This window comes from Thunnus maccoyii, chromosome 10 (genome assembly GCF_910596095.1).
Source record: "Thunnus maccoyii chromosome 10, fThuMac1.1, whole genome shotgun sequence".
Lineage (NCBI taxonomy): Eukaryota > Metazoa > Chordata > Actinopteri > Scombriformes > Scombridae > Thunnus > Thunnus maccoyii.
The window spans coordinates 11,292,840-11,352,659 of record NC_056542.1 but is presented as its reverse complement, the minus strand read 5'-3'; the positions used below and the strand labels follow the sequence as shown (position 1 = coordinate 11,352,659).

The following is a 59,820-nucleotide window of genomic DNA, read 5'->3' as shown; positions in this document are numbered from 1 at the left end:
ACTAATGGAATTTGAACCGCACCAATGTTTTTACTCTGCATCTCAAAATAGAAACTAGTGTTTTAGTGACTGAGCTTCACCAATCGAGTTTCAGAAAATTTATGAAGGAAGCCATAAACACAGTGCAACATTGTTCATGCTTATTTTGGGGTATATACTTACCATCTTTTACAGTTCCCTGTAAAAGAAAGCCCATCATTATGCCTTATGTGTAAACAGAAGGGGATTTTTGGTGTCGCTAGGAGTGGTGCAGCAGGCAGAGGTGGACAGAAGTGGAAATAATTATTCATTATCTCGGACTGCAGCTGACAGTTTTTCTGTGTGTGTGTGCTCTGGGCAGACTGTGAATCAATATGACTAGAGGAATCCACTACAGGGCTTTACCACTATATCCTCTATATCCAACACTTCAAGGCTGCCAAGGAAGTTGGTCAGTCACATAGTTTCTGCACACAGAGAAGTGTATTATAACACACATTAATGTAATGCTTAGTTCATACAAAGAGCCATTCTTAAATATGCAAAGGAAGACTGGTTTGTAACACAGCTGTCTCAGTTGTGGCCTCCTGCATGGTCTTTGTAATGCTGTTCAGATGTGCACAGCTTCAGCAGTTTGTTTAAGTGGAATGCCAGTCCTCTACTGAATCCATATATGCACTTCTGTAATGTTGCCAAGTTGCATTTATGTTACACTACATTTAACAGGACTAAAAGTCTGTGAGACTATGTAAAGAAAACCAAATTGTTAGATAGATAAAAGTTGAGGTCCAAAATAGGCTTTTGATCTAAATTTAAGTGTGATATCATGGCCTGAAGGTGGTGTCAGGAAAAAAGAAGTCACACACAATTAATTTGCAAACTCTAGCAAATGCTTTGCTGCCAATAGAAACTGTTTAAGTCATGTGCTTCTATTCTAAGAATAAGTGTTTAAAGTTAAAAGTTAAATCTTATGAATGAAGTGAAAGATAACTTTTTACTCGAGTTGACGACAACTACGCTTGTTACTGTGAGTGCAACAAAATCGTTGTGAGTAAAAAGCCAATAAGTACTTAATGAAACCACCTGTTCAACAAGCATAAACATCTATAAAACCGATATTTTCAACCTCATGATGACTCTATAAGTCTGTAGGGTTCATCCTGTGAAGACCAAAATGGTGGACCAACCAACATTGCCATGCTGCTAATAGCTAGAAACTGCCTGTCATGTGCACTGGTAGAATAATCCTTCATTCCTACATTATCAGTTCTAAAACCAGATTATAGTAGAGCATAAGACTGCAAATCATCTGCACAGCGACAAATAACATTTTGCTCAACACTTTGAATAAATGAAACTTCACTCTTTTCGTTTAATTTAAAAACAACTAACTTGACATCAGGGTCATCATCATGATAAGCTGAGCAGGAGGAATGTGAAAGGTTCAGCTAATGTGCTCGGATCCTCATGGCTTTTGGCAACTCACTGTCAAGACATGAGGAGAAAGAGAGTGGAAGATTTGGAGGAAAGTTAGGGAGGAAGGGAAACTATGTAACCGATGAAGCACTCAGAGCCACATGGAGTTGCCAAGGTGTTGAGATGTTTACGTAATCTCAAACTTCTCCTCAACTTTCGCAATCCCTGCGTTCCTCCTCTGCTTGTTTAATATCTGTCAACTTCTCTGTGCTGAGTGACAGAGGGAGGGGCTGGGATGCGGGGGTGAACACTACGGCCTTATCCTTAGCCATGATGGTGGTGGGAGCACTGCCCGCTCTGTGGATGGACTGCCTCGGTCCCTCTGTGCGACTAAGGACCATTTCCTGTCCCGAGCTTCCCGCCTAATACCAAACAGACCTCTCTCTCAAGCTCTTTTCTATTCAGCACACTGCATGGGTGTGCCGGAAGGGAAGTATTACACCCTTTTTCTTGACATGTTTCCAAAAGCTTACATATTGGACAATATGATATACTGTTGATATTTTAAAAATACAGCAGCAAAAAATCTTTGAAACAATGTCCCCATTAGTTTGGATAATCTGCACAGTTTATAGTGTGGATTATCCAGAGTAAAGGCCTCGTCTCATAAGCATTTAAAACTGTGAGATTTTGCAGAAAAATTGATTAACTCCAATGGAAATTTTGCAATGTTGACAAGTAGCAAGTTGTCTTAACAGTGCTAACCATTCACCTCTGTAGTGTAGGGGTGGTAGCAGAAATTTAAGAAAATATGTTGGGTGAACTCTATAATATGACAAGGATGACACTGAGTCTGTACATACAGTATTTGCATCCATGTCTCCATACATGTGTGCAGTAAAGTGTTTCTATATGCCTGCATATGTGCATGTGATTTATTATTTATGCATGCCGAGGGAGTGGAAAGTCACAGCAGGAAGGAGATCAGACTTATGATCACAAAACAGGAGCTCCCTGCTCTGGGATCCCATCTGTCTCATAAAGAAGGTACTGCTGGCAGATGCCTCCAGTGCACTTTTTATGTAAGGGGCACCGGGGCCAAACTCAGACATGTGTTTTCATGCACTGGAAAGAAGGTGTGGAGAGTACTTGAAGGTACAGACCCAGACTAGATCCATCCACAGGTTTGCCAAGGAAGTTTTAATGAGCAGTTTGTGAATTCCAGGGTGTTTATACCTTGACAAGCTTGATGATAGTACACACAAGAAGATGACAAAGAAACCTTTATTTTGCCTTCACTTGCTCTGTCTATTTTCCAAGTTGCTCACAGGATTTTTTTTTCATGATTTTGTTGTCACTAAGGTAAAGCTCTTAACAACATGTGTTTGCAGTTTGATATCACTGCATGTTTTTGATTTAAGAAAGAACTATGCTAATGCTCTCAGGGAGCCCTCCCAGGATATTCGTTTCAGTACAGATGAGTCATCTATGGGAGGTGGATTTTTTTTTCCTCTGGGGTGGTAAAATGAAGACGAATCTTTAATTATTATGCTGTCATGACAATTATCAGATTATTGCTTTTCTTGAGAGAAAAAATCACTGCCTTCCTCTAAATGGATTGTGTTGTGTTTGTGAATATTGAAGTCGTCCAACAGTGCAAACAACATAAGTGTTTCTTTTCTTCTCCAGCCAAAGCCAGCCTTTCATCAGGGGTTTCCATGCCCCGTTCATTCACACAGTCTCCCTGCAGAGCACATCACCAACAAAGGCTCTGTGTGGTAACCTTTGGAAAATGAGTGGGTGAAGCGACTCTCTCATGAAACGCATTGCAAATATTACTCTAGGTTAAAGACAGTAGTTAGCTTTTGTTCCTATGAAACCTGTTTGGAGTGTATCACCTCGCTTAACCCCGGCAGTGAGCTTTGTGAACGAGTGCTATCTTGTTTAAATCTGCCCACCACACCTGCCCCCCTTCTTCAGTCTCCATCATCCTGTCCCACCTGCAGACAGACTCTCCCCAGTCATCAGCCACATATCCCTTCTCATTTCCGCCTCCACAACAGCTTATCATGATATACTGTGTATTTACATTTAGCGCCACACTGCATGCTTGGGTTTGTCTGACATGATCCAGGAAAAGTCTGCCTTGACAGCCATACAGTAGGTGCCCTGTAATTAAACTGCTCTCATTTCTCTTTAAGCCTCATTTTCACCTCCTCTCCCTTTGCTTGCAGTTTCTTTCTTCTTCTTTTCTTCCTTCCTATGCTCATCTCTGTTCCCCTGCCCCTAACTTATCCACCCTCCTCAGACCAACCCAGTGCTGGAGTATAAATCAGCCCCAGGGACAGGTGGACATCTGCCAGCCATGAGGAGATCCAGGCAGGAATGTGATCACTGATGCAGCTCAGAAAAAAAACATTTAAATCCTGGCACTGAGCAGGGGGACTGTGCTCTTTTCCCAAAACCCCGGCCTCTACACCTCCTCTTCATCAATTGAGTTGACAGGGAGCAATATCATATTCTTGTTTGCATCCAGGATTTTTTTTTTTATTATGAGGGGAGAGTGAAAAGCAGAAATGTGAGAATAAGGCACGTCGAAAATGTTTGATTGACAACTGAAGTGAGTCCATCACAAGATTTTGTATCCCTTCATGGGCAGGCTTCTCAGGTTAGCGAGTGGGAATATGTGGGATCGAGATCAAGATGTTCTTTCAAGCCATCTTTCTACATCTGCAGGGTGTAGCACAATAACAGCCCTGCTCGAATGCTGACCCTTTGGAAGAATAAAATGAACTCTTGATTTTACTGCTCTCAGCTTTTCTTCCTTATTTTTCACATGAAGAGTAGGGGTTGCACTCATGAAAAATGTCACTATGCCCTTCCGAGTGTTCGGCTTCAATAAAATTTGGTCAAGACTGAGGTCGGTGACCGCAGAGATTTACAGCTGAGCCTGCTGAGATGGTAGAAAGCTCTTACAATTGAGGAAATGTTGGCAATAAAGCAGGTTCTGTGGACATAGGTGACATGCAGCATCCTGATGCTAGAAAACAACATTGTCAGTGATCATTGAAACAGATATTAGAGGTCTTTTTTTCATGTAGCTCACAGCTGTTAGCAATTAGCATGTCAACTCCTTCAGCACTAGAGTTGACATATTATTGCGTTTATATGTTCACCATGTTTTGTGTGAGGTTGCTTTCACCAAAATCATTTAACCTTCTCATTATAGCTGTGTACTAGATCTGCTAGGAACGTGACCCCAGTGTAATAACTTGCAAATGCTCGTAACATTTCTGAATTGATGATAAATTCAAAATGTAAAAGGACTGAGAAGATTCTTCATTGTATTGTAAGCACTGTGGCAGCATAAGACCACAAATGAGATGTAATAAATCTGCAACTGCACACATGCTGGAGAAGCTCTTAGGACACTTTTTCTCACAGCACAAAATGGTTTAGCCTATATTGCATGAACATACTTGAGACTGCATTATGAGCATGTTATGTATATGCTCATGAAAATTATCACCAGGAGGATAAATATGTTTCATTACTTTAAATGGCTCAGATTCTTCTTTCCACCACACCCAACAGAACCAGAATGAATGTAGCTCTAAATTAACTATAAAGTGCAAAATCTAATATCCTGTAAAGCAAATCACTGGTAAAAACATACACAGCTCTACATCATCTGCTCTACATACTGTACACAGTGTTATTTCTTTGTTGTTGTTGTTATTCTGTCACACTGAACTGTGCATGGAAAAACTTGAGCTAATTTGCCTGGAGTTGCTTTCTGCCTGTTTCCTTAACAACAGAGGGAAAGCCGCCCCCCCCCCTCAACCCCACCCCTTCCCCGAGCTTGCCCTTTTTAGGCTTTTCCTCTTTTTTTTTTCCATCTGAAAAGGGGGGATAGTATGACAGCTTTTCCTGCTTCTTGTCGACTGGAGCCGGGAGAGAGAAAACTCTGTTACTCACTCCGTCTCTAACTTTGAGAGGAAGTTACCACCTCTTCCCCAGAATCCATACACACACACACACACACACACACACACACACTCAGGCAGACACACACGCTCTTCAGGACTTGACCACAGCAGCAACAGGGAACCAACTGAAACAGACAGGACTGCTGTGTTTGTGATGCCGTTTTTTTTTCCCAAATTTGGAGGGAAAGACGCCTGAGATTTGCAGTTAGCCTGAAGCTCTCTGTGTGAACTGAACAGTTTCAGAGGGACTTTTTTGTCATCACAAACTGGTGAGTTTGATCATTTATTTCAGTGTGTGCAATAGAAACCCCAGGCAACAGCAGGTTTTCTGTCACTGTTCTTTGCAACAGCAGAAGATAACTGCATGATGTTTTCTGTTAGTTTTCAGGCAGCTCATGTGATCTAAAACTCTAGTTTGGTTGGCTTGTTTAGATGTACATGTGTTTGGGAAAACTTCCAAGTGCTATAAAGTTGAATATCTGTTCTCCATCACTGCAGATCTTAGGGGGTAGTGGGTTTCATTTTGAATGAAACACAAGTTTCTTGTGTGGTTTTTTATATTTTAATACACTTTGGTTAAAGAGTATTAGTATAGTAAGTTAACAGAGTAAGCCTTTTAGACACTGATGCTCACTTTTTACAGCATGACACTATGTTTTGATTATTAGTCCTGGACTAAATATCACGTTCCTCCTAACAGTGTCAGTGCATTAGTCCTGCTACATATGTGTGTTTGTGACAAAGCGATGCCAAAGAGGAGCTGATGCAGCACTTACAGCAGAGACAGGACAGGAGAGCCTGGGTATGGCTTTCCTGTGCAGCTGCACATTATTGCCTAACCTTGTGGTGATGAATTAGTTATCACCTTGTTACAATCAAAGCAACCCCCTGTCTCTTTTTTGCATTTTGCGTGAAGCCAAAAAGAGCAGATGTAATATCATCAAAAACAACTGAGGTGAGAGATGTCACAGGAGTTTAAAAGTTTAAAAGGAGGCATGAAAAGTGTACACATGGTGCATATGGCTCTATTTCTTTTTCAGCTGTTCCCCTTTTTTAAATGTTTCCGTGGAAACAGTCACGCTGAACAGCAGTTAACCATATGCTTCATCTCCCATTGCTCCCTCTCCACTGGACGTTTGTGGTTAGCACCTCTTATCAGAGGAGAGAGGAGAAAGCGAGGTGAGGGAGGAGGGAGGTGATGGGTGGGGGCTGGACCGGGCTGGGTTGCTCTCAGGGGTCTCCTTTAATTTACACTATCTGAGTGGGCTGGTTGCACTTTAGCCGTGCCTCCTCCAGTCAATCAGATAAACCTCCATAGGATGAGTGTGAATGTTTAGTTAACTAACCCCTTCAAGGCTGGCTGGGAAGAGTTGACTTCTGTATGACCTTTCCTCTCTAAGCTATTCATGCCAACAGACTTTCCTTTTTCCAAAACCCCCCACTGACTCACTTATCAGTCGGCCTGTCTTATCTGTCCCGAGGATGGTTGTTAACTTGCTCTATATACCCAAAGGACACAGGTCAATCCCTGATTTGAACTGCTTGTCTAAACTCCCATGGTACTAATCTGTTTGTGGGTGAGATACAAAAGGTTTCAGCATACTCAGTGTTGCAATAAGTCAAGAGAAAAGAACCCCATGTAGAAAGTATAACACAGTTACAAGAAATAAACTCAACCCTGTGCAAGACAAAAGATGAAACATGCTTTATGAGGATACAAAATTTGAAAGGGTAAACACTTCATAAAAGTAATTGTTTAGGATGATCAAATTTTATGAACAAGAATCACCTCCATTGAGCCAGAAGCCAGAGTATGTGATGATGTCATGGAATAATGAATTTAGCTGATCTAGCAGGCTCACAAATAAGCTTTGTTGTGTAGCAGTATTACAGTGTCATAAACCGTTATCACAAGATAGTCCCAACAGATGTTCTCCCAGTCACCTCATCCTTAGAGGGGTCTGTACAGAGCAGCTCCTTTAATTGTCAGTTTCTCATTTGGTGTATGGCTTAGGGAGAACATTGTACTAAAAAATCAATTATCATAAACTTAAGACTGCACTTATAAGAAAAGGGTAATTTGCCATTAAAGTGGGTCTTAAAGTTTTTTATATATAATGTTTGTCTTATGTACCAGCATTACTTTAGCCCACAGAGAATTTTATTTCTAATCGAGAGTTAACTATTAGCTTGTCAGGTCATTCAGCTAGCGTCCTGATAAAAGCAAATAGCTATAAGTAAATGGAAAAGCTTCAAAATGCATACATTAAATGCATTTCATGATGCAGTTCTGCCATCACGTTTTGCTCCTTTCTCCAAAGCTCTCCCAGACTGGCACACCATGGTATTGCTTGCAGTCTAGTTTGACCTTTGACACATTTATAAACCCTGGCGATCTGTGCCTCAGCAGAGAAAAATAGTTTTACTTTTGCCTAACTCACACTTTAAGGAGCAGTAACTGTTGTATTACTTTGATTTGCTTTTACTGGTGATCACAAGGTCACACTGTCACAATACAGATGAATAATTAACTGAAAAAGGTAAGCAAATATCCCTTAGAAACAAATTAATGAATGAAAAATTGAAACACTCCTGAAATTCAGGCCAGCTGATGTTTAGGACGCCAACTATACACATTCCCATGACAGAGCCAGGTTCAAACTCAAACACCAGGTTCTCTTCATCTTATTATTCTGTTGGTGATTTACTATTGTTGCTGCTACTCTCTGGCTAAAGGCTGCTGTGCACAGAAAAATGAAACTTGAATCCATATCTTTATTTGATCAAAGGTGATTCATTAATGATTAGTTTGACTTTTAAACTACAGTAATTGTTTCTTTATGAATGCTCTTTTCAAACCCTCATAAAATTATTTTATTATGGTCAGCAAATGGTACAAATAACACTGTGAATATAGTGAAAAGTTTACTGACTGCACCTTTAACAGTGATTCTCTTTAACATATAAATGACAAGAAGTTATAGTCTGCTTACTAGAGGGTCTAATCTCACTCACATTAAGTTACCAAGTGTATACTTTAGAGTCATTGAGAAACAGGAGTTTGATGAACGATCTGTCTCAGACACTGCGTTTAGCAAAGCTCCCATCCACCACTGATGGCTCAGGGCTTATTGTTCTCTAGTAGGAGCTTCACTGGCCCAGACTCTCTTCTGTTAAAGCTCAGGCAAATGTTTGACATGCTAAGTCCAGTGGGTTTGCCTATAAGCACATATATACACTCCTATCTCGAATACACACAGACACACAGACACACACACGCACATACATACACAGAGGTAATATAAAGGTGTGGTCTTTTATTTAGTTTAAAGTCTGTTGGAATATTTGTTCCTGGAAAAACAAACTGCAGCTTGCAGGTTTTTTCAGTAAGCAGGAGGTAAGATTGACAACTTAACTGAAATCAGACTCAGTTCTCCCTATGTGATGTGAACCTATTTATGTAATGTAACCATTTTACCAAGCTATGTGGAGGTGGTAATTAATAGATTCAGCAAGAGCCAGAACAATCACCAAAAATGTGCTAATATGTCATACCAATAAAACATTTACAACATGATTTACTGTCCCAAAGAATTAGTGGTAATGGCAAAACTTCACTGAGATTTCCTTTTTATTCTTTTTACTTTTACTCTTGTTTTGGAACATTTTCCTAATCGCCCACTCCAACAACCTAACAACCATCACAAGACATCTCATTCCTAAGCTGCAAAAGCCAAATGACAAAGCATTATTATGATCAAATATAATTTCAGCAGACATTTCTGTTAGATCAGTCCTCTGAGGAGCTTACTCACTCATCTCTATTGTAAAAACATGATGCTACTGTAACTGAAGGGGCAACGTGACCATTGACAATACAGATGTTTTTGTAATTACAAGTGGTCACTAGTAGACCTTTGTAGAAGTCACAAAGGTCTACAAAAACCCTTTAAATATCTGAAAACATGCAACCAGCCTTCACTTTTATACACAAACTCCCTGTCACAATAATATATCTGAACCCACTAAATCTCATGGAGCTGCGGCATGTCCATAAGCATATGCGGCTAATGCTACAGACCCAATCATGGAAAGGGCATACACGTGTTTTGTGTCACAGAGTAATCCGTAGGGTCCATGTAATTGATACAGTATGCGGTGCTGGCGTGCTGCTGGATGGTGGCCCAGATCGATGAAAGGGGTGAGATCATGGCTCTATTTTTGGAGCTTGGAGTTTGGGATGATCTAAAGCCCACTGTGCTTTGGAGAATCAGAGAGAAATGTTCATGTGAATCATATTCAACATACAGAAACATACACAGACAACCAGTTACTGTCAACACACATATACAGCATACTGTACACGCACACACATACACACATAAACCCCATCAACAAACACACACACAGCTGAGGTTCAAATGCGGCTTCCTAATGCCATGAGCACTGTTTGATTTGCTTGACTGGTACCCTGATAACATCAGTATGAAGATGGTACGTGGGATATCTCCTCTTGATTTACATAGCAAAGCATTCTGGCTCTGCCTCACATCAGGAACACATCTGGGTGCTATTAACCACTTGCCCTAACCCCCAGCTCAGTCCCATATCTCCATTACTCTCCCATTACCTGCCATGGCCCACAGAACATGCTCTTCGTAGTACAAGCAGTGCACTGTGGTTCACTTTTTATGACACGAGGATACACAGGGATTCATTCGGGTAAGGGTTGCAGTTACTCTGAGCCAAGCTGGTGTCACATTGGCATACCCAGCCATGTTGAATTTATAACTCTTCTTGAAAAGTATCTTAAGTCAAATAATACGCCGCCAACAATGCCTGAATGGCTTGATTCTGTGTTTACCCCTGGAAAGGTTTTTGCCCTTGAAAGCAAAGCTGTTGTTCATTGAGTGTATGTCAAATAAAGTACATGCCCAAAGCCAAATACATCAACACATGAAAAAAACACAAGGCTTTCTTTCAGCTTGATATATCAAACACTAAAACATATTCAAGAAGTTCGGATAAGATTTGAGTCGTGTAATGGAACAAAAATGTCAACGTTTGAATGCTGCACAAACACAAGTTTAGATCTAAATTTATTTCCACTTTAGCCATTCAAGAGGAAACTCAATAAAAGTTAGGCAAGTTCTGACTATGCATTCATTGGGACTGTTTGTCTTTGCAGCTGGCAGAACAGTGTAGTTCAAAATGGGGTCAAATATGACTTAAAATGTGTTTGTTTTACCTGCACAGAGGATTAGGATTGGGTAGGGATTATAACATCAGGATAATTTAGTGTCAAAGTCACCAGCCCATATATGCTGCCTCTGGAGTGCTTGGAACCTCTTGCAAAAGACTAGGGGAGTTCGAGCACAGTATTCATCACATACCAGGAAATGTGAATACCTGTCCGCTACCTTTAAATGCATTTTCTGTAGATTGCTTATCTCTTCAAGTACTTTACAATTTCCTCCTCGCTTCTAGATGTCTAGCTACTCATCGCATCTTTGAGAGTAGTCACTCTTCTCTTTATGTATGATTTGTTCTGGCCTTTACTGTTTTGCTGTGTTTTTTTTTTTTTCAGTTCATCACATTCTAAATAGCGTATCTCATTGATTCAGCGCAAAAGAGGATAAAACTAACCATGAAATGAGGTCTGTCCATGTCTCTGTCCTGAAGGCAACCACATGCCTGTCCTATTTCCAAATGCAACAACCCTTTCTCTTGGTCAGATCCTGGCAGGCCTTGACAAGGAGGAAGCAGCACTAACAGTTAGCACAGCTTGAAACCTCTGAGATCTTTATGTCAAGAGGAACTGGGAAGAAATGGGCTCCCGCTTTCTCCAGAAACGTCCTTTGCATCTCCTTCTTGGATGTAAAAAGAAAAGCTCACTGTGGCGTCCACAAGAAATTACCTTCACCCTGTGGACCTTCATGAATACTTTTACAGACACTGCAAACAGATATCTTGGTTTGGACAATGTTTCTGTTTACCATGTGGAAAATAATCGCCTGTACCTTTGCTGTTTTGGGGAGAGCTTGAAGTTCCATTATGTTCTAAGACTTGGGAGTCCATTCTCTGGCTTGATTACAGGTGTGTGATAAATGTCTTGAAGAGACATCCAGCAGATATTTTTGTGATACAGTTTCAGATTCCTTGGCAGCTCCTAGGTAACTGTTAACCTTTCAACAGCTACTGTGAGTGAGAGAATAACTGAGCCAAGACCGAGCTTTGATTCAGTATATTTATATAAGGGGAACATGTTGGGTTTCAAAATGAGCTCCATAAGCTGAGAATAGTGAATAAATTACCCAGATTGATTTGTGTGACTCTGTGCATCATTAAGTCCAGACTGATTTTTTCTTCTTCAGTAGCTTCTACAGAATCAAAGGAGGAACTTTATAATGAACATAATCAAGGGCAAAGACACAAGATGCTATAAATTCTCATGGCAGCTTCTGTGATCTCCCTCGCTAGAGGAGGAGAGAGCATGTGTGTGGACTTGGAGTTGAAAAACAATGAAATGTGATTAAATTCAAATCTGACCACTCTCATTCTGTGAGGCTTTGTCCTGGCCGAACCGCAGAAAGACCATCTGTTATGCCAGGAATTGTTTCAGCTGCACAGACATTCTTGGAATTAAAAATATTTCTTTCCCTCTGCGGTTTGGCGTGTGTCATTACAATGAGGAAATAACACTGACTTGCTCCCTTGTGTAATCTGACCTTTTCATCTTCTGTGTATAAATCAAATGTGGCTTGACTCCCTGCATAAATTCCACTGAAGGGTTATGACTTTGATTTCTTCATAGTGGAAGAGGAGCATTGTGGATGGTTGGATGGTTTATGAAAGAAGTGTTGCTGGTGAAGTATCTGGGGAAAAGTGCCTCTATTCTGTGACAAACTTGCTTTGGAGGTCTGCCCCTGTTACGAGGCAGCTGATCAATCACCCAGTTGACACTTGTGTACAGTAGACAGATCAGTCATTCTGTCTTAGATACGGGAAACGATGCTGAAGGAAGACGTTGTTCTGAGACAGTCCCTGCGGAAAGAAACAAACCTTGTGGGAAGGAAGGGCCATTGTGGTTATCGTTGAGTGGATGACAACAACAATGTTACACTACCACACAGCTCCTTCATCCAAACCAAAACAAACAATGCTCAGTCAGAAATAGCGCTTGACCTCTTTTCAGGCCACAACGCCATACCATATTGTGTTTACACTGGCTTTAGTCGGAAGACATTTTCTGCTTTGACCTAACATAAATAACTCATTATTCACTGACAGATTTTGGGAAGAATTAGTTGATCTAGTTGTAACCTTTAAAATGTGTCACTGGCATTGTATTTTGTTGTATTCAACTGATTTAAAATGAGATTTAGACATCTCTGTGGGTTGCTTTCCCACACTATTTGAGCCATGTCAGGATGGGTTAATGATTATTTAATAGTCAGCAACGTGCAAAGACTCAGGAAGGGGATGCCTGTGAGTGTTTCACCTCAGGATATGAGGCCAGGAAAGAGCAAATCATAAGATAGCAGGGACAAAAAATAGGACTAAAACATTAATGTCACAGGAGCCCAGACATGGCACAAAGACATGTGCTGCAGCATGTTTGGCATGATCACTGGAAAATTTTATTATATCATATATCTTTAGTGCCATGCATTCCACTCTGTGAATAAAAAATATTAAAAGGCAGAGGAAAGCTTTTATTAAAACCCATACGTGACCAATCCTAGCACACATTGCAACTGAAACTTTATGCAGGTTTGTCACACAATAAGACCACATGGTGTCCTGTTTCTTGAGATATACTCACATCTATCGCAGAGCAGTTGGTGTGAATGCTCCCACCAACCAGCACTCCCCAAAAATTGCAGTTTAGAGTGTGAGGAGTGCAAAGCTTTGTTTACTTGATTGATTTTTGCCAAAGTGCAAGACTATCCTGGTCCCAGCCAAAATGATGAAATCACAAAGTATCATTTGGAGTTTGGTTTGTTCTGTGCAGTTGCCATGGTTAGTGTCAGTGTTTGATTACGTCAGGAGCCCTAATCATCATGTTCAAACCTAGGAGCCCTAGGTTCGAACATGATGTGTGCAAAACTGATACTAGTGCAAATCACTAACGCATGACTCCTTTGTTATAATGAAGGGCTGGTTTTCAAGGCTGTAGGGAAGGGCAACATCTGTAACAGAAAAGCAAATTGGGTCACTTGAAAATGACTGAAAGTTGAGTCATGGGATAGTACAGGGCAGGGAAGAGGAGGTCTGTTAATAATTTCCTTCTTAGGGTAAAACAAAAACACAACAAAACAACAGGGCCGGATAATTAGTGTTTAGATAGGCTTTAAACAGGTCTCCAGTTGTCATTAACCACCAGTAACAAATGCCTGAGTCCTGATGAAGCTCAGGTTTGCTGCATTCCAGTATGAAAAGAGGCCAGTTACTGTACTGTAGGTGTCCAGTCATTAGCTTTGACCTTGGCTTGAAGAATAACTGCAGTCATTCGAGCCGTTCACTTTATTACCCTTGAGACAAAAACAAAATATCTCATTGAAAGACCATGTTCTTCAGCTCTGCTTGGATAGTGATGAATAGATTCCATTAGCAGGGAGGGATTAGACTCTGCGGGAGCTAGGAGATGAACTTGTTCATAATTGAAAAGAAAGGAAGGAAGCTCGACAGGAAGACAACGCATAGGTCCATCCCTATGGTGCAGAGCAGAAACAAAAGGCCCATCGTCTCGCTCCCGTGGGGACCGAGGGGGTGGCCTGGAAAGCATGTTGCCATAGTGACCGCTCTGTCACTTAGCCCCCAAGCGCTGCCTTAGTCAGGCGCTCTGCAGTGTACATAGGATCTGCCAAGAGTCAGCAAGATCAAAATCTGCCCTGGAAAGCACACAGGCTCTGCTAAACCAACTGTAGCTGGCAGAGGAGCTTTTTCCCAAACAGGCGTACAAGCTAGAAAACCTCAAAGCTCAGCATTTTTCACAGCCCTTGATCCCCCACCGGCATGTAAAGTAACCCCCAGCAAGTTATAGGGCTTTTATTGAGTAAAGGAAAGTGATTCTGCAGCTCTTGTTATGGGGTTTCAAGCAGATTGTTGTGGTTTAAGCTACGAGAGATGTGAGGGGACTTTGGTGTAAGGAAAATTATATTTCCACACTATAAATTGGAATGTTTTCTTCCCCGTACTCTGCATCCCTCCAGCAAAAGATAGTATTGTTTTAACATCAAACTGACATGACATTACTCACTTTTTGTGTGAGAAAGTATAAACTATGTAACTGCAGCCATTGTGCATGTTTTCCATTTTTAAAAGAGGATAAAAACGTTTTAGACATGTTTGTGGAAACAGCATTTAAGCCTCTGGGTGGTTGTTTCCTATGGCAGCAGCTGACTTGTGAGAGCAAGCCTTTCTTGGCGACACGCCATTAACTTCTATGGTTCACTACTGACTGAAAAAGGTCATACTGTATAACCTTCAAGCTTTAATATAAAACACAAATGGCATCGGCCAGACTGCCAAAACTTGTGTAGTCCTTTAACCATGGCACTTCACAGAGTGACATCGTAGGGAGTTCTCAAATCACAGATGGGACTAAGCAACAGCTAACAATGTTGGTCCTGCAACTGGTTTTTGAAGTGAAACAAACTATAAGATATTACACCAATCAATACAGTAAAGACACTGTCAGTCAGAAGCAAAAATGTACAACCCCTGGAGAACACTAATGGAGGCGGCAAAAAAAACACTCCTCTTTTTTGTAATTACAATTTTGACCAAGTACACAAACCAAAAACAAACACCAAGGATATATTGGTTGCCTAGCAAAAATTTCAGTTTGACTATCAAGATATGTTTGCTTTGCTTTTCCATGCTGTTATACAGCCTGGATATTCCTGTGATTGTGCAGTCTCTGTGCATTTTACCCTGTGTGGATTCAAGACAGCACAGTGAACCCACTGTAGAATGAAAAAACCCTGCCTCTAGTCTCTTGCTGGACCGTGTATTCTGCAATAGGCCTGTCGTTGTTTGCATTTGCAGAAGCCTCAGTGAGTTTGGATCTAATGTAGCTTGACGTCTGTATGTGTGTGTTTGCTCTTGTCTCAGGGTGGCCAAATGAACTGTTTAGCCTGAGGACCAAAGATTGCAGGCCCCGATCCAACAGTAAAGGAGAAACAGAGAGTAAAGCTTGACCATTTCGCGTCCATTCTCTAACTTCTCATTACATTATGAGCTGGGACTGAGGACTTTCTTCATTGTTTCATTTTGTGGTAAGTTCTATACTTCATCTAATTTCTGTTTACTTCTGCTTTTACTGGAAAATAGAGTGTTTTCAAGTCCATTATTCAAGTCCAGTATTCACATCATGATAGAACTCAGGCACTGAGGTTATCAGTGGGTGCAATATGGAAGTAATGCAAACACAAACATGTGGTTTGTACAATTTGAGGACATCCATATGATCCATATGTAGGAACAGTGACATGTGGTTCAACTTAGAGAGCAGTGCACACAGGTTAGAGTGGGACGGATTCAGAGTTAGTCATCATTTCTCATGAACAGAATGTTTTTTTTTCCACAGCCAGCCACAACACAAAGCACATGTTAAAGGGGAATGGTGCTAATATTAGCTGGAAGGATTAAAGATGCCTCCTGTTATTTTGAACTGGTCTCTTCTTTGTTTCCATCAACACTGTTATGTGTCTCATGGTGCAACACCATGATGTCATCAAGCCAGAGAGGTGGAAATTGTTAACAAAATGGCAAAGCAGAGGAGAGAAGCCAGAGTTCGCAGGAAACGGCTGCCGGGTGGAGGAGCAGGGGATCTGGGGAAGGTTAAGGTAGAAAATACAGAAAGAAAAAAAACAACAGGACCTTCGTGTACTGTTCAATGCAAGCAAATCCAATAAATGTTTTCTCTCAGATGTTAAACAGCTTGTCTCTCTTGAGGACAAAAGCTACTGAGTCAGGAGGTAGCATTAAGGTTACAAAGAGGACTGGAAACAGACAATTGCTGAAAACAAAAAACAGACTGCAAAGGGGAATGAACATGAACTGTATTTCATCTGGCGCAAGGCTCCACAATTTTTACTTTAAGAAACACTTCCTTGGGAACAATAGAGTCCCTTAGACTGACAGGATGCCAGAAGGATAGACAGCTTAAATGTCAAGGACACAATGTCCAGACAATACAAATAAGTCAACAGCATACTTGCCTTTTCCTCTGAGCCTCACAAATTGATCTGGGATTCCCATCAGACAGGAAGGAGTCCTCTGTGGCTACTTGGAAAATTGACTCTTGACCTCTCTTACAGAGGGCTGTCATGGTTCAGAGAGAAAGACAGTGGCAGCGTGCCATGTGCCAAACACATTATGATGATCCCAGATCAAGCCAGTACTTAAAGAGGACACAGAGGAGCTTTTGTTTGACACTTGGATGCCTCATCATACCCACTCGAAGGCATATGAAGAAGTGCTGTGGTCAGTGGGTTTGACATCTAAGCGTTGCACAGAATGTGACACTGGAGGAAGGGTGTCTGAGAAAGACATTTAGCACCTGGAAGAGCATTGATTGAGTGTCTAGTCCTGTGTAGCATTACATGCTTAAGTCAGATTTAATATGGTGTTCCCTGTGATTTTCTGTTTTCAGCTGTGAAGAAAGCGAAGTCAATATCACCATGGATGTGAAGAAAAAAGAAATGGACCTCCTGAGCAACAGCATAGCTGCATATGCACACATCAAAGGTAAGTCACATTCTGAAGCCCAGCAAAATACCTACATCAACCTGTGCTCATGATGTGAAAAAGTTTTTTTTTAAGTAATGACATTTATCTCACGTTCATTTTTATCCTTTCTGTAGCAAACCCAGAGAGTTTTGGCCTTTACTTTGTGCTTGGAGTGTGTTTTGGCCTGGTGCTGACGCTCTGCCTCCTAGTCATCCGCATCTCCTGCAAGCCGCGGACCAACATTGCCCCCTCCACGCCTGAGAAAAAACAGTTAAAGGACATCAGCGAGGAGGACGAGGAAAGTGAGGATGAAGAAGATGATGAAGGGGAGGATGTAGAGGCACCTATCCCTTTGCCCAGCACAGAAATCCCTGCCGGTAATCACACCAGCCTGCCAGATGGAACACTGAGCGTGAACGTATTTACCTCCGCTGAAGAGCTGGAGCGAGCACAGCGACTGGAGGAGAGGGAACGTATCATACGTGAGATTTGGAGGAACGGCCAGCCTGATATCCTGGGGTCAGGAACAGGGACTATTGGAAGAGTGCATTACTACTAAGATACATGAGGCGACAAGGGAACCACTGTGAAGGAGAGACATGGACCTGTGGGTGGGCCTGGAGTCCCTGAAGCCTATAAGACTTGAAAGCCTGTGTCAGAAACAATGCAACACCATGCAAACAGGCTGACAGTGATGTGCCACATTTGATATAATTGGCTCTGACAGAGCTGAACTATGTGATATTGCACTTCCTATGTATGTTATTTTCAACTGACTACATGATATTAAACCACAAGGTGTCTTAAAGACTAATGAATCCATATGAAAACAATGCAGTATGAGTGTGGGAGCTGATGGACACTTGAAGTAACTGGTATATTAAAATGTATGGCGCTTAATGACAAAAATGCACACAATAAGGTATGTAGTGAGTAAAAAATGAAAGCATAAATAAGGACAATGTATGTACTGTATGTTGCAGTGAAGATTCTCTTTGTGTGAATGAGGACATTTCTCCTTATGAATGGTGAGTTTATAAGGAAAATACAAAACTACTCTTGAAACGTCTTCTCGAAAACACCCTCAGGAGACCTCTCAAAGGAAATTACATTGTTTGAACAAGAACATATCAATCAATTTAGGGGGTCAGATTACATTGTAAAGACAATTAAGTCTTAATTTATGAGTAGGCTATATTACACCATGTCTGTATTTTCAGGGATAATTCCACCAAAGGAAATGACAGAATTAAAGTATTAAGATGAAATAATGCACTGTTGTTTCTCTTCGTAATGCTCAAATGTCAGACGAATATACAGAACAGATTTCTTCTTCTCGTACCTTTGGGCCATGGATTTATATCAAGATTTTTTTTTAAAAACTGAGAAAGCCTCATTTTGCCAGCATGATTAATGGAAAGGTCATCCTATGTCATTTGTTTTTTTCTGTTCAGTGTCTCTGTATGTGCCTTTAAAGGTTAAAGAAATACAGTTTTATAATAAAATTTCTGGGAAGCCTGAAAGTTGGCTCAGGTAGATGTGTTGCAGTCGGTACCGGTTGCACCTTATATCAAGCGCACCCTTCATGTAAAGGCGGGCCATTTAACCTGCACGCTGCTCCTGCGTTTGTGTTATTTCCTAAAGAAGAATTCGGCCAAAACTCCAATTATGTAACTTCAGGACAGTTTTGTGGATTAAAAATGAGTATTTGTGTCTCTTGCCATTATGTTAGTCGACCGTTGATCATATTAGCTGCCCCGAAAATCCACTTCAAGCAGTAGTAGTTTTCCTTCACCTACTGCTCACAACTTGGGACCACAGCGCTTCACTCCTCGCCAAGCTAAGTATTTTCTGCTTGTGCTAATTGTGTGTATGTCTTTCTGCTTAGTTTATGTTTGTGAGCTTGGTAATGCTTTAAGGCTGATTTATGGTAGGTCGCTCAAGAGAAATGACACTTTACTTCCATGTCGCGCACCTGCAGAATTTTGTTATGTCGCGCGGTGTGATTGGATGGTGTTACTAACGTCACCATGGAGATTGTACTGAACTTCCTTATTGATATTTTGGTCTGTAACTTTAGATAACTTGTAAACTAACGTCCTTGTTTAATTAGTTTAGCTAGCTCGCCGAAGCATAACTTGAAAACGTTGCACGAGTCTTTAATTTCTGTCAAGCGACACTTATGAAAAATGTCGAGCGACCCACCATAAATCCGCCTTTAGCCACACTAGCAGCCAGGTTTTAGGGATAGTAATGTCAGCCGGTCAGTCTGTTGGTCCACCACTTTGGTCCAGACTGAAATATGTCAACAACTATTGGATGGATTGCCATAAAATGTTGTACAGACATTCATGGTCCCCAAAAGATGAATCCTAATGAATTAGGTTACTAACTTTTCCTCTAGCCCCACCATGAGGTTGAAATTTTTGATTTTGGGTGAATTATCTTGACAACATGGATTGCCATATTTAGTAGCCTACAAGTTAGTCAAGGTTCCCAGAGAATGAATGATTTTGTTGATCCCCTTTTTCATTTAGTGCCACCAGCAGGCCAAAGTTTCCAGATACCTTGTGAATTATCTCAACAGGATTGGCAGAGAATTTCATACAGACTTTGATGGTCGCCATCAGGTCACCCTCAAAGCAGTACTAGAAGTACAACCTATAGAGCTGCTAGTGTGGCTGTTGACCCTTCTGTCTTCTTGGCATGTCCTCAGTCTTCTGGCTGCTAATTTCTGCTTGTGTGCTGTTGATATGCTGGCTGCTAATGTTGGCTCTTTATGCTTTTGATATGCTGATTCCTCATTTCCACTCTTATGTCGTTGATATGATGCTTGCTATTAATTGTATGCTCTTATGCTGCTGTTAACTATAGGTAGTGTTTGCACTGGTGCTGCTTTCCTGCATGGGCTTGGCTGAGCTTGTTTGCTTGCTTTCAAAATTATGCTTTTGATTCATGTATGCTGTAGTGAAACATGAGGGAGGGGGACATAACTGTCCTCCTGTACACAGCCTATTCCCATCATTATTTCCCTTTTGTCTCAAAAAAGATACTGTAGGTAGCTACTTTAACAGTCGTCAGACGCTTTATATTCAGCTAAGTTAGAGATATTTCAACTTAATGCTATGACTTAATAGGACAGCTTGCTTTGCTGTTTTTCATATCTGCACTGGTGTTGCTGCTGCTACGGTTATGTTGCTGCCACATAATATTACATAAGAAAAGCCATCTAATTTTGCTAGATTGAATATTTCCTGATTGGAGGTGCTTTGCTAAGGAAAGGCCACACAGCAGCTGGTGCTCAACCCACACAAAGAAGGTGCTCACTAGATTCACCTTGTAGTCGTGGTGTCCTGCAGGATTCCACATAATAGCTGGTGTTAGGCTTTCTGTATATAGTGTGGTTTTGGCGGGTATTATTGTCACTCCCAAATCTATGCAGTTCCAACTTTACGAGGGGAGTGACGAGGTCAGAGCCTAGGTGGCCAGTGTCAACTCTGTATACTGTGTATTATTCACATAATAAATCCATTCCACGTGAGTTGGCTGACTGAAATATTGTTTGGCTGCCAATAAAGACTTAAAGGACATTGATGAATTGCCCACAATGGGCAAATGTTTGTTCTGGATATTATCACAAGTTAGTTTTTCAGTGGTTGGTTGATTTACAAGCCATGAATGTATGAATTCTTGGCATTTCAATAGTCTTACAAAAGGCGAAATGGGCTAAATGCTCATTAGTGTATGGCATGTGCCCATTTTTACCCTGGATGCTATAAACTTTAGTCTTAGAACCTCATGGTGTTGAGCCTGGTGTAGCGTTGCACAGAGGAAGGTTTTGGTTGGAGAGGATGGCAGGCCAATAACTTCCGCTAGATGTCTGAGTCGTCTTCAAAGTACACACTGTGCTGGAGGAGCAGACAGGGTTCAGGTTTGCCTTGGGGCCCGCTCTGTTTTCAGATGGAGCCCACACTGAAGTCATCTCTGTTGAGGTCTTGGAAAAGCCTCTCATGTGGTCAAAGCCTTTCAGAAATCAGTGGTGTTGATGGTGTGGACTCTTTGAAGCAGCTGTGTAATTTTATTTGTGTAAACCTCGTGAATCTGAATGGCGTCTACCTCAAAATCATAGGATCCGAAATATGTTTTACTAGACCCCACAATTCAATATTTTGAAGAAGCGTCTTCTTCTTTTTGAAGGATATAATCAAGACACACATATACTTAGAAACAACATATTTTCAGTGTCATGGTAATTATGCAACTATGAAACAATACATCAGTAAAATTAAGTGAACATCAACATGAAGAAAATCCAGTTCGAGAAAGCCATAAATCTGCACCACAACACAGTGTGGGAAAGATCTCCACAAAGACGAACATAGTACAAGGGTTAAGACTGTCATTTGTGGTTCTTTAGCTGAATCCAGAAAACACCCCTTTATTTTGTAGATCTATAGCTTCATGCTATTTAAGCACTGCCTTAAATAGTTAAATTTATCATTATATATAGTATCAATTATCATAGTGATTTTTTTTAAAATGGTATTTTTAATATGTGGAAGATTTATTGTCATTTCCCATGAGGTCATGCATACGATTTGTTTCTGTTTTTGTCCAGCCCCATTCTTTGACAGAGACAAACTGTTCTTTGTCAGTTCAGTTGGTCTTTTCATTATTTCTATTTTTATCTCAGAGTGCTTTTTGTATTTGAACTCTGAGCTCCAAAATGCATCAGTTTTCAACACTCTGCACTCCCAGCAGCCCGATCTGACTTGTCTTAAATTCCTCCAAAGTTATGGTGCGTTGTGCTGTGTTGTCTTTGTCTGAGACTTACAGTTCCATATTTCTTCCAAGTGAGTCAAATATCTAGCTGTGTATTATGATTTATAGGAGTGCCTTTAGTGTGAGCAGCGCTCGTCAACACTGAGATTATTGAATCTTTTAGAGGTCCCTCAGTGAAAAAAGTAAAATGTTCACTTGCAGGGCTTTAAGGAAAATGCATTAATTTTCATATCTTTCAAAAGTTTAGAAATGTATGAAATACCAAGTGACCCTTTGTGCACTTTAATTTATTTCACCCCTTGTGCAAGAGGGAACATGCCCTTAATGACCATTATTCTACTGAGTTTTTAAAAATAGTACGTTCCCATGGCAATTTCAGAAGCACCCGGTCCCTGATGAGCTCCAGATGTCATCCAGATGTGCACTACAGTGGGCAACACTAGTGGACTTAGACAGAAACACACCACCACGAAGGACCATCACCGTCACCATCATTTGGAGCCAAAACCAAATCTATACTCCTGAGGTGTGGTCGTGATCCAAATATAGTCAAGTTAAATAATTCTCCCTATTATGGGTGCAAAGAATTTCTCATTAATTATCTTCTCATGTTCTCTACATCCATTGCAATGAGTCACTATGTTCTGAGTTTTGAGAGTGAGTCAGTTTTTCTCTGAGTGACATGGGATTCCTTTTCCGTTTCACTGCAAAAATGCTCTTGACCACAAACTCTGTTTAACTCTTGAGGCAGTTTAACAGTACTCTGCAAGGTCTTGTCTCATAAAAACATGAACACTGGTTATTTGCCGTAAATCTTATGTCTTAACACATTTACTTTCCTGAATTTAATACCAGTATGTGAGGTCACACGCCCCAGCTCACTTCCATAAATGCAGCAGTCACTGGAAAGTTGAAAACTTCTCTTTATGTAGAATACTAGACATACAGTGCCCCCCAGTGGATTAATGCATTATTACATTCTGGTATAAAAAATTACCTGCATGTCAGTTTTTGACAGTAGCATTTCAGATATTAATATTCTGGTAGATGACTTAAAAATTATCTTAAAGTTTTCTGAAAAAGACATCACAGTATTTTCTCCTATGTACAGCAACATATATATTACATATTTAGCTGAGGCATCAATTATGTAAATGTTAAAAGTTCAGTAAAACCTATGATGAATAACAGGAACTGTGACAGTTGAAATATGCAAAACATGAATTTGCTACCAAGCATAGTCAACTGATTACCAAAATTTGTAATTTCCAGCATTAGAATATGTAAAACTTTAACAGTACATCATTGTAAAAGTCTTTTGAAGGATCCAGTTTCCTTGATCTAGCTCAGGAATAGCTAGATCCTGTGTCTAATGTAGCCCTCGTTTGTGTGTCTTCAGTGGGAGAGCTTGCTTAGTCTTCTCCCTCCTCAGTTTGATTCCATGTCAAAAAAAATGTTCATCTTGTTTAAATTCGCAGTTCAAGGGCCTGCATGGGACCATGTCAGACAGCCAGCCCAGTCACAGTGTGTGTTTGTAATTAATGTTTCTTCTTCAGATCGTTTACTTCTTCCTGTATGAAAAGGACATTTTTTTTAAATTTATCAATCATACCACAACTTCTGTATTTTTTGTTGTGGCAATATGCAGTAGGCAGAAAGTACAGATGCATGCAAAACTCAAGGCATGCCTTACTGACCTGCAGTGCCAGCCGTTTGTTTCTCTCTTCCTTCAGTTCTTCTTTCACTTCCTGCATGTCTCGCCTGATCAAAAGAAACAGAGATGAAAAGAGGAGGTTGTAGACATGGGCATGTCTAAATAGGTCAACATGTACACTGACAGTCAGTCAGCAACTTACTATATATCAAACTTCTTTGGTTACATTTCACACCATCTGAACGGATTAATTAGATCAAAACAGAAATGGCTTTATTTTTGATTACTCTAATTAAGCACCTGTAGTGGACAGACATTGTGTAAATATATGATATATTGACCTTTCCTGTACACTTGCGTTTAATAAAACATGAAGAGTCACACTTATGATGACTTTCACTACAAAGATTTATGTCTTTGGTGGCACAATGTAAGACATTCAGCAGTCATCACGAGAGCGACTGTTGGCTCACAACAAATAAAAAGCATGCCGGTACTAGTCTGAGGAATGAACGATTGTCACACAGATAGCTTGTCAAAACATTTTAAGTATTTTTGGGTTCTTTCGCCTAAAAAAATATTCACTTGATTTGACTAACTCAGACTGCTAAAGCCTCGTATTAGCATCAGATAAACTTTTGCACAAAACAAGGGCAGTGGATTTTGTCCCCCATCAGTTACATTAAAAACAGATTATGAAGGGATCTTTAAAGTACATCAGTACATTTGGTGATGTTAAATGTCATTCTGTCTGTTGGTCAATCCACTATTTTGACCCAGACTGAATAATATCTCAATAACTATTAGATGAATTTCACTATGTGGTTGATATTTTTTGTTGTTTAGTGAAAAATCTTGACACTTGAATGGACTGCCATGAAATTCAGTACCAATATTCATGGTCCCCAGAATTGATTGTAATAATTTTGGTGATCCCAGACATTTCATGTAGTGCCACCATCTACAAGATGGATTGGCACGAGTTTTGGTACAGACATTGACTATCCTCAGAGGATGAATGCAACTGATTTTGTTGATCCAATGACAAATGTCAACCATGGAGTTTTGTGGTTTTTAGTGAAATATCTATAGTGTGGATTATCATTAAATTTGCTTTAGACATTCATGTTCCCCCTCAGAACAAACTCTAATGACTTTGGTAACCCCCTCACTTTTCATCATTGTCATCCGGTCAAAGTTTTAACTTATCCAGTACTTGCAAAGTTTACTTTTCAGCTGTACTTTGTGTTTAGTTCTGATTAGAAAATGTTGGCATAACACGCTAAATATAGTGAACATAGAAAACATTACATGCTAAACATCAGCATGTTAGCATTGCCACTGTGACCATGTTAGCATGTTGATGTTAGTATTTAGCACAAAGCACAGTTGTGCCTAAGTACAGCCTCACAGAGCCGCTAACGTGGCTGTTCCATTAAAAACAATCTCCGAAATGGACAATTCTATTTGAAAAATGTGACACCTACAATATGAAGACAGGCGTAAGTGGATGTCATTATGAAGCACTCATTTGAGCAAGGCGTTAGCTGCAGTCACACTCTGTATATTTTTAGATAATGTGCATGACGCTCAAATGGACATACACTTTTTTAAAATGCATGACCCTTTAGATTCACCTTTTTTAAAAGTACATTGGTTGAATTCACATGTTAATGGCTCAAAATAGGTTCAGCTAAGCTGCTAAGATATCATGTGTCTATAACTGCTCACAGCAATGCCCATGTTTACAACCAGGCCTCTGATGTTTCATATCCAAATAAATCAAAGAGACAGGAGATGGGGAAAGATCTAACACTGGTCAGCCCACTTTTTTCTGGATGGAGCACTTATGTTTTGTATACAGTTTGTATGCTTCTTGTATGTTTTGATAAGTCACTTCCTCCACTTCCTATGTATAAAATGTCCACAACATCTCAGCCAGGAAATATGGAGCATTTAAATGTTTTGAAGTCACTCTATGTGATTCAAAATGACAAGACAGTTATAGTATATTTTTATATTTAAAATATACTATAACTTTAATTTTTTCTTTTAACACCTCTCAGATAAACTGAATCAGCTGAGTAACACTCACTCATGTCGTGTCTGCAGCAGCTCCAGAGCCATCCTCAGCTCTTTGATCTCAGTCTGCAGGCTTTCTACAGTCAGCTCTTCGTTATGGGTTACAGTTTTGCCGTCCACAACTACTTTGGGTGGTGCTGGTCGAAGTGGAGGTGGTGTCCTGGGTCGAAGATCAGGCTTTGCAGGTGATGGCATGAGATTTTCTGTACCCTGAAATGATTAAGGTGACTTTGCATGACATTGTACAGACCACAGAACCACTTTACGTTAAACCATGGCTAAACTGAGACTAGTGTGGTGTCACAAACCTTTTGCAAGCCAGGTAATTTCTCTGCCTGGAACTTTTTTGGTGATACTTCTGGTTCTGTCTGGTCAGAGGTCTACAGAGAAGAATCAGCCACAACCTTAATGGCAATCATTTCTAAGAATCATTCCTCACAACATGCCTTAAGAACTTGATATCTCCAGTATGCCAGTTTGTTGACTGGAAACTAAGTACAAACAATGAAAGAGTTAGGAAACACCACCCTCATAATTCACCTCTACTTCAGTGAATTAATTCCCTCATTCCCAGAATGACTTTCAATGATCCCATGATATCAAGCCTGAGCTTGTTGCTGTCAGTGAAAAGTGGGCACTCATGAAAATCACTTTGAGCTTGACTCTTGCTCAAACACACCTTGTTGCCACATTGCAGTCTTATCTATTGAGGTTGGTAGTGCAGAAATGATTTCTTCCTCTCTTACAATGATTTTTCCGTGTGTGACTGTTGAACCTTAGCGCAAAACGGGCATGAGCAGAAACGGAATATGTCTGGGGAAAAAAAGCCTTTTGTCTAACAGTTACCACTCGTGGCATACTTTGTAAAACATTTTCTGTCATTGAACCCGAAGCTGTGCTGAAAAAAAACCAAAACATACCACCAAACAACAAAATGGGTCTAAAAACGTAAGGCACTAAATGTGTTTGTGTCCATTATCAGGAAGTCTGTCATGCACCGCTGTAAGTACTCTTACCTGACAAGTATGCACTAGATAAAGAAGGGAGTGCCTCATTGTTGCAGTGATAATCTCAAGCTGCAAAGGTTATCTATAGAAATGCTGGGTAATGGTTCCTGCCACAGTGAAGGGTTCATAATTATTATGTGATTTTTCTCTTGATTACTACTTTTTTCAGCTCAGGCAAAAATCACCATATGAAAAGTAATAAATCAATATCAGTTTGTCACTAAAGTGGTCATACTTGTGCTGCTGTGACCAGGCCTGACGGTGGTCTCCTCTGTGGGGGTTTGGCTCTGTTAGCTGTGGGATGGCTCAGCTTTTCAGTCTGAACGTCCACTCCATCAAACTGGTCGGTTTCTTTCTCCTCTGGTTGTTTTGGTGCAGAAGCCACATCACCATTGGTTCTACTGAAAAAAATCAAGTAAAAAGCCATCATATTTAAAGGACAAGTGTGTAAATTTTAGTGGCAACTAGCAGTGAGGTTGCAGATTGCAACCAAATAAATAACCCTTCCCTTCAATCTCCTCTTCCAAGCATGGAGGGAACCTACAATGGCTGCGAAACTTGCAAAAAACGTGAAAGGCTCTCTAGAGCCAGTGTTTGGTTTGTCCATTCTGGGTTACTGTAGAAACATGATGGTGCAACATGGTGGGCTCCGTGGAAGTGGACCTGCTCCCTATGTTGTAGCGATGCCACGGTGAGAAAATATTCCCACCAATTAATACATTTGTGACAACACAGGTGTTACTGGTTACACTGGACATTTTACAAGATGAGATATTCGTTGATGACGCTCAACATCTGTAGAGTGCTCACCTGGATCCTTAACATTAGAATTTTAGTTTAGATCTTCCCCTTACTTAAGAGTTAGTGATGGCAGGAAGCCGGTCTGTGACGTACACAGACATGAGGATGAGCCAGAGGACAACCACCACTTAGAACCAGAACCGGAGCAACCCGTCTGCCATCCAGAGAGAAAGACACCAAGGGCAAGCTGAGCAGGCAGAGAGCGGGAGAGTTTCTGCCGAAAAACAAGCACCGAGACCTGGGAAAACATGAGAGCAGCCGCTCGCTAAAAGCTACATGTGTTTACCTCAGAGAGCAGGAGGGGGCACTGATAAGTGAAAATGAACTACATGGGTTTTATTTTTATTAAAAATAAAGCAAAACGACAGTATGGGCGGTGAGCAAGTAATGTAATCAGTGTATGCCCGAACACCGTGTAACACCAGTAACACTGACTACCACAGCAAGCCTACTATGTAGATATAAAGGGCTCATTCTAAGGTAACTAAAACATAATGATTCTTATTTTCATGGGATTATGCACTAATTAAAACATACTCATGAATATTATATTCCATTTTTGCCAAGTCTGTTCTGCTAGATGCCACTAAATCTTACACGCTGGTCCTTTTAAGTAACAAAAAAGTCACTATTTACTGTAAGTAAATGAACGATGGGAAAACATGAGCAAAATGATCTGAATTTCTTAAATTCTCTCCTAATGCAGTTGTGTTGCAAAGGCTGTTTGTGAAACTTTGAATGTGGTTAGCAGTTTCCTAAATTCTGGTACTTGCAGGTGCAGAGCAAGACAGCTGAAGTGTTGAAGTCTCTCTGTATGTCTTATTTTGTCCTGGCACATGTTTCACTTTCATGGCACATATACGTTATGAAATTATGGCAGGTCTCTAGAGTCTCACCCACTATAACCTTTACAAACTGGCTTTATCCGATGTGAGACATTTAAATAATGAGCCTGGAGGTAAAGGTCTGGAAGACTGAGCTTTCGTAAACATGAAGAAGGATTCTTAAAAAAGCAGGAAAATGATCCCTTTCCAAACGTATTTGTTTGGAAACAATTTTTAGAAAAGCTTGTTCTCCACCAGCAGCCCCTTTAAGACAGGGCAGTTTTTGTTTTCTCAGTCTTGTGTGTGTGTGTGTGTGTGTGTGTGTGTGTGTGTGTGTGTGTGTGTGTGTGTGTGTGTGTGTGTGTGTGTGTGTGTGTGTGTGTGTGTGTTTGTGTGTGTGTGTTTGCTCAGGAAACAGGAAATGGGCTGCCCTCGTCTGTTTAGGCCTGATCTGACTCATCCCAGAGTTTCCACTGAGCCACTAAAGGTTGGGCATCCTGGCATTCTTCTTTAAGGACACCATAGCAACCAGTGGCAGCAACCAAAACCTTTAACATCTAAAAGCTCTGCTCCTGGCGCCAGACCAAAGAGGAGAAAGTGTTGCTGACATTTCCTAAAGGCCCTCTGCTTTAGAAAGGTTGCAACTGAATCACTATTCATGTTTCAGTAAAGGTGGTCGAGTGGTCTCTGATTTGGGGGACAATTCATCAGTAAGTCTTGAGTGCGTGAGACACAACATCAGAGATGCTTTGGTATCACTCACTTGGGTAAAACCTTATTAGGTTTGTCTTTGACTGGAGGTGGGCTGGGCTTGTTCATGGATGGCAGCTTGACTTTGGTTGGAGGATTGCTTCTCCAGTCCTTAACCTCTGTTTTATCATCTGTGAAGCAAATTCATCACATTACTTCACAACATAATTTATCTTTGGATGGAACGTGTCCCAATAATGTTTTAATTATAACGAAAGCAAATGCCATTAATACCTTTTGTCTTTGTTGGACCACCTTTTTCCATTGCTGAGGTGTCTGTCTTTACTGAAAAAGGATAAGTGAATGAACAATTACCAAAAAGTTGCATGTTGTATGTAAATAGCAGTTAGTTAAAATAGTAAAAGTCTGCTTGTTGTCACATTATGGAACTGGCTGCACACAATGATGCAGTGACATCCTACATTAGGGTTTTGTCAGACAAATGTCGCTTTGATTCGTTTGAATGCTATCTTGAACATTTCTGCAAGGCATTTCTCAGGTATCATTGTGTCTAACCACAAGACTGGAGCAGGTTGTTGCTAAAAGAGAGCTCGCATGATCAGCAAACCTGCCCTCGATAAATAAATGCTAGCTCTCACATGTTACACAAATGTGACTTCCCCTATGATAAATGAAAGGACACATATACTGTACCCATTATGTTGATATCGCCACTCGTTTTAATACAGTCTAATATTGTTGTCGTGATTTAGGAGAACTACACTGCTTTTAAAAGCCACAAACTTATTTTATTAGTTGGAGCAAGGAGTTTGCTTTTTTTTTTACTCCAGAAAGCATTATAGTTTAATGTGGTTGAGGAAAAAATGCTAACAGTCTTTAATTGAGCTGTAATCTAGTTTAAGAGCAGATGCATGGGAAGGCAATGATTTTCACAATACAGGAGCAGTCCAGGTCACAGCTGTATCCAATAGCACTGCAGTAACAGTTCCCGAGGGTCTCAACAAGTTCTTTAGGGACAGTTACTCTGGCTCAGCTCAAACAAAAAATACAGCCCCTGAGAGGACTTAGCCTTGGAGACTGAGAGAATTGATGCTTAAATTATGAAACCTCAGTGAACTGAAGGCAATGTGAGAGATCCCAAATGAAAGTCTAGTGCTTATTGCAAACCTGAGTTTGATCTTAATATATAAAATATAAGCACAAATCTAAAAAGTACAACTATTCTTTTCTATTCTATTCTATTCTATTCTATTCTAGCCTTCAAGAAAAAGAGCACAATAGTACATTTAGAATAGTAAACTCAAACTCAGAGATGACTAACGGACTGAACGAGAACACAGGAAGCCTACCTTGAGTGTTCAAAGCATTGTGCAACATTCCCTCTCAAGCAAACCATCCACAGAGCTGTAATAGTAGCTACAGTGCTGCTTCTTGTGCTGGTTGTGAAAATCTCTGTGACAGAGCTCTCCTCAGCTCCCCCCACCCCCTTGTTTCCTCCAAGACTCCTGAACTGTGTCACATGACAGCCCCAACCATCCCCCATCTCACTATAGTCTGAGACTTCCTGTGAAATTCTTGTGAGTGATACTGTGTGGAAAAAACTGCTGTAATTATCATAATGTGGTGGAAATGCAACATGTCAGCCTGTGCTGAGATTCAGTTACCTCAGGTGATATTGTTGAATAACAGAGCACAATGTGTGGCAGTGTTGTCACCTGCCTGTTGAACCACTAATGATTTGAGTATGGTTCATTCCGTGTCAAATCAGGTAAGGTTGTTGCAGCACTGTCTCAGATTTTGTTCAAACCTTGTCTATATCATGAATGGGTCCCAAAACCAAGGCCTATAAAGTATTTCTGTTCAAATCCTCATATTTTTTTTCAGCCCTTGATATTATTTCATTTTTATAGCCTCAAAAATGCTTTATCCGGGAAGCCATGTTTGGACATTAATATCTCGAAAAGTATTGTTCCTAGCCTCACCAAACTTTATAGGATGGCAGACAAACATGTGTTCTGTATGCCAAAGCCATTAAAAGCCTGTACTGCATGCCATTTTATTTTTATAAGGCCCTAGATTGGGAAAAAAGCGCAAAATTCCTAAATGAGAGTGATATTGAGGGTACTACAAGCCCACATTTTTGCAACAGTATGTAATCAATCATTATTTTTTCTGGAAATACAGTCTTTCATTAAAAAAGCAAGGCATGATGATGATGATTTTGGTCATTTTCATAGGACCAAAATGGTATGTTGGGTAGCTAGTAAGAACATAAAAATGTACATGGAAATTGCTTGATTTATGGTTATTAAGAGTACAGTTTTGGGACCCAAACATTATATAGACAAACTCTGAACAAAATCTAAGACTGTGCTGCAACCGCATTCCTGGATTCTGCCTGATTTGACACGGAATGACCCGTATGCATTTTGGATTTCCAACCAAGGATTGAGGATCAAAGGATTGGAAGTCAAAAGATGTAAAGGAGGGACATTTTTGTTGTTTTGCTGGTACAAAAGTTTGCTAAACCTGCAACTTTGCACTATAGATGGCACTTCTCAGCTGAAACTAGAAACCACATCCTCCTCTGAGGCTTGCAAATTTGATTTCTACAAAGGATGTTAATGTGCATTCACTCTCTTGATTTATATTTGCAGCAAAAAAATGTGTTAATACATTAACAACAAACATTTAGCATGATTTTAACATTAACATTTAAGTACCTTTTTAAGTAAAGTTAAGGAAATTCCGATATCAAAAACATTCTTTAGAAAACTGTAAAAAGAAAATCAGTTATCATGAACAACCCAACACTACAAAGGGTTTATATTTGCCCTTACCAGCGAATGTGGGACACACACAGTGTAACAACATCTAAAACCTGGGGCCTATTTGAATTCTTCTTCATTCACTGGTTATATGTATAGTGTGGCTCCTTTTTTATAATGTAAACGTTTTACAGATTTTGTGTGAATAAAAACAGCATTGCCTTTTAATTAAGAATTAGTCAGAGAGGCAATAACTGTGTTCTAGTTATTCAATGTGCACTGCAGGGCAGACAACATCTGCCTGTCTAACCTCCTTTGCATACCGACTAAATGAATACTTATAGTCATGATATCTGAACAGACCACAGTATGTCATAGACAATTTGTAATGAACCATGAAGTCAGGTATATTTAATCTAAAAGAACAAGATCACTGTGTCAGGAACATGTTCACATAACTCTTGTGACTCCAGATCATCGGCACAGTCAGTGAAAACATTTTCTCACACAGTTTAAATAGGCAGTAAAATATTATTTAGGCCAAAATAAGCACTGATATGATTCTCTGATTAATAAAGTGTGCTAGCAGTCATTGTAAAAATAATCTTCCTAACTCTTGTGTCATCGATAAGATTAAGCATCAAAGATGAAAGGAGGTTGGAAAGACGAATTCAATAAATTACATATGTAGAACAATACTGAAAGCTCAAAGATTCTTCAGGAGCACATCAAAATAATGACATTGATGATCAGGGGACCATTTTGTCTGTTTTTCTACTACACACTCAAAAGCACCCAGCCAGTAATACTGCCAATTTCTCCATCTGCTAAAACAACAATCCAAACTGTCAGCACAACGCCAGGCTAAACAGCACTGCAGCCAGAAGTCATGAGTCAGAACCTCTAAAACATGAAGCCTTGCTAGCCACTCTAGTGTCAAACAACATTTGTTCCTGCGCCGCTCCATTTGATCAATGCTGTTCTGTTCGCTTACCTGAGAGTTTCTTGTTGATGTTGCGTGCAGGCGGTTGGCTTGTGGTCCAGGACTAGAGGAGGAGAAACGGAAAACTCAACAGGTTGGCAAGTACGTTCCCTTGTGCATTCAAGACACCTCTACTTTACGCACTCTTTCCACTGAGGGGATTTTCAGTGAGTAATTCCAAAACAGAGGAAAGACAACCCTGAGTCACTCTGTATTGACTGTAGACTTGCCAAGGTAGATAAATAGACATTATGTACTCAACATTTTAAGGACATTTCAAAATAATAAAGTAGAGCCAATATTAATTACTATAGAGCATGTCCATGGTTTCATGGTAGCACAGTGCAATAGTCAAACCCGTCTTGAATATGGTTAAGTTCCAGTCCAGCAATGATATTTTTGAGATAGTGCGTCAGGTCCACTCACTTTCAGATTGTCCACTGGTGGTATCACCATGACAAAGTTATCAGGGAAGAAGCCGCAGCGTCCGTTCAATTCTCCCTCCCACCAGCCATCATCTTCTGTTTCCTTCAGATGGAGATTAAAGAGTCACATAACCTCAAAGACATGCAGCACAGTCCTCTGGGATGTGAAATTGCTGCACAAGAGGTTACCAAACGGTCAAGCAAACCAAACTGCCAGGGCACACAATTGATTGTTATGTATTTATCTTTTAAAGCTATCTTAGAACTATTTCTCTTCCATGATATCGTACAGTATGATTTGGTATCAGTCACATTTGTGTCATTAAAACATTTGCGTCATCATGTGCACCATCGCACAATTTCCTCAAACCCAACCGGTTGGGCTGGTTAAACAATATGATACACCTGCAGCTACTTTGAAAGGAATGAAATGACACCCAGAGGAGTTGTTGAGTCTGTCAAAAGAATGACCTCAAAGGATAGCATGTCAGAAACGTTGCCACAACATAACAAAAAAATGCGCTCAAACCTTTCTCAGTATTACAACAAGGTCTCCTTGTTTCATGTCCAACTCATCCTCTGCTCTGGCCTTATAGTCAAACATGACTTGGCAACACTCCACCACTGAGGAAACGTATGAGAGTTAACAGTTACAAGCCTAACAGAATACAAGCAGGAAAGTATACTTTATGTTTGATGGGAATAGAAGGTTTCAGCAATAATGACTGATTTTATCAGCCTTGCATGCAACATCTCACATGACTAACTCAAAGAATAACCAAACAGAGGGCGTAAGAAACTAGAGATAAAAGTTGTAAACCCTTGATCCCTGAGGGATATTCCACTCTGACGTAGCACTTTGTTCGGTGACTACTGAAGCTACGTTGCCATAAATATTTATTTTTGACCCCACCCACAAACCATTCAGCTAGAAGTACCGGAGTTACCACTTGTCACATGTTGATGGTGTCAGGGTATAATTAGACCCGTCTAGTGACTTTTGAAATGTTCAAAAATAGAAAGTGTCTAAAATGAGGATATTCCATTAGTGTTTATGATTTTGCAGTTTAAGAAGTAGCTTTATAGCAGCTTATGATGAGACTTAAGAAGAACTTACCATTTTTTGCTTTGTTCCTCACACTTGCTCTTTGAGATATCTGTAAGGAGGCAAAAACAAAATACATGAAGTCAAAGGAAAACAATTCATACGTAGTTAGACTGAGTTATTTCTGTGGTGCATACTTCTTTATTGAACACAGCGTCTGTGAGTTTGGGTCTTGTCTTTCCCTCATTGTATTTGCCGTCTGTAAACAGAGTATCACCAATAATTAGTTTAGTTGTTTTTCAATGTTAATTTAGATTAAAAATGAACAATAAAAGTACACTAAGTTTGGGTTTACCCACCTTTTGGGGAAACAAAGATTTCTTTGACAAAATTTGATGGAAATGCCCCCACTTTTCCATTTTTTATCCCCATCCACCATCCATCTTCAATCTGTCACAGAGACAATGTACAGCAAGAAAATACGTGAGAAAACATGAATTGTTTTAAAGACAAATACACATTGTGTAGCTGTTAGCACTTTGCTAAAACATGAACATTCATTACACATTCAGGAGATTACCAACAGTCTGTTAATGATCTCTGGCTATTTGACAGTATCAACGTCCACATGATCTTTCAGAACTAGTCTGATCAGTTCGCATGAATTTCCGTAATGCTGCAAATTGTCCGGGAAACATGCTTTGTCAGCCTGGCAGCCAAATATAGAGCCCAAGCACTAAATGAATACCATACAAAAAATGTTCTTTATTTACCCAGAGAAGATTGGCTGAGCAAACATTTCACCAACGCCCTGCTTAACAAATTATGCTTAGGTTTTGGCTACTCAGCAGCTTCAGCAGCCAGCAGCAAAGTGTCTTGATTCTGGGCACCTTTACAGTAGCCGAATATTCAGATTTTTACCAGCAGGGATTCATACGGGCAACCAGAAGCTTAATCTTCTAACCATTGGGCTACCGCAGCGTGTTTGCAGAGTCAGCTGAGTCACTGTTTGGTTACTTGTGAGTGTTTGAGCAGCGATAAGAGGGAACTCTACTGTACCTCATTGATGATCTCTATAGTCTCCCCAACAACCAGCTCCAGCTCGTCTTCATTCATGCGGCTATAGGCAAATGCTACCTCACATTTCCTCGGCTGTTTCATCCTCTTTGCTGAAAAGACAAAGCATCACCGACCACATCAGCAGACAGATGTGAAGTTTATAATCCAGTGGTAATGCTGATTTTTAAAAAAAAAAAAAAAAAAAAAAGAAGAAGAAACTTCACTAATGGTGTGTTCAGCTTAACAGAAGGCAGTGTGGTCAAGTCTCAACAGGAGAGTGCTTCGACTGCAAAGCACTTTGCACGCATTTATGTGTCTAACTTATCTAATCCTTCAAAGGGAATGTGTTTGTTTTATCTGCTTCATTTTCATATATTATAATTCGTTTTTGTGTGGCAAGGATGTGGTAAACATATGTTTACAGTCAACTCCGTCGCTGCAACAGTGTTGCTGAGTGCATGCACCACACTGACCACAATTTAAAACACTTATGTCTTTAGACTATAAATGTTGCAATAGATAAACCGGCCTGTTTTTGAATAGCATTGTCAAATATTTTCATGGTTTATATTTGGTCTACTTAAGAGAGTTAAGGGTTTAAAAGTGTAACGTGTGCAGTTTTTCAAAAAAGATATCTATTCTTAGTAGAATAAATTTAATCTAATAATCTCTAATTGACTATGTCTGACACAACAATGCCAGAATGCAGTAAACTTTCATCTGGTACACATACAGATCTAAACAGTTAAGTTATTTGCAAATGAAAAGTTTCATTCTAAATTGAGATATGGGCAATTTGAAATCATTGGCACAATCTCTCAATAAAATTATGGATGTTATTAAAGTTAATTCTATTGTGGGCAAATATCAAATTTAGCAGTTATGTTCTAGTTTGAAGTAATTGCTTGTATTGGCATATAAAAGCAAAAGGTGTTGGAACAGAAATGTTGTACTAGATCTTAAAACTGTTCATTTTTGATCCCATGAAATATTGACTAATGAAATTTACAAAGTAAAATCATTCCAGAAATGAATATAGTTTTCAAAATGAGACCCTTCACACATGCTTTGTGTTCATTTCTGTTTAAGCTGATGACATTGAGGAACAGATAAAGAGTGCTGAGAACGTAGACTTAGCATTGTACTTTTTCTAATGCTTCGTGGTTCCCTCTTGCTGTCACCTATCAAATAGACCGGTACCTCCTGTAATGAAAAAACAAAACAAGGTATATTTAATGCAGGTGGATGAACATGAACCTAGATAAACACACAGTGCAGCAACAGTGCAATGCTTTGGGTTGTACAGTTTTACAGTAACACACCTTGACAAAGTTGGCAGGGAAGATGCCTCTCTTTCCTCTCAGCTCTCCCTCCAGCCATCCCTCCTCACTGGCCTTGGTGACGTTTTTAACCACATCCCCCATCCTCACTGTTATCTCGTCTCCCATGGTGCCCTCGAAGTCGATCAGCACCAGCACCTCTGCAGCACATCCGTAAATGGGGCAGAAAATTAGATTCTTTGCACAAAGGCTGGCATACTTGCCTCACATGTGATGTGTTCTGACATTTCAAGACAAACCTCTACACAGTGGAGGCTAGCTAGGCATTATGGGCTATGAGTGAATGTGGATTATTGCAGATGAATTATACTTTTTTTTCTGTCACTAATCATTCCTGACAAGCGGAAACACAGTTTTACTGTACAGTTTCTCAGTTTTTGTGAAAACAAACCTGCAACATTAAGAGAACTTAACACTTAACAGCACTAAAAACCAACTAACATGAAACATTATACATACATATCAAACACAAATACATTCAATGAAAAGTTATACAATAGTAACCATATACTGTACCACTGCTTTAGTTTTATTTGCATGCCAAATTAAAATCAATGGCATTATGTGCAGACACAAAGCAACAAGAATTTTCCATCAAATTCCCCAATTACCACTAAACAAAACAGCTGAGGGTCAAAAACATCAAGAACATTTGTCTACGAGAAAAAACAATCATGCTGACTCACCCATTGTGTCCGTCTTTAGTTTCTTTTTTCCTCAGATTTCAATATGTAATTCCTTCACAAAGCAGCAAAGAAACTCTTTAAGTAGAAGGAGAACTGAAAGAGCGTGGCTTTGTTGTCTAAGTCTGAAATATATGGCAGCCAAGGCCCTTCTTCCTGCTTGTCAAACATTAACATTGAGCAACTTTTCCTGAGGCTAATCATGGCAAGTCAACAGCAAGGAGTAGGATGGGTCATACAAAGAGTGAGAGAGAGAGGGAGAGAGAGAGAGAGAGAGAGAGACAGAAAGAGAGAGAGAGAAAGAGAGAGAGAGAAGGAGGAGAGAGGGAGAGACAAACAGGTAAGACAGGTTTTTAGTGGAAGAAATGAACAAAGCTCATAATAAGTGTGACTAAAAATGGAGTATGAGAATATACTGTAGTTTATATGCAGCAACAAAAATATTAGAACACAAAACTCTATATATATAATATAAACAAGCATTACAAATTCACTTTAATCCAGGTTTGTTGACCTCTTTCATTTATCTCCACAGGGTGTCTTTACAGAAATTCAAAGTCAGTATAAGTCAGTATCTCATTCATGCTGTGCAGAAGAGTTTGTGTGAGTGTACTGTTGTTTTCGTACGCCCCTTGAGGCAAAGTGGCTGACTTCATAGAAAGCAGAACTGAGATATCCAAGACTGAATTTAACAAATCTCTTCAATGTCAATGTCAATATCAAAAAAACAAAACAAAGGAAGGGAATAAAATACATTGTAGAAGAATAAAAATGTTCTTTAAATGGTACATGAGCTGCAATTTTATTAGCTCAAGCTCTCTCCCTTTCTTTCCTTTGCTCACACTACTACTGTATGTTTTGGACATCAGATATAGAGCCATGATTCATGCAAGTACTTCCTCATCTTCCTTGTTTCTAAATACAGAGGACTTCAAAATAGAATTTTTTTAAAAATGCACTAAATACATACAAAAACTGTGCTATAAAAATGTCATTACAGTATCAGATCCTTCATGGACAGATAAACAAAGGGGCATTTATCTTGTGTCTGCTGTGGGGAACCCAGAAATATCAGAGGGCAGAAGCTACAACTACATACGCACGGAGGACATGTACAGGTTCTGAGATGATAATCAGGCTCTGTCTGTTGATTGTTTAATCAAAAACTACTTTTGAACTCTACACAAACATGCATTTCTTATTATTACTACTTATTTTATACAATTATGTACATTAATTGATCTGCATTCTAATATGTATAATATTTCCTTGTTGATAGGCTTGTAAGAATGAGGAAATGCTACACATGGAAAACAAAGTTTTGGATCTCCTGATTGTACTATAACTAGATTTATTTCCTTTTTAAACACACAGTGGCAGTGTGATCAGAAAACCTAGCTATGTAGTTGCTTGCCACTCTAACAGGACTGGTTAATTGCTCCTGGGGGACTCTGTGTTTATGGTCATGGGTTCAGTCAGGGTTCTTTTCACTCATGATGTATTGAGGCAATGCAAGCCAGAAATTATTTTGCCCCCTTATTGATGGGTTTACATTAATATGCTGTAGTGTTTCTGGGGACTTTGAATTAAAATTTACAATCAACAGTCAGGCACTGGTCTCATTGTTGTCAGGATGTTTACCTATTGATTAAATGATCAGTGCAAACTGGTGGAGGTCTAGCTGTGAGCATATATTAAGCTGTAGTTTGCTCCCTATGATCTCTTACTTTTCTCTTTTATCATGACTAGAGAAAACTGCTATGATGGCAGTAATGTTGCTTTAGAGTAATGAACCTGAAAAGCTCTGTACCCCAAAAGAGATGACAATAAGACACATTGAGGCAAACATCAAAGTAATCAGTGTCTCTTTAATTTACAGTCTCTAAGAAATAAACAGTAACATCTATTAAAAAAGCAATATCCCCTAAGCAGGTAAACAATTATATGTGAATCTCAATCTGTGGGCCTGTACTGTACAAATGAGATAAGTGCACCCACAGCAAGGCACAAAAAAGTTTGTATTTCAATATTACAGGCAGTTTGCCAAACAGAGGTGAGCCTAATCCTAGACTTAAAAAGATATGTACTGAAAAAACATTATTATTCTAGGACTAGACTTAATTCTTGACCTACATATAAACTGCCCTGTGTTTATGTTTCTTACAAACTACATACTAATCAACAGATAATTTTGAGCCTCTTTTATCACAATGTCATAGTTGCACACAATGTGCATAATAGATTAAACATAACTGGCTGGAGAGAAGTTTAAGAACAGCAAATGAAATTCACATCAAAATCTGTTGCGATAAGAGGAAAGTCCTCTTTACGAACAAAGTCAAAATCCTGCTTTCCCAGGTACAAAAACTACAATGAATGTCTCAGGAGGAAAACATATAATCACTATCAATATTATACATTGATAAGTGGTATCCAAGATCAAGCAAATAGCTACTGTGAAGGATAGAAATCTCTGACAGCATATTAAATGTAATTAAAACAACAGCTAATATTGTAGATCTGTTGGCTGTTGTACAATGAAAGACTGCTGAGCGTAACCTTTGACCCTTTACAGTTTGGTCCCGTTGTCAGATCAGGGTCATTTGTAGAGTGCTGAATTGGCTAAACAGTGATGTTTTTATGTCAACAGTGCACTTATTGCTGTTAATAATAATCCAGGCAGGACACAGCTGAAAACAACAAAGCGACTCTATTTTTAAAACTCATGGTTGGGGAATTAAATTAGTTTTAAATGCATCTACCAATAAAACAATTTATCTGGTAGACTACTCAGAAAACAATTAATTTTCATAAGTATAAGGCACTAGCTGATTTGATCTTCAACATGATTTTATTCGAGAAAAGTGTAAATATTACCAAAACTCTGCATGAAAATGTGATCATATAAAGCAAAAAAAAAAAAGTGTAACAAATCCAAATTCTGAAAAACAGCAATTCACCCTTTTAACAGTGCTTCTACTAGTCATATGTGGTGTCCTGATGAAGGAAATGACCGTGTCAAGTAAAAGTAAAAGTGAGCAGTCCAGGGAGAAATAAAAGCATAGAGGTTTTTCAAGCAATAGCTGAGACTGAAAACATTTTAATCTGCATTTGTCAATCCGTTGTTGCGGATAAAATCACTGAGTCAGATCCGATTAAACGCAGAAGACAGTTAAGATTCTTAGATGACTTTGCTTTGATGCTCAAGTATTTTCTCCATTGATTTCTTCCTCTTTATGGTCCTGTTCTGTCTCCTCTTCCTGCGCGCCACCTTGTTCCCCGTTGACGTGGAACTTATCGTGAGCCCATTTGGAGCATTTGCTGTTGGGACCTGCGGTCGCTTTGCGTATGATGAATCGTGCCCTTCCACGCGAGAAGTTCCCCCGTCCTCGCCCTCGGTTGTCCATCCACTTGCACTCTATCTCACCCTCTCTGTCATCGTGCTGAGTCAAAGAAGGAAAAAGGGATGGAGGAATTGTATGAGGCAGATTTGACTAAATGACGTGTATGCGTGTGGATTTAATCAGAAATGGGAGGCATTAATGAGGGAAGAGATCTACCCTACCAAGTAGTATTTTCTGCTCTTTGGAGTATATTCTGGGTCCCAGTCTTCACTTTTTGGTTGTATTGCCATGTTTGCAGGGTGACAATGTGAACTGTTTCCCTGATAATTTCCTCTGTTCCAGCCCCTTCCACGAATTCGTACCTGCTGTAAGTTGGGGAAAAAAAGACAAGGGATTGTAAAGAACCAAAACTTCCTCTCTTCTGACTTCTCTTCAAAAAAACATGAATTTGACTTACAAATCCTCCACGTGGCCTTCCTCTTTCAACAGGTCCAGGTGACTCCTTTTGATCCAGTCGGGCCCTGTTAAAGCCTTCATCTTTGAGATCAGATTTGTCATCGAGCAAATCATCTACTTTTTGGGAATTAGAGGATGAGGAAGACGAGGATGAACTGGAGCGAGAGCGCTTCTTCTTACTTTTCCTACAAGGAGAAATTTAACATGCAAATTCCCACATGCTCAGTTGTTTATCATGCATGTGGATTACCAACAGTATTCAGTGTAATTGTGGATAGTCTCAAAAAAGTCAGGGCAGTTGCACATACTTAGATCTCTTGTGGCATTTGGAGAAGTTTTCCACAGATCTCTCTCTACTAGAATCTGGGGAATCTCCCATATCTCTTCCCCGATCCTGATTATAATCTCTTTCATGGCTGGAATATTTTTTACGCCGTTCAATATCCAAACGAAGGTCCATTGGGTCACCCTTTTTTCCCCCGCCGTCCTGAGCAAATCAAAACAGAACAAAACGTCGTGGACAGACTTTGGATTAGCAAGTAGATGCTATCAGTCTGCTCTCAGCCAGCTGGTTTGTAAACTAAATAGTAGGGTCCATGGGTAAAAAGGGGAAAGACCTAGGTAACAGCCAGCTGGCATGAATAAAACCAAGCCATTCTGGAGTGAGTTTTCCAGTGCACTTTACGGGCCAAACCAGTAGTTTTGCATTTTTTTTAGCCTATTAACTAAAATCTCAACCATTTTCCCAAAACACAAGTTTTTAGATTCTTCTGCCATCAAGTCAGTTGTACCATAATATGGTATGAAAATCAACTTGCAAAGACTTTTCCTGCATAGGCAACTCATCAACATTTAGTCTGTTTTATTTTGTGTCACAAACCTCCTCATTGGTACATTTAAGTGCTTATGGGAAATGCCAGCAATCCACTGCTCAGCAGTAATGAACAGCACCAACATAATTAATTATCATCATCCTGCCTTGTTTGTCCTCCATGTGTAATACGACTTCCAGCAGCCACAATTTTAAATGTTGGAAGTCTCAGTGACAATGTGCATTCATGGCAATTTTTTAAAAAGTGTTTTAAAAACAGTCCCTGATGCTTCTCCTATTTCAAACAAGTTTTAAGTCACTGTTATTCTATTATCATACTATACTGATATGAACTGTGCCAATAGCTGTATGGAAGGTGGGAAACCAATCTAAAAACTTTGATGTATGCTTTGGGAAATAGTTGGTTGTAGCTAATGTATGTGCACTTTATAGATAGATTGGTTATGACATGCAAAACCTCCATCATGGAAATAAGAAGAACAAGGAGATACGGTTGTTCACGCTAATTTGAGTTTACTCAATTTAACGTTTTTTTTTAGTAGTTTTTGCGCTTCATGTTTACAAATGTGTCATCATGTGTGTCCATGCGCATCAATAAAGAAATATTGTGAGGGTTTACTCAGAAAGTTAAGCATGTAAATACAAGCACAGGTGCATTTATTGCTTGCTGTTGGTTATTTCCGTTCCTTATTTTTGTAAAGGATACTTACGAAGACAATTTCTTAGAGTCCTTTGAACAGCTTGGGCACAGCAGCTTCCATTTCTGACCTTATTTGATTCATTAGCCTTGGTCAGGCTTGTGCCCACAGTATAACCAATTCACCATGTGTGGAGGTGATTTATATCAAACAACAAAGTCAAAGTGCCATATTTTGCATTTGCATTTCTTAGACTTTGAGCATCTCCCTTCAAGGAAAGCCACAGGCTTTAAGAGAGCACAGTCTAAAGGCATCTGGCTTGCTGACTGGTTTGCTGTTGTTTGTTTTTCCAACATACTTCATACTGCAAAATATTCAGTCACCTTGTAAGTGCCCTCCTCTGAGCTTTTCATCGCCTCAAAAAGTTGAGAGTGTTTCTTAAAAGCACTTGGTGAAACATCAATTCTCCTGTGAGAAAGGAACACAGTTAAGAAAAAAAAACAATTAAGATAATACAGGTGTCAAAAAACAAACATGTGAGACACACTGAACAGCAAACACAACATAAAACAGAAAAAGAACAGAAAAACTGGTGGGAAAATAAAACTGACCTCCACCGAGCATGAGAACAAATAAGCCAAGATAGTCTGTTGATTTTCAGGTAGGAAAGGTGAGAGAAATACCTGAAAGCTGTTAAAAGAGGAGGTGAAGCCACAGCACACTGAAGGTGAGAGGGTCACTCAATAGGCGACTCTACCTGTGTATCTCTGGGCTTTTTCTGGGCTTCATCATTTCCTTCTCTGCAGCTCGTCTTTGGTACAGGGTGAATCGCTCGTTTAGAGTCATTCCAGAAGATGGAAAGTGCTGAGCTGTACAGAGAAAGAATAAAGTGAAGTTATTTGTGCATCTCATTTCTGTCACTTTTCCATCCAACTGTGATGCCTTGTCAAATATGGAATATTCTCATGTATCTATCAGTTTTTTTTCCAATAGAGGCATAGTTAACTTGGGGTACAAATATTATTATGCACAGAACTCTGCTTTAATTACTCTGCTTTAAACAATTAATTGATTAGTCTATCTTTTCTTAAATAAGTCTCCAGACAATTTACAATATCAATATACTGTGTCACTATTAAAAATTAAAATCTTGAATAACTTCAATGGCAAAAGCAAATTAAAAAAAAATGTAGTGCTATTGGAAATGACAGATGCTTATTTTAATTTCTCAAAAACTCAGACTGATCTGTGCTGTGAATAATAAGTGAAGACGTGGCTTAGACACAGAGAGGGCTCACCTTTAATGTGATGAACGATGGCGACAATGTGTTGAGCAAACAGCTCAGAGGGACTCCTCTGTAACTGGGCAGCCTGAACATGTTGAAAGATGGAGCGAAACTCCTGATCCCTTTTTGAGGACTGCACAAGATCCTGAGAAAACTGTCGCTCCTCAGCTAAAATATCAGAAGAGCTGAAAATGGGGAAAGGCATTTTATTTAGTCCCCTACTTGTCTTTTAAAAAAGCTATTAACAGAATTCACGTTGCTCTTTAATGAAATAAAACAACATTCAAACATGGAAAGCGGATGTGCAGTTAATATTACAAGTTTACAGATGTATAGATTGGACTGCAGATAAGAGTATAATGTTAATTGCTCACCTTAACAGGCTATCCCCAAGGAAATCCATTCTGACATTAAATTTTGCTTCCTGTTTTCTTGAGGACTTGAGAGGTGAGTCCTCACCCCTGATCATAAACATCTCTCTTTCGGAGTTCCTCCTTGGTGGTGGTGTAGGAGATGGGACGGTGGGAGATTTTACCACATTCCTGGCTTTACAACTCCTATCTGTGGACAGTTCCTCAAAACTTCCTGCTAACTCCCTTTTAGCAAAGGCAGCAGCAAAGGCGTCAAGGTCATTGCTAGCTACCTGTGAATAGGCCGCATTCTGCCATTTGCCAAAGCACTCTTCAAACATTTCTCTAGCCGAGTGAGTGACCTTGCTCTTTGGCTTAGAGGACTCATCCCCATTGTGCCGGTCTTTGAGAAGAGACTTTGAGTGGGGCTTTATTATCATCTCCTCCTCTTCCTCCGCATCGCCAGATAGAAAAGGAGAAGCTTTCAAAAAGCTGCTCAGAGACACTTCACCATCAGTGTCCTCTTTGTGCCTTCTTGACACTGAGTCAGAGATTACTGTGGATACTTTGCCGTTTACTTTCCCTTGCTCCATATCCACATCATTTTCTTCTGCATTCTTGCCATTTTCCCAAGAAGATTTAGCTTTTTTATTTTGCTCCTCCAAAAACCTAAACAATGACAAAGAGATAAAGATCTGTATCTAACTGGGCATGCTACTTGAGAGACAACTTAAAAAATGAAACTTGTGGCAAATTAATTGATCATCAAGGTTGCTTATATTTTCTCCAGGTCTTGGATTAAAGGAGTTATCTGACAAGATGTCTTATTAGAGCCTCTACAAACAAGACATTCTAAAACAGTTGTGACATATGAATCTCTTTTATCTATGAAAACAAAAACATAAAAGCATAAGATATTTCAATTTAAAACAACAATGTTTTTTCACAAGGCAAATATTTTGAATCCCTCTGAATTCCCAAATCTTACTGTATTCTGTTAAAGATCCAGTGTTTTGAATTTAGTGGCATCTAGTGGAACGGACTTGGTTTTAATCCCAGTATGTTTTAATTAGTTTATAATCACCTGAAAATAAGAATCATGTTTTTGTTACTTTAGAATGAGCACTTTATATCTACATAGGGAGCGGGTCCTCTTCAGTGGAGCCCGCGATGTTGCACCGCCATGTTTCTACAGTAGCTCAGAACAGACAAAACAAACACTGGCTCTAGACACCTTGTGTTTACACGCTAAGAAGGGGTGGGTGAGGGGGAGCTGTATTCAGTTGGTTGCAATCTGCAACCTCACTGCTAGATGCCACTAAATCATACATACTAGACCTTTAAGACAACCCTAGCTAACTACTCAAAGCTTGCAAAGTCAATAAAATGCTACAGTAAAATTATTCTGTGGCCTAAAATGTGTATGTGAAAGCATCAAAGAACTAAACAATAATTCATAACATGTTATCAACTAAGTTTGCTAAAACAACATAATTTAGCTGAGAGAAGAAGAGTAAAATCAGCCTTACTTTCTGAAGGCAATGGAGATTGCTGTTTTATCTCCATCCTGGTATTCTTCGCTGGAGAAGAAGTCAAAGCTGGAAAGCATTGGATTTAGATCTTCCTGTGAGGGTTTTTTTGTAGAGGAGGAACTATGCACCGTCTGCCAGGAGGGGGCGCCATTGCTGATGTCATTTGTGTTTTTTGTGGAGGGACTAGACTGGTTAGCAGTTTGGCTATTCTGACCAACAATAACATCACAGCTTGCCAGAGGACTGGCTCTCTTTGGACTGCTGCTGCAGTCTGCCAGGCCCTGCCAGGGCCCCTCAGTTTTCCCACTGCCTGTACCTTCCTTGACATCTCCTGCGATTACCCCAACGAGCTCTGCTTGCTCCCCATCTCCCACTCCTCCCTTTTGGACCTCCTTGGAGGCCGAGAGATCCTCTTTCACATCTTTGGAGTTTTGGTTGGGAAGCAACAAGGATGGCCTGCATTTTGGAGAGGGGGATTGTGAGGAAGAGGAAGAATGCTGTGAGTGTCTGGATAAGGGTGAGGAGGATCGGTCAGAGTGACGAGACTGATTATGAGGTGGGCTTCCTGAGCGTTTCTGGAAGCTGTGAGATCGTCCTTGTGAATGGTTTTGCTGCTGCTGCTGCTGCTGCTGGTGTTGCTGGTATTGATACTGTTTTTGAGGATGCTGCTTGTAATTCTTCCAGTTGGGGCGGAAATTATTGTTGTTGTAGCCACCGCCCCCACCACCACGCTGGTAGCGTCCACGTGGGAAGTAACCCCGCCCTCGGCCCCTGAAATTGTATGGCCTCCGGAAGCCGCGGTGGTAGCCCCGGAACTCCCGACTGTTCTGGTATCCCCTCTGATATTTCTTCTCCCGGTTATGAACTGGAGAATGAGATCTTGACCGTGACCGAGACCTAGAGCTGTGAAAGAATTAAGGAAAGACAGAAATCACATTATTAATTTCCAGAAAGAGACCAATACAGATAGAATAAATACATTTTTTTCTGGCTTCTGGCCCCAAATAATACAACACTACAACAAACTCTAAATAAGTTGAGTTCTGATACAGTTCCATTGTTGGGCAGATGCATGCATACATACACATTTGACATTAAAATGGTCTTTTTCTGTTTATCAGTGTTCAAAAAAAACATTTAAAATCTACTTTGATTTGATAAAACATGAAAACTTCCAAGAGGGGTGAATACTTTTTATAGTCACATATGTTGTGCAGCCTGCTTAGTATACTTGAACTTACATTGACAAACAAACAATAAAAAATACTACTTACTGTAGCAGATCGCCACTTTGAACCATTCTGTTCAGTTTTCTTTAACAGACACCAAACATGTAACAACCAAAACAGGCTAGCCAGTGGCCCAACATATGGAAGATCCACACCTCAATAACATAAATTTGCATTGCACAGAAGTGCAGATGCATCCGGCAGCCATACATCAGTTGGAATTGGTAAAACATATATTGGTGTATATAGGAGGGCTTCTTCATGCAGTAGCGGAGAATGAGGAAAAGCAGAGATTCATCAGTGTGGTGCTGAATCAGGCTGCAGGGTCAGACTAGTCCACATGGTGGCTCTGCTGCTCTTCTGCAATAAAAACTTGTGGAGCACTCCAGCCTGAACATATAACATCGTCTTCAGATTATGATACTGTATGTTCTGTTCTTCGAATCGAAAAAACGATTTAATCAGCTCAGCATTCTCTTTTTAAGCCTGACCATATTTCAAGACAATATCCACAACTTTCTACTGGTATCTTGTGAGATTATGAATGTATCAAATCCGGTGTAGACGTCAAACTAGTTATGTTTTGCACGTATTTTTTAAACCACTACAACAGTCAATAAATAGAAAGTAACTAACTGCTTAGTCAGTTTATACATTAAAACTTTGTTGCATATAGACTGCAACTCAACTTTAGTACAGTATAGAAATGTACAAAAACAAGTCTGGAGAGATATTACAAAGTATACATTTGTATAAACAAACCAAAGCTTTAAAGCAAACACATTCTAAAACCCTATAAACACGCTCAAAATGCACAAAACTCACCTAGTGCGTTTTTTCATTGGAATACAGAGTGATTAAAGAAGGCAGCGCACTAAGCAGCACTGCACACCCACAGTGCGAGCTACAGAAACGGCATCTCCTCTGAACAGCTCTAATGGAACGAGGAGTCACATGGACCATATGAGGGGGAAAAAAAACTCCTACTCAAATCCTTTGACTCTGTGCTTGCCAGTTACAAGGGCTGGCCAATCATTTCAGAGAGGATTTATTAAAAGATCAATTAGACACAGATTCCTGTTAAGATCGTTGCACATAAATTGTTGCAGATATGAGCGTCTTCATCATGTTGCCACTTAAAGCAAGAATATACTATAGCTTCTCTTTTTAATCATATGATAAGTCACTGAAAAAAGTACTTTGATTCTGGGTCCCATTAAAGTATTGACTTAGATGATGGTGTATAAAAGCAAGGCAAAGTGACAGTAAGAAAGGAGTCACTATTAAGGAAATGTAGTGAAATAAATAATTTCTGGATGTAAGTGTAGATTTGTTGCTTTTGGGAGTGTTTGTGTGTGCATCTCCGTTTATGTACAACTCATGCAAATGTGTGCATTCAGGCTTACAGTACTAGTGGGACCACAAATCTATTTGCACATGTGCAAGGTAACTTCAGAAAGATTCCTTCCACGTCCCTTCTTTATGCTAATTTTAATGTGCTGCAACACTGCCAGGAAATGAGCTACCCTGCCATTTTACTGCCATGCCACAATCATGCTGCCAAAAGCAGCAGAAGCATCAGAGTGAGGCCACACTCTTTCTTCCAAATGCACATCATAGACAGCAGATAACCCAACAGCCAGGGCACTTTTATTTAAGCAAAGCAATGGAAAACAAATACTGCCCTGATAGGCTTGATAAAATATTTTCATATGCCACTGAAGTCAACTAATGTAAATCTTTCCCACAAAATGCAAACTGCAATAATATTCACTCTTAAGTAACTTCACTAACCGGCAGCTGAACTCTCTCTCAAACATCAATTTCCTCTGGACACAGAAGCCTTCTCCAGAACTTGGGTACGACCCAAATCCATTAATACTCTACACCAGCATTGATCGTTCATATGAGAACCAAACTAAAAGTCCAGGACAAGACAAGGTTTTACAGATAAAAACAACACATCTACAGCAAACAGGAAACCCTGATTATAACAGAATACAGAACTGCTTGTTGACAGTTTCCCTACTATCACAAATAAACTACCAGGATATGTAGTTTTTACATGTAAAATATTAACAGTGCGTTTCATTGTTAGTTCTTTCAGACAAGTTTAGATTTGACAGAATTTCAGTGGAAAAGGAAGCGGGAAACATGGGATGTGTCAAGAGTTGAAGTCTGTGCAGAATGAGGCAGCGCTTTGACTACTGCACCTGCTGCTAATTTCTCATTCTTCATGACGACCAACTTTTTTGGTTCACAGTCAATCACACCATAAGCCTAAGAGGGATCATTGCACTCTTTATTCATATGTACTGTATAAGACCTTTAAAGACTCAACAAATATTGTTATAATAAGTCTTCTCTGCCAAAACAGTTTGCTGCAGCAAAGGCAAGACAATGTTTTAATAGGGGTGTCTTTACCAATACAGGACAATACATTTGATCTTTACAAAAACACAATACAGGCCATTATTGTTAAGGAGGGTAGATCATAAAATGAAAATCTACCTGTAACGATGCTTCCTAGACCGGGATCTGGAGTGACTTCTGGAGCGAGAGGTGGACCGGGATCTTGACCGGGACCTTGAGCGGCTCCGAGACCGAGAGGCTGATTTTGTGGATCTGGACATCACTGCAGACAGCCCACCTCAAACTGTCATACAAAAGAGTTGCACATCCGAGTTAGGATTTTGATAAATGTCAGAAAACAGACAGTGCAGAAAATAATAATGGCTATCCACCTTTTTCAAGGTACCGGCAGCAAACAATGAATATTGGCATCTGGTATAACAATGGTCATGTGGAGTGAAATTAATATAAGGAAAATTGAGTCAAAAAATCCATGAAACGGAATATCCAGCAGAGATAAGCCATCGGAGATGCGCTTCAAAAACAGTCTTCACGCAAAAGCCGAGTGAAGTGACTGAACAGCTGTGAAAAAGGAAGGCAATCTGTAGTGGTGTAGGGCATCCAAACAGAACCAGTTTTATTTAGTCACTGATCATTTGCATAGAGGGCAGTCTTATGTCAGTCATCTGACTACTTAACTATTGAGCCAAAATACTAATAGAAAAATACAGTTATCAGTAAGATGTGTCATACTTTTTTCATATACTGTACATACACATGGTGATTTACACCATAAATGAAAACCGATGATAGAAATGTTTGCGCTTGAGTCTCTGTCCTCTGTGTGTATAAGAAAAAACAAGAGACTGTTCAAATATGATGGAAAAAAAAACAGGATGTTCAGAACTATTTTTCGAATGAGTCAGTCTCAATCTATCACTGCATTTCTTTGAAGGATCAACCAATGATATGACAAGTCTCAGTCTTCTTTGAAGCTTCACCACTAATGCACACTTAAGCCTTATTTAACGTCTTAATATATATATATATATATATATACACACACACACATATATACACTGTATATTTTCCATTTAGTTCAAACTTGGAAACTCTAACTTTCACTGAGAAAGTGACAACTAGAGAAAGTTAATGATAACAGGATTTAAGTATTTATTACAAATAACTGCACAAACCATTTTGAGGAAGCAGTGTAAGACCATATTATGCTGTCTGTCAAGGAGAGCAGGTTTCAGCTCCATTAAACACAGTGCTGCTATGTTTAATGGACCATTAAAGCACTGTTAGGACTCTTGACAGAAGATTTAGCACTTAAGTATAATTTTAGATATACAACAATCTACACTTTGCTCTGCAGTAAATTTGCTCTCCTTGAAAATGTATGCTCATGATTAACTATTAACTACTTTAATTATTTAGTTGTCAGTTTGCTTGGATGTTATGTATGTGTCATTGTTAGAAAAGCACAGGTTACTGTAAACTTATATGACTTATCCAAAGATAATACTTTAACTCCCCCCTCCAGCCACTAGATTGATGGGAAAAGTTGATTTGCTATGTAGCTACCTCACTCTACCACATTTGCTTATGGTTAATGATCTGCTGTGGATGCTCACTTTGGACTGTTTGTTCAGTGCACGCAGACCTCAGTAAACTTCTAACTTCAAAGGCTGTTTTTTTCTCTTCTCCTCCAGGGCTCCACATGAATACTTCCAAAAGAATTAATACAATTCTATAGCAGGAGCATTTCGTTCTCTCCAAGGTCCACAAGGCATTATCTGTGACATATGATCCTCTGAGTACAGTAAATGCCAGGGATCAAATAATTGATCTTTCATTATGAGAGTGATCTTCAGGGACTTTGGAAGGAGGAAATTGCCGAATACACATGACAGGGATTTCAAAACCAGCGCACGCTATCACATGGTGGTCCCAGTGTGTATCCTTGCTACTATTTTGGAGGGTATTGAAATGGATCCATCCTCCCCCCGCCCGTGCTCTATGAATGTCCCACTCTCCTCATTCCTGGCAGCTTGTTGTTTTTGGCTTTCAGAGAATAATTTCCTGAAGGTCCAGCCTCAACAATTTAGCTTACTGAGCACATTTCAAGAGTGGCATTCATATGTGCCCGTTTCCAGCATGTGGTAACCAAACAATGAAATACATGAATTGATGATTGACTTGATTTTTCTTTATATACCAAAAGAGATTGGCCTTGTAGGCAATTCTTGGGGAAAAGTTTCATTCTAATAGGTTTTTTTGAATTTGTTGTAGTTGTAGTAATAGTAGTAATAAAAAGGTAATAAAAAGTAATAAAAGGTTTTATTAAGCTTTTTGTGGTTTTCTGTTATTTTTATACTGTTATCGTGTCATATATCTATGGTCAAAGGTCCAAAACTTGAGACGAACTTTTGTAAAAATGCTCCATGACAATCAAAAGCAGGGGCTTCAACCTGCTCTCAACGCTTCGTTTGCAATGTTACCTACTTCCTTCCTGATGTTGACATCAGATTGTTCATGCATGTCCACAAACGGACATCCGTTTCATAGCCTTTGTTACTTAGGCTTTCCCATGGGCTGTTTGCAATGCATATTTGAGAAGTTTACATTTTGAAGTGAAATCCTTCTACTACTCTTTGTTTACGTAGCCTCCTGGAAGTTGTCAGCGATAGCTTCTGGACGCTAACCAATCAGAACAGAGTGTCCTCATTGGGAGGGTGGCCTTAAAGAGACAGGCGCTAAAACAGCCTGTTTCAGACAGAGGCTGAACTGAGGGTCAGCGTAAAGGACCAGTATAAGATAAATAAGGTTTTTTTTGTTTGTTTGTTTTTTTTAACTGTAAATCATGCAAAGGGTTTCCAGTAGAGCCCCAGATTATAAATATAGACCTGAAAATGTGCATGATACCTCCCCTGTAAAACCACTACATCTGTGTTTCAGACATTTTCATAAGGCTGACAATAGTTTCATTTTAGACTTTTGTGCTGCTGTCGGCAGAAACTGTATACAAAACAGCTATACAAAGCTAAGGTTCCCCAACCAAAGTGCCCATAGCATTATGACTGCTTTATTACCACAGAGAACCTTATTTTGAACCTTAAAGTGTGACTGTATGTATGTTCAGTACATGTGTGTAAGAAACTGGTCTCTGCCTTCTGTGTTCAATATAAAAACTAGATGGTGAAATTGAACAGTGGGATCTGTTTCTATAGACCCACTCTGAACGCTTGATTGATAACCAGCTGCAGCTGCACAGTGTGTGGTCGGCAGCCTAATCACTGAGATTTCGGCCTGTCAAAAAGGCTGTGGCAAGCTTGGTCTTTAATCACTCACTACTGGATTTGTGCACACAAAAGCAGTTACTGACACACATGCACACAAATGCACACACACATGTCTTGCTATACTTGTGAGGACTCTAAATTGATTACATTTTTTTACCTAATGACTGCTTCCTCTCCCTTCCTATATCATCCTAAACCTGAACTAACCACTTCACCCACTGCCAACCTCATCTATGTACCCATCAATCACTGAAATGACATGACTATTAATGACCTCCACACTTGTCAACACTGTATCAAATGCTACACTTGATAACACAGTCACAAATGGCCCCACAGTACCAAGAAAAACATCGTTCCAGGTTGAAAGTTTAACTTCAGTCATCGTGGTTTCAATCTTTTATCGGGGACATAAATCAACAGATGGGGGATTTGGTATGAAAAAAATCATCATAAAATAGAGAGTACTGATAAGTGTACTGCCAGTAAACCCAAGATAAACTTTCCTTGGTTGCCTTGAAAGTGGGACAAAAACCAGGAACAAGACAGTATTAACTGGAACAACATATAAAACTAGAAAAGTGGGTCTTACATACAGATTAATGCAAAAGAATTGTTGGAAAGAATCAAAATAATACAGTATGATGAAGACATAGATGCATTTTGAATACAGAATGGTTCTCACATGGATAGAAATTCAAGAACATGCACACACACACGATTAAGAGTCCCCATGGAGCAGAGAACGACAGCTGTATAATCCTCATCACCTGTTTATTTCATGTAACGGCAAAAGTAGCTCTAAACAACAATAGTCCAGCAACTTGATACATTGCTCAAAGAGTACAAGAAGAAACACTCCACTCAATCAGCTGGCCTATCATTAAGACCGGGATGCCACAGTGGCAGCTGGAATCACATTTGCTATCTTTATGTGCCCCTGGGACACCCGCTCACTATTTCAGAAAAGCCACAGCAACTGTCATTGGCACAATCTTGGGTTATTGAAATATGGCCGTGCCTCTTACTTTTCCCTTAAGACACTTCACATGCTGAAGCAGTTAATGGATAGCAAAGCCACCGGCAGGGCTGTGAAAGACGAGATAAACTGTACAGCTTCCTCCTCGGGTGATTAAATGAAAAACAACTGCCTCTGAATAGCCTGTTTCATTCACTGAAGTCTGGCTTTTCATTGAGTTTTGTTCAGGTCTTAAGGGAAGCTACTGTTAACTAGTAGAAAGACAAACAGATGACCTCATGCAGAGATTTCGTGCAACATTATTCTTTGCTTATCACTTAAAGTGACAGGTGAGAACCCCATTCAACTTGGCAGTGAGCTTGGCCACAAGTTAAATGATAACATGATCCCAGTTTCAGCTAACTTTTTTGACTATTTCTAAAAGGATTTGTGCCTCTTTTAACATTCAGTTACATTTGAAATAATATTTACAACAGTAATCAGCACTGTCACACCACTGTTTGGTTTCTATGATACACATTCAGGCTACTTTTGACTGGAAAATGACACAGCATAGTGTCACTGAGGCATCCTCACACCAACATGCTTCTCATCTGTCTGTCATCACCATGTTTGTGGAACTCTGCTGCATACAAGAGGGAACTCATCAGCTAAAGGTCCTGTCTATTTTAGTCAGTTGGGAACGGCCTGGCAAATGATGAGTTATAGTGCTATATTTCCAAAATACGGACAGTTGTCATTTGTGTTTTGGAGTCTCTGGATAAAGCCGGAGACGTGATTGGTGTTTATGTTGCTGATTATGAGTGGCATGTTGTATAACCAGAAGACTTTCATTTCTACTGTGGAGGCACCGGTTCATTTAATTCAGTGAGGAGTGAGACAACCAAGTTTTTTTAAAAGTCACATGTAAATGTTGCTATTTTTATGTTTGTCTGAAAAGAAATGACACAACAGTGTTTAAATAATAACAGCAATGTTTAAGCCACATACACATAGCAAATTGATTCAATTATCAATATATACTCACAAAAAAGATGGCTCAGACAAAAGTGAAAATAAAACTAAAGGAGTTGTAATGCTACTTCAGTACACACCAGCATACTTAAACACAGACACACCTTTTTTATTGTGTGTGTATTTTCTGGCAGTTGGTGTTTGTTAAACAGGATTGGCTTCAACCAGGATCCTGTAGCCTAACATGAAATTGCATGATAATGTTTTCAAACTTTTTTTGACGTCAGTGGACCCCTGAAATAGATTCACATTGGACCACAAAACCCACTTAGATACACATTTACAGGAAACACGTGTAGCGTCAATTCTTGTTGCTATATATGACTTGGTAGGTTTGTTCCAGGATTTCAACTGTTTACTGTAGGTGGAGGTTCAACTTAGTAAAACATGCAATCTCAACAGTCCTTCTGTCATTGGGCTAACCGCTAAAAACAGCAGTCATACTATTGGTAAAATTAAACAACTCATTTTACTGAGTTACCCCTTGAATCTTCTGGTGGTCCAAGGATCCACGATGGAAACCAATGAACCACTGCACCGTTTTCAAGATATAAATGTTAACTCAGCATCTCTGCTGAGCTTCCAGCAAATTATCCAACCCTGACTTCACAGATATTTTCATTACATCCATTCAAGTGATATAAATGTGAGCCACATACTCCAAATGATCAGAGCCAGTGGGTCATGTCCAGGATGGGACACATCCTGGAGATTCCTCATGGTCATCATATTGTATGCATGAACCTACTTTATGATGCTTCAAACAAGCAGCAAGGGACAAATAAAAAAATAAATACTAAATTTATGAAGAATAATCCCATTGAGAGAGCTTTCAGAACCACGGCTCCCTTTGTAGCTGTCACTAGTAAGTAAGTGTTGTTACTTTTCCAGGCGGTAGCCTATTTGTTCCTTCCTTGTTCTCTCCACAAATGCAAATTTGTAGCAAAATTTGGTGGCAATGATATTTCACACAGTAGCATTTTGGCATTATATGATCCCTGTGCTTAACGTCCATTTACGTCCCGTTTTTCATGCTGCTTCCAGTGCAAATACATTATTTTCTGTACATTTCCGCTGTCAAGCAAATTATTGCCACAAAATCGATAGGGTAAAAAAAGAAATAAAAGCTACCCACCGGTCGGCGTTGTCGTTCAGTGTTGCTGCGTCACATTCAGGCACCGCGCTGTAGTATTGCAGGAATGAGTTATAGGCTATTTCTCCCTGGTCTACTGTGTGTTTGTGCTGTTGTGCCCAACTTCTGTCAAGTGTGTGTGTGTGTGTGTGTGTGTGTATGTGTATGTGTGTGTCGGCTGGAGACAGTGTACGGTGTTCAGAGAAAGGAGGTGTGACCGCTCCGTGCAGCTCAGATTCAGATTTCCTTCCGCCTCAGTCCGTCACACCTTTCGCTACATCGCACTGAACGAGAGCGGCGTTCAGTAGCCTAGTAGAAATACAACAGGCTAATAGTCCCGCCGCCTTGGAATGACATCATTTTGCCCAATAACGAAAAGTCACTGTAGTTACCGTATGAGTAAAGGGAATAGACACTGTGTGTGTCTGTGCTACACAGTGGTGTTTATTATAGCGAAGTCATTGTATTCCTATTTGTCAACATTCATGTTCTTCCTCTATTTGCCCCATCACCATTTGTTAGTGGGAAGCATATTTTACTTAGAGGAACACACACACAATTTCATTCAAGTGTGTGTAAAAACAAGTCAGGTGCCCCTATGAACACTGAAAGAGGTTTCACTCGCTGTAATCATTCCTCCTGTTCATACTGGCTATTAAAAGATCTCCTTCAAATGTGTTTTCAGTGTAAGTGATGGGGGGCAAAATCCAAAGTGTGTCAACAAAGTCATTTTGTGCAAAAATGTATTTAAAAGTTTATCTGTAGCTTATATGAGGCTTCAGCAGTCTGAGTTAGTCATATCATGTGGATATCTGCCACATTTACAGTCTTATTAGTATCAAATTCCCCCTCTGTGTTTTCTCGGACAATGTTTCCCTGTCGAGCTGCAGTGGAAGTATAGTAACAAAAACAGGTACTTTGGCACTATAAACACTGTAACGATGAAAGATATCCACTTGATTTGAGATGGCTGAAGCTTCATATTAGCCTCAGACAAACTTTTAAGTATATTTTTACACAGAAGGAGGCTTGTGGGGTTTAGTCCCCATCACTTACATTGTAAGTGCATTATGAAGGGATTTTCTAATGGTCAGTATGAACATGAATAATTATGGCAAGAAAAACCTATTTCAATGTTCATCTGGGCACCTGACTATTGTTTTAAGGCAGACTTGAAAACTGTGAACCCGTACTTTAAATCCGTATGTTTGAGTATAAATGGACTGAAGAATACACATTCATTTGAAGAGAGGTCATTTGAAATGCCAATATGACACCAATCATACCAATTTTGAACAAAACTCTGCCCAAAACATGAAGGTAAGAACCACAAAACCAAACCAGTTGAAGTCGTCATATCAAGCCTCCAGCAGAATATATGTAAGATCAAAGATTTTCAACATTGTTTCCAGAACTCATAGTAATTAATTAATGAACTCTCACACTAGTCTCTCCGCCTGGCCATCACACCTTTTGATGTGGTGGAAATTTGGTAAGTCTTGTATTTGAGTACCCCTGATCTAGAGCATCCAGAGTTTCGCATAGAAAACCTTTTTTTCTCATACTGCCTCTATCCATTTTATGGCTGGAGGAGGAAAAGAAGATTTGTATATGTATTTGTGTTTTGTTTGTTTTTAAGCCCTACAAAGCTATGTCCAGCAACTGAATATGATCCTCACTGCCACAATATGATGAGTATAGGTTTTCCAGCTCCATTCAACTACTGATTTTTCAAATGGAAATCATAGTTAGAAGCATAATGAGACACATTATTTCTGATTTTGATCACATCTGAAACAAACATCACAGTTACTGTAGTTTGGCCTTTTGATCCAGTAGCTCAAACTTGATGTTGTGTTTCAGCCCTTTTACTGTTAAGCTACATGTGGATATCGAGGAAATATCTCCTGAGCACAGTGGTTATCTCCCCATGTCTCCGAGCAGCAGTATGTATTTGCATTGGAAATACATTCACCCATAAATGACTGTGTGCGCAAATGCCACTGACAACATCCTGGAAGTGGCCCCCATCACTTACATTTTAAATGCATTATGACGGTATCTCCCAATGATCAGTATGAACAGGAGGAATGATTACGGCAAGAAAAACCTTTTTCAATGCTCATTTGGGCACCTGACTATTGTTTTAAGACAGACTTGAAAAATTGTGAACCAATCCTTTAAGTCCAATTTTAAATTGTACTGTAAGTATTTTCATTATTGCCAATTAAATTACAAAGGGAAATGTGCTTTTGCACAGTCTGAAGCCCCTTTCACACACGCAGTCTATCCCTGAGATGTTCAGGAACATTTCCTGCATGGGGTCATGTGTGAATGGGAGCAGGGATCAATATTCAGGGAAATCTGTACTGCCAATTTCCCACCTCAAGACCTATTAACATTTCAGATAAAAAGCAGATATGGCTGTGTTGTGAATGAAAGCAATAATATTGCAGGGATAAGCACATAAAGGGTTACATCCTTCTGACGAAAGACACTTTCACAAGACTCCGCTGATGACTTATTTGAATCGGTGACATATTTACAGTTGCCTTTCCAATGCTTCCGCAGGTGATTTGATAAGCAATTCCAGTTCTTTTGTTTGCAAACAAGCTCCTTTTTTCAAGAATGGCTTGAAAGAACATTGGCACCAGACAAAAATAGCACCTTGCCTGCCATGTTCCTGAAAAGTCTTCTGCCGCATACACGTACATTCGACCTTGCCCCAACTTCTTCTTCTGTCAAGTTTTATGGTGGTCAGAATCCATAAGTGTTGCATCACTGCCATCTGCTGGACTGTCCCTTGCCCCATCAACCCATCTATTCTGGCATTGCCATAGCATGTGTGAAAAGGCATAAGAAGGAAATGTTCCTGAATGTGTGAATCTGCATGTTTGCATGTGTGAATAGTGAAGATCACTAGCGTTGCCTGAAAGGTAACTATGTGTGAAAGAAGCTATAATTACCAGACACTTTGCAGATTCATTTAACAAAGAAATTTAAGTCCTTTTACTTTCTCTACAGTTTTCAACTGCATCTCACAGTCTTCTTTAGTGGATAGTGCAGATAAAGATTTTGTATGTAAAACACAGATAAGGTTATATGGCCTATGCCATGTGCAATAAATGACTGTGGTCATTTCTGCAAATGTATTTTGGATTAACCCGCACGGAAGGCCAATAAATATCTTCTGTTTATCTTCTGTCTCCTGTTTTAAGGGACAGGGTATAATTAAAAAAAAATCGAAACTGTGAAAACATTCCCTGCACTGAAATTGGCAAATACAGAATTTCCATATAACTTGGTGTGTGATTGTTTGTTATGAAATCAACTGAGCTGGAAGTAATTCTGTTTTGAATATGCCTCCTGAGTTTCATCAAACCAGATGAATACAAGGCTCCCTGGCAATGAGCACAAAACTGCTAATAGACTGCAGTTGTATTGATGACTAAGCCACTGGCAACAATAGATCCATTCAACTTTCTGAATAATTACAAGGTACAGATCATCTGTGCCATATTTAATACTAGTTTTCATGACTCATTAGGGTTTTTCATCTACTCTTATTTCTCAGTGTTTTGGTTATTAACACCATTTGTGCTTTTTTGTTTGCAACTGTATCTACATTTTTCTTTTCTATTGTTTGTTACAGCATGTTCTGAGCAATAAGCTGCATATTTGCTTTGTTTGCTACATCATAGGTCACAGTCGGTTAGGCTACTGCCAATCATAAGTGTATCATGAGATACATCTTATATGGTTGTGTAATATCCTCTCAGTTCATGTTTTCAGAAATTGCTAGAACTGTTGTCCGCTGCTGATATACTTGCTGTTTGACCTCATCTATGCAAACATATACTATAAAACATGCTGTGCAGTGTCATTGTTTAATTGTTCAGTGATGAAACAAGAGTTTCTTCAACCATCTACTGGAGATGGCATCAGTCCTTTTAATAGCTGCTGTCCCACTGACACAATTCCACTAATATGGGTTTCAGTGGAGGATTTTAGTGGCTCATGATCTGTATCACAGGTTTTTCCACCCTACGAAGAATACATTTAATGATAATAATAAAAACTTTATT

General features: G+C 39.6%; 3 protein-coding genes across 6 annotated transcripts; 1 reads left to right on the top strand and 2 right to left on the bottom strand.

Moving 5' to 3' along the window:
• The first annotated feature begins 5,353 nt into the window (after nt 1–5,353).
• eva1ba (eva-1 homolog Ba (C. elegans)) lies at nt 5,354–20,664 on the top strand. Its single transcript, XM_042423575.1, has 4 exons — nt 5,354–5,653; nt 15,504–15,667; nt 17,047–17,141; nt 17,258–20,664. The coding sequence occupies exons 3-4, from the start codon at nt 17,075–17,077 to the stop codon at nt 17,680–17,682; spliced, it is 492 nt and encodes a 163-aa protein (XP_042279509.1). The 5' UTR covers nt 5,354–5,653; nt 15,504–15,667; nt 17,047–17,074; the 3' UTR covers nt 17,683–20,664.
• Nucleotides 20,665–22,815: 2,151 nt separating this feature from the next.
• Nucleotides 22,816–37,560, bottom strand: sh3d21 (SH3 domain containing 21). Its single transcript, XM_042423574.1, has 17 exons — nt 37,290–37,560; nt 36,586–36,743; nt 36,409–36,466; nt 35,264–35,373; nt 34,564–34,654; nt 34,402–34,463; nt 34,277–34,316; nt 33,689–33,783; nt 33,161–33,262; nt 32,747–32,798; nt 29,258–29,308; nt 29,037–29,154; nt 26,884–27,049; nt 25,950–26,021; nt 25,655–25,851; nt 23,603–23,666; nt 22,816–23,476 (listed from the first exon to the last, which is right to left on the bottom strand). The coding sequence occupies exons 1-17, from the start codon at nt 37,291–37,293 to the stop codon at nt 23,444–23,446; spliced, it is 1,473 nt and encodes a 490-aa protein (XP_042279508.1). The 5' UTR covers nt 37,294–37,560; the 3' UTR covers nt 22,816–23,443.
• Nucleotides 37,561–39,134: 1,574 nt separating this feature from the next.
• On the bottom strand, nt 39,135–55,981 carry thrap3a (thyroid hormone receptor associated protein 3a). Of its 4 annotated transcripts, none has more exons than XM_042423570.1 (11): nt 55,739–55,981; nt 49,465–49,609; nt 45,722–46,627; nt 44,217–44,861; nt 43,855–44,027; nt 43,314–43,425; nt 42,940–43,024; nt 41,395–41,573; nt 41,088–41,271; nt 40,852–40,995; nt 39,135–40,729 (listed from the first exon to the last, which is right to left on the bottom strand). In XM_042423570.1, exons 2-11 carry the CDS (start codon nt 49,584–49,586, stop codon nt 40,490–40,492), a joined length of 2,790 nt encoding a protein of 929 aa, XP_042279504.1. In that variant the 5' UTR covers nt 49,587–49,609; nt 55,739–55,981; the 3' UTR covers nt 39,135–40,489. The 4 variants fall into 4 exon arrangements, with proteins under 4 accessions (XP_042279504.1, XP_042279505.1, XP_042279506.1 ...); XM_042423571.1 differs by lacking the exon at nt 55,739–55,981 and adding an exon at nt 49,698–50,285; XM_042423572.1 differs by lacking the exons at nt 49,465–49,609; nt 55,739–55,981 and adding exons at nt 46,999–47,210; nt 47,779–49,438.
• Nucleotides 55,982–59,820: the final 3,839 nt, after the last annotated feature.

Coding starts and splice junctions, on each gene's coding strand:
- eva1ba (XM_042423575.1), top strand. CDS start 17,075: ATGGATGTGAAGAAAAAAGAAATGGACCTCCTGAGCAACAGCATAGCT. Junction 17,142..17,257: donor TGCATATGCACACATCAAAG/GTAAGTCACATT, acceptor TCCTTTCTGTAG/CAAACCCAGAGAGTTTTGGC.
- sh3d21 (XM_042423574.1), bottom strand. Junction 34,317..34,401: donor ACGCTGTGTTCAATAAAGAA/GTATGCACCACA, acceptor GCCTCCTTACAG/ATATCTCAAAGAGCAAGTGT. Junction 23,477..23,602: donor ACAAACGGCTGGCACTGCAG/GTCAGTAAGGCA, acceptor CTTTTCATACAG/GAAGAAGTAAACGATCTGAA.
- thrap3a (XM_042423570.1), bottom strand. CDS start 49,586: ATGTCCAGATCCACAAAATCAGCCTCTCGGTCTCGGAGCCGCTCAAGG. Junction 43,025..43,313: donor AAAAGCCCAGAGATACACAG/GTAGAGTCGCCT, acceptor CCTTTCTCACAG/GAGAATTGATGTTTCACCAA. Junction 41,574..42,939: donor CAGAGGAGGGCACTTACAAG/GTGACTGAATAT, acceptor TGATTTGCTCAG/GACGGCGGGGGAAAAAAGGG.